The following is a 72,089-nucleotide window of genomic DNA, read 5'->3' as shown; positions in this document are numbered from 1 at the left end:
TATATATATATATATATATATATATATATTTATATATATATATTTATATATATATATTAGTAGTACGGAAATGGTGGTACGGCGCCAAACAGTGACGTCATTCCAAGATGGCGGCTGTCCGCCATCTTGGATTCCAAGATGGCGGTGGTCAGCCATCTTGGATTGTGATGTCATTGGCGCCGGTACCCCGTCAATGTTGCCAACTTGATTTATTTTATGTCGATGTGAGTCAGTGTTACCAACTTGATTTATTTTTTGTTGACATGTTTATATATTGAAGAAATATTTCAAAGGTTGGTATCACTGTTGTGTGGCGGTCGATTTGAATTAAATAAATGAATAATATTTAAAGTGAAAAAAAATCTGTCGGCTAGAGGATTCGAACCCGGTCATGACGGGACGCGACCGACTGACGCCTTAAACCAATCGGCTGCGGTGACTCCCTGATGTAATGAGTGAAAAATGTTCTACGTAAGCTGTGAATTTTAACGTAACATCAGTCTGTACACACACACGCGCACACACATACATATATACACACAAGTGAATATAGACGTACCTCGAGGATGATCCTGGTCGTCCAGGCGATGGCGTCGGGAGGCGTTACCGCGACGGAGAGAGGTTCTCGTCGTGGATCGTGCACCGGGAGGCGGTGGCGGCGATGTCTGCTGCAACACACAAACACACACACACACACACACGCGCACACACATACATATACACACAAGTGAATATAGACGTACCTCGAGGATGATCCTGGTCGTCCAGGCGATGGCGTCGGGAGGCGTTACCGCGACGGAGAGAGGTTCTCGTCGTGGATCGTGCACCGGGAGGCGGTGGCGGCGGTGTCTGCTGCGCGTGTGTTTGCGTGCGTGCGTCAGCGGAGCGACGCAGACGTGTTTACCGTGCGAGATGCGGCGCTCGACTGAAGAATTGTGGGACCGACGTGGTCTGAAGTTGTCCGATTGACCAATCGCAGCGTTGGAATTCGAATCGGCGCATGCGCACTAGCCGTTAGTGCGTACGTGCGAACTCGAACGTCGTCTCTAATAAGAGCGGAAGCGATAAAGAAATTTTTTTTTTTTATTATTATTATCGGGTCACTAATACAAAAGTGACTTGAGTTGTTGTAACCGGTTAAATTCGGTTGCGTGTATATAAGTGAAAAAATTTGTGTGATTTCATCATTCGCAATCTGTTATTGAAAGTGAATACATCGATCGGAGAGAGATCATTACATTTTCATCTTAATTAGCAAGGTAAGTTTTACTTTAATTAAATAAAAAAAAATAAATACTAATGGAACAGTATGGTATTATCAAATAACTTTCAATCAAATCAAATCAAATAAATTATTTAATTAAATCTAAAAAAATAAATACGATAAAAACATACTTTATAAATTTAAAAAAAATACTTTTAAACAATTAAAATAAATACAATAAAAAATACTTTTAAACAAATAAAATAAATGATATATATAATGAAAAAAATGTCTTCTTCTGTTATTCACTGAAACACACAAAAAAAAAACAATGTTACGATATATGTTATTTTAATTTGTTTCAGATATTACAAAAAAAATTGAAATGGTATCACCGGTAGTTATCCATGCAATAAATAACAACGTCATCCGTCTTCGATGGGACCTGTCTGACTCTGAGGAGTTGTATCTCCTTTCAACCCTTCTACGGTATCAGAAGAACATCCTGAACTGTTTGAAGGAAGAAGGCAGACGCTTTGATGGCAACATAAAATGGTAATTAAAAAAACGTTAATATTTTTTTGTAAATGTACTGTTTTTTTTTTTTTTTTTGGTTTTTTTTTTAAAGTAGTCAATATGTACTAAAATTATTCTGTTTCTACAGGTACGTTGCAGCAAATGTTGAATTGATGAAGCGGACACAACTCGAAGACGGAGTAGAAACAACATTCACAAATTTGTACTTGCATGGAAAAACTAGAACGGTGATAAATTTGGACGATAACACCGACGTTGTTGAAGAATCATGGATAGAATCAGTGGAGAAAATTATAGAGACACTGACCAAATTCATCAACAACGGCAGCGGATGGGTAATGAATAAAATAATATATATTGATTTAAATATTATCCGTTACCGTCCGTTATATGGCGCCTCTAGTTCATTTATAAAAACACCACAAAAACTTGTAAAAAGAGAGGCAATAATTAATGTAAAAAATCCGCATGATGAAAAATGTTTCCTATGGTCCGTACTAGCATACCTGCATGACCAACCAGGACGTCACTATCGTCAGAGTTGGTATGCACGCTTTGAACATGAAATTAACATGACCGGGATATCATACCCAGTAAAGGTAAAAGACATTGATCGCTTCGAGGTGTTGAATCCCACAATAAGCATCAATGTCTACGGCTATGAAGAAGATAACGATCGCGTGTACCCGGTGCGTGTTACCGAAAACCGCGATCGTACCCACTGCATACACCTATTGCTGCTTGCAGGGGAGACGAGAGATAAATTTCACTACTGCCTTATAAATACCAAACCAGGTAAAAATGGGCTATCTCGTCTCCTTTCAGGTCTTACAAAACATGGCGGTAGCAGCCAATATTGCCCTTACTGTTTGCACCGTTTCAGTTCATCAGACCCACATGTCGCTACACAAAACCTAAACCAACATTTGATCGAGTGTAAGCGACACGGTGCACAAAGGATAAGAGTTCCCGATCCCGCTAAAGAAAAGGAATGCGTGATGAAGTTTAGGGACTACTCGTCCACACTACGCGTTCCGTATACGGTGTATGCAGACTTTGAATCATTTGTACATCCGATGGACACTGCCACCCCTAAACCCAACACTAGTTTTACCGATAAGGTAGCCCATCATCTTCCGTCCGGTTACGCCTATGTAATCGTCGACGAGGAAGGGGAGATTTGTGAAGGTCCTGTAGTCTACCGAGCGAGAACCGATGGTGAAAATATCGTTGAAAAGATGCTGGATGAATTGCTCGGTCACGCCGATAGATTGCACCAAATTATGATCACCGAAAAACCGATGGTGATGACTCCCGAAGACACTGAAACATTTCAAAGGGCTACCGAGTGTTTTCTTTGTCATTGTGAGTTGACCGATGACCGTGTACGTCATCACTCGCATACCACAGGACGGTTTCTCGGTGCATGTCATAACGAGTGCAATTTAAATTGTAAGCGCACCGAGCATATCCCAGTATTTTTTCATAACCTCCGCGGTTACGATAGCCATCATATAGTTCAAGCTTTGGGAAAATATAAGGACGATGTAAAAATAAACTGTATCGCCAACACGTCCGAGCGATTACAGTCACTGTCCGTCGGTCCGTTGAGGTTCTTGGACTCTTTACAATTTCTTTCGTCGTCACTCGAAAAACTTGTGGAAAATCTAGTAAAAGATTGTCAGGACAAAGACACCGTATTTAAACGTCTCACAAACTGTTACCCGCTACCCGAGAAAAGAGATTGTTTAATCCGTAAAGGCGTTTACCCGTACGAGTACATGACCCATATAAACAAGTTTTTCGAAACCCAACTTCCACCGCAGATGGCATTTTACAGTACGCTAAGAAGAGAGAACATAACGGACGATGATTACGTCCACGCTCAACACGTGTGGGAAACGTTTGACTGCAATACGTTAGGCGATTACCACGATCTTTATCTTCTTAGCGACGTATTATTGTTGGCAGACGTCTTTGAAAATTTCCGAAGTACGTCTATGCAATATTACGGTTTGGACCCCTGTCACTTTTACTCCACCCCTCATTTCACGTGGAATGCCATGTTAAAATTTACCCAACAAAAATTGGAACTGTTGACCGACATAGATATGCATCTGTTTGTCGAAAAAGGTACACGAGGCGGTGTAGCCATGATTTCAACCAGACACGCCAAGGCGAACAATCCAAACATTCCAGATCAGTATGACCCATCCGAACCCACATCCTGGGTTCAATATTACGATTGCAACAACCTTTACGGAACAGCCATGGTTGAGCCCTTACCACACGCTAAATTTAGGTGGTTGAGTACTGAAGAGATTGACAATCTCGATATTAACAGCGTTGACGATCGTGGTGAAAAGGGCTACATCTTGGAAGTGGATCTTGAGTATCCACAAGAATTGCACGATCGTCACAAGGATTACCCTCTCGCACCAGAACGGTTAGTACCAACCGATGATATGTTGTCCCCCTATTTGAAGGACATAAAGAGATGTCCCGTAAAGAAATTAATGACAACATTGTACGACAAACAAAAATACGTTTTACATTACAGAAACCTAAAGTTGTATACTCGACTAGGACTGAAAATGAAAAACGTTCACAGAGTTCTGGAATTCTCCCAGTCGCCTTGGTTGAAACCGTACATCGACTTCAATACTGAAAAGCGTGCACAAGCACGAAACAGTTTTGAAAAGGACTTTTTTAAGTTGATGAACAACGCGGTGTACGGCAAGTCCTTGGAAAACGTACGAAACAGAATAGACTTCCAACTGGTTACTAACGAACGTAAATTGGATAAGGTGATTGCAAAACCGAGAGTTAAAGCTTGGTACATCTATAACAAGGATGTCGTTGGGGTAAGTCTGAAGAAAACGGAGATATTTCTCAATCGTCCGATCTACATTGGATTTACCGTATTGGACATTAGCAAAATGATCATGTACGAATTCCACTATGACTACATGGTAGAAAAGTACGGTCATAATATAAATCTTCTAATGACCGATACGGACAGTCTGATGTATCATATCGTGACCGATAACGTTTACGACGATATTCTTCACGATATCGATCGGTTCGATACTTCAGATTATCCTCGCGATCACGCATGTTTCAGTAATACCAATAAAAAACGACTTGGTAAATTCAAAGACGAAATGAATGGAAAAGCTATTCGTGAATTTGTCGGACTTCGTGCTAAGATGTATAGCATTCTCGAATTCGACAAGAAAGAGAAGAATGTAGCAAAGGGTATTCCTAGAGTATCCATTGCAAAGGATCTTAGACACGATCTGTACAAAAAAAGTCTTTTTAATGATTCCGTTACGTATACAAGCGCGTACGGAATCATAAGCACTTTGCACAATATATTTTCCATTAACAAGTCAAAGAAATCGCTTTCACCTTACGACGATAAACGTTACATATTAGAAAACAAAATTGACACTATTCCTTACGGTCATTATAGCATAAAAAAAAGAAAAGTACCCGCCAATGACAACACTTCCCGAAAGAGACCGAGAATCGAAAACGATGTCCTCATAGCCCATGGTCATGACTACATACAAAGAAGCCAGAGAACCGAAGACCACATAGACCACGATCATAACTATTTTTAATATTATTTTATCATGCGGATATATATTGCCTTTCTTTTTTTTTAAGTGAAAAAAATTATATGTAAAAAAATAGGACAAAGTATATATATCTAATTACATAAATCACTTTTTTCAAAAAAATTTAAAATATGAAATAAAGTATATATCTAATAATATAAATGACTTTTTTTTCTTTTAAGTGAAAAAAAATTATTTGTAAAAAAATATGACAAATTATGTATCTAATTATATAAATCACTTTTTTTTCAAAAAAATTTAATGTAAAATAATGAAATAAAGTATATATCTAATAATATAAATGACTTTTTTTTATTTTTAGTGAAAAGAAATTATTTGTAAAAAAATATGACAAATTATATAAATCACCTTTTCCCAAAAAAAAATTTAATGTAAAAAAATTATAATTACTTACATCAATTACTGCCGTCGTCTCCCTCTCTAATCCGATGGTATCCACACATATCCCGTCGACAGACGGGACAATTCCTGCTATATCTCGCTAATTTCCTCACACAGTCTTCACAGTATCGATGACCGCAACCCGACAACTCAACAGTAACCGATTCTGTTAAACAGATCGGACATCTGTCGGTTGTCGGGTTACCATCATCGCCCTCGTCCGACTGGCTTGGATTAGCGTTGACGACCTGTTGCAGAACTCTGTTTAGAGTACTACAATGAGGTCGTCGTGGTGTTGAACTACTATCCACGTCTGTGATCACGGGACGACGACATACCCGAATACGTCGACGACGACATTGATGACCACGTTGAACACGGTGATTGGCACTATGTTCAATGTTATCACCTTCAACTTCGACAATTTCCTGAATAATGTGTAATTCATTATCAGGTAATTGCGATGACGGTGATTGGTCATCATTGTTGTCATCGTTGTCGGTGTGTGGATTGAAATCCGTCGCGGACCCATCGGATTCTGCAACCTCTTGTTGATGATGCTGAGATGGTGATGACGGTGGAGGCGGTCCATCAAAACGAGCGGCTAATAGCATTGCCCGTCTTCTTGCCCTCAATATAGCGTTTGACAAATCAGTCGCCGCGTGTTCGATCTCCGAGTGGTCATATACATTTCTTACTATTCGGTCTTTAATGACAAGCAGATCTTGAAATGCGCTCATCAACTCATCAATCTCGTGCTGTACCGTATAATAACTCATTGTGAACACACTCTCAATATGTAATGATGACATGTAAAATGTTGAAGTCAGAATGATACTTATATATATACAAAAAGAAATATTAAGTAAACTGCAATCTTATCAATTTAGTTTATGTACTGTTTTTAATTGCAGTGTCAGCGATAACAAGTACGCGGTTACCAATTAATTTTATACAAAAAAAAAGAAATAATAAGTAAACTGCAATCTTATCAATTTAGTTTATGTACTGTTTTTAATTTTATTAAAATACAATTTTAACTGCAGTGTAAGCGATAACAACTATGCGGTTTTGATAAAACTTCTTATAACAAATAAATATAATTATTAAATAAATTAAATTTTATTTAACTTATCAGCGGAAGTTGCATTCAGATAAAAAAATAATTGGAAAATAAAATAAATTGCATACGATAATTTAATCGCGGTTATAAAGTCAACTCTTTGTATAAATTTTATTTTCGGAACTTGCATTCAGATAAAAAATAATTGGAAAATAAAACAAGATAATTTTTTAAGAGATAAAAAATATTATTTGAAACTTTATTCATTCTTGCGTTAACACTCAATCATAATGGATCGTTCTTTTTATGATAGAGTCCATACATTTTATAGGGTTACTAGAAACGGTAACAAAAAGATTTATACGCCGTTATGGCCACATATGGACAATCCGTTTCTTTCCCCCCTGATCCTAGCTATGCATGGATTCAGGTACGAAGGTATCGACGATCTGGTCAGATGTGACTATTGTCGTATACGTTTGTTTAAATGGGAAGAGACAGACAATCCGTATGTGGAACATATACAGCGTATGCCATCTTGTCCGTTTTTTCGGTAACCGTTTAAAATGTAAAACGACACTTTATGCAAAACGGTCCTTTTCAGGACCACCCTAAACCCCCCGAATCGATCACACATTAAATCTTTAACCGATCTGAACATATGTGCAGATCGATTAATGATTTATCATTGTTATCGATACGGCCGGTGCCAAGGCCGGGATATAAGAGTGGTGAGGCGGGTAAAAAAAAAATAAAGAAATAAAGATCCTTTTTTTTTCTTCCTATTCCTATCCAAACATACACACACGAAATACAGTCAGTACAACAATGAACGTCAAGGCGTCAATAGCTAAAGAGCTCCATCGACAGGCGCGTCGAAACTACCCCACAAGACGCGTTGAACTTAAAGGTATTTCAGACCTATATCAAGCTGACCTTGTTGAGATGATACCGTATGCTAAATCGAACAAAGGTTACCGTTACATACTGACGATGATAAATTGTTTTTCTAAACTAGCATTTGCCGTACCGGTTAAAACCAAAACCGGTACGGAGATCGCTAAAGCCCTCAAACCCATATTGGATAAACACAAGATGCGACATTTTCAAACCGATTTGGGTAAAGAGTTCTACAATCCGACGGTTAAACGACTATTACAGTCGTACAATATAAATCACTATTCCACACATTCGGATAAAAAAGCGTCGATAGTCGAACGGTTTAATCGAACACTGAAAACGATGATGTGGAGAAAGTTTACCGAACAAGGAACCTACAAGTGGTTAGAATTACTACCGAAACTTATTGCAAAATACAACAACACTAGTCATCGTACTATCGGAATGAAACCGAAAGATGTAAATAAGCGAAACCAAGCCGCTGTTTTACAGCGGTTAAATACGGTACTCTATCGAAAACCTACTTTACCGAAATACAATGTCGGTGATCGAGTGCGTATAAGCAAATTTAAAAAGACATTCGCCAAAGGCTATCTACCGAATTGGACGAATGAAATATTTATCGTACATAAGGTACATGATAATACGCGTCCGTGTACTTACACGTTGATCGATGTTCACGGTGAGGTGGTGAGCGGTAAATTTTACGCTGAAGAGCTCACTAAAACTAACGTTACAAATAATGTGTATTTAGTCGAGAAAGTCTTACGAAGAAAAGGCGATAGGCTATTTGTAAAGTGGCAAGGGTTCGATGGAAAACACAACAGTTGGATACATAAGGCGGATTTGGTGTAGTGAATCGATCAGTCATAAACATGAAGTTGGAACGTCAACAGGTCGGTAATATTACGCTAGAAAACTTCGACGATTATACAGGTGCCGGGTGTGGAGAGGGGAAAAGGTCTCGTCATGGACCTCTTCTACCGAATACAATCAGATGTATTATCTGCGGACCGTCTAATTGCGGAAAAACAAATGTCCTATTCAACTTGCTGTTCTCACCGGACGGTTTACGATTCAGAAATATTTACGTGTTTTCTAAATCGCTGTACCAACCGAAATATAAGTTTCTAGAACAAGTCATGACTGGTGTCCCGGAGATCGGCTTTTTTGCATACTCAGAAAACGATCATGTGATGGCACCCGACGAAGCGGAACCGAACTCGATAATGATTTTTGACGATGTAGCTTGCGAAAAGCAACATAATATTCGCAAGTACTTTGCGATGGGGCGACACAACAACATCGATAGCTTTTATTTGACTCAGACATATTCAAGTGCCGGGAAGCACCTTGTACGAGACAACGCAAATCTCCTTCTTATATTCAAACAAGACGATCTCAACTTACGTCACATATATCAAGATCACGTAAATACCGATATGAAGTTCGATCAGTTTAAAAGTCTGTGTGGTGTTGCATGGAGAAAACCTCATGGATTTTTGGTTGTGGATAAGGAGAGCGATATCGATGCTGGACGATATAGAGTAGGCTTCGATGTTTTTGTAAAAGAGATCAGTTGATAGTCGGTAACAATGGCAAGCATACACACCTATGAGGACGGAACACCGTACGCTAACGCCATACGTTTTAGACAAAAACCGCAAAACAACTTGTGTTCCAAATATTTTAGCGACCGTCAGAAGTTTTGCGGTAACTACGTGTGTCGTAAAGTGAACTACTGTGAAAATAAAGACCGACGATGCTGGCGACATGTAAAAAGAATGAATCGTGACTATCCGTTGGTCGTTCTGTTGATGATTACTAGCGAAGGTAAGATTTTCAATAAGCGTATATGGTTAAAATTTTTAGAAGAATGTGACAAATACGAGATGCCAATCGAACTGGTGATATACGATAAAAACATGTTCAACACCACAATTCGACACGGATGGAACTTTATTTCAAGATTTAGACCCTCTCCACTCGTATACAAAAAACCTTTATTGGAACTTCGAAACCGACATGCATCTATGGACTACACAAACGTTTACATGCACATGTTGGAATACGGTAGTCGTCTAGAAGGAGCGAGATGCTGTATAGTGATCACGGAACGAACTATTCCGATCAGGTCGCCAAAAACGTTGTACCGCTTAGCGTTATCATACGGTAGAAAATGTTTTGTGGACACGGCTTACGGAGTACAATTTACCGACGACGTACCGGAAACATTACCGATAAGACGAGGAGGATTACCGTTCGACATCGTGAACAACAGGGCGCAGGCGCTCTTTTCCGGTGAATTTCTAAACGAAGCGATACCTACTTTGCGACTATACGCCAATGTGTTCGGATTGAGGTACAACGAACGACGCGAACTGTTTGAAGTCCAAAACGAAGATCTGTTGCGAAAATGGTGCGAATATGCAGGAGCGAAACCAGACGAATTTTGGCTGTTCAATAGCTATCTGTTGCATTTACATTCGGAAGGTGATCGTCATCCGATCAGACGACTTTCCACACGGTACCTGACAAAGGTCCCACAACGCGATCACTCAACAGTTGTGGATATCCCAATGTGGGTTGGAAATGTAAAGAGAGCTGTTGTCTTTAAAGACACAAGCACGAAACTCATGATACCGTCTATCGATCAGGGTGTAACGCAATATTACCGCGAATTGTGCAATACCATTCGTCGTCCGACAAGAATGAATGTTTCGTTAATCGATATTATACGCTTTTTACGCAGAACCAAAAAACATGCAGTGTTCTTTAGATCGGTGGAACTAGGATGGTGATGTGTCGACTGGTTTCCGATCATTCGTAACCACGATGTCGAACAAGAACGAGGTCGATATGTCATCGTCGTCGACGTCTGCGAAGTTGGTAATGGAAATCGATAGAATACGAGATTCGATTAAACGAAAACATCGCGCTATTACGCAAGGAATAACAGAATCGGAACAAGTTATTGAAAAACAATTTAAACCTATTGTCGAACCGCTCCGAGAACTTAATCAATCGTTTAAACAAAAGTCCGATGTTAAAAAAGAACAAGAAGAGAATGCAAATGGAGTGGTTGAAAAAAAGGAGGAGGTGGTGGAAGAGACACCGACGGTTATGAGAAGACTCTTTAAAACACCGACGTCGGAAAAACAATTCGTGAAACCTGTAGACCCGTCGACGCCGAAAACGATGGGTTTTCGTGCAAAACATTTCTTGAACCTTACCGTAACAGATAAAGGTAAAAAAATAGACAACGTCTACGGTGTTAAAAACATTGACGATCAATGGATGATCGGAACAAAACCACTCCAGTTCAAAGGAAATAAAATAGTTATCGACAACAAGACGTATAGCGGTTCCAAAGGTTTATATGAATTGATTTTTTTGAATGAGCCTGTAGATTACACAAACAAAGATTTAAATAACTATAAGAAAATATTAGAAACTACTGAGGCGCATAAAAGTCAAAACACCGGTCGCATAATTTCCAGTCGGTCGTTAAAGTACAAGAATATTATCAAAAGACTGTTTCCTCGTACACATCTTTCGTCGGAAAGCGGTCATGACGACGAAGAAAGTCCAATAACCGGATCGGGTCTGTTGATGAGAGCGAAGAAAACGGTTAGACCGGATTACGTTTACTGGGACGATCCGAACGAACTGTGCGATAGACTGCGACTTTTATTGGCTTCGAAACGTGCGGGTCATACCGGTCATAATAACGAAATAGTCTCGATCGTAGAAGAACTACAAGAAGGCGGATACATAAAGGAGGGTAGTACAGGGAACTTTTTATTTTAAACAGTCTGAAGATGAGTATCGACAAGTTCGGTCGTTCACGGGTTGGAAGCGCAACCACCCAACCACCACCAACTCGGATTGTCGAAACGTTTGACAAAACCGCCGATGGAGATTTCGATATCAAGAAAAGACGTTTGTGCAACGTTGGACCGCCTGTTGAAGATGATGATGGTGCAACAATCGGTCACGTTAAGAAAATGTTCGTAAAGCAAAGCGAGTTGAATAATAAATACTTACCCACGGTTTCACCGATGGACAACAACGCACTCTCCTTTTCAAAGAGGCGATTGTGCGATATCGCCGATCCAATTGTAAAAACAGACGCCGTAACTGTCGACTATTTACGGAAAAACCTTTTCGGTAAAAATGAGACAATTAACGCGAGAGGTTGCGTTATCGCAAATGCTGGTGCACCAATTAATAGCACGGATCTCACTACAAAGTCGTACGTAGACAAAGTGACAAATGGGATTTTTACGAGTAAAGACGGTGTTGTGGATATCCAAAAAAGTGTTATAACAAACGCCAAGGCACCTGTTGAGTTGACTGACCTCGCGACTAAAGGATATGTCGATCTAATGAGGGGTCAATTGAAGAAAAAGATAGTGGAAGAGTACGTAATGCATAGTGATCTAACTAGTGTATTCTTAGCGAAGGTTTTTAAAGATGATGACAACGCAATCAATTATCAAAACAAGCGAATATGTAGAGTCGGTGATCCTGTCGAAAAGACGGACGTCGCAACAAAGTCCTACGTAGACGATATGGAATTACATATACAAAAATTGCTTACTGCGACTAAGGGATATATCGATGACACATTATTTAGGTTCTACAAGTTTCTATTAAACATTAATGACAACGCTAACAGAAACTTAAATCAACAAACGCTTATGAGTGTACTATCCGCTGACAATCATCACCAAAGCGATTCTGCAAACACAATTCTAAGCAGTAAAGATACAATGGAGAACGAGGATGTGACAAAAAATATGGTGCGTCCACCGATCACTGATAAGACATTGAAGAATGAGGATGTGACATTGAAGAATGACGATGTTAATGAAAATATGATACGTCCCCCGGTCTCGGATGATGTGAATAAAAATATGGTACGATTGCCGAACACGGATCCAATGTAAGATGGTGGAATGTAGTTAACAAGCTCATTGTCAGTCCGACATGGCAAGAGTGAGGAGGTCAAAACGTTCTTCTCCTGTTCGAAAGGGTAAGGTGAGAAGATCTAAACGAATAGCCAGTCTTAAACGAGGCGGTGGACTGTTAACAACTCTAACAGCAGGAGCTGCAGGTGCGTTGGGATCTTATATTGGCGATAAAGCATTAAAAGGCGTCAAAAAGGTTGTGGGTAAGGTTGTAAATAAAGGGATCGATTTACTACCGATAGAGTTACATATTCCAGGATATCAGTACTGCGGACCGGGAACGAATTTAAAAAAACGATTAAAGAGAGGCGATCCCGGTGTAAACAAGTTGGACGCCGCTTGTAAAGAACACGATATCGCATACGCAACGTACAGCGATAACGAAAGAAGAGCGGCAGCAGATCGTAAATTAGCCGATAGCGCTTGGGAAAGAGTTAAAGCTAAGGATTCAAGTATCGCGGAAAAAGCTACGGCATTGGCGGTTACAAACGCGATGAAATTAAAAGCAAAGTTCGGCGGTGGAAGAGTACGAAGACGAAGAAGACGATCAAAAAGGAATAATATAAAACGCCTTGTCGAAATGATGAAACAAAAAGCGGGCGCTGCAGGGCAGGGATTATACCTTAAGCCCTACCCTTTGACCGGATCGGGGATGGGCGGTAAAAAAAAACGTCGTCACCGTCGTCGTCGTCGTCGTCGTCTCCAATAAAGGGAATACCAGTGCGACCGCTTTCGAACATAGAACTAATGTGGTACGCGAGAAGACTAAATATAGCAGATTTTAGAGGGGTCTTCATGTTGGACGCATTACCCACACAACCGAAGACTAACGAAACTGCGATTGTTAATCTTGACCGCAGTACCGGTCATGGAACACACTGGGTATGTTATAGAAAACGTGGACGGATGGTGGACTATTTCGATAGTTTCGGTAATTTGCGTCCACCTAACGAATTGATGCGTTATTTTCCACTCGATTCGATTATAAATTTCAATTATAACGCCAGACAGAATATAAACACGGTTATCTGCGGTCATTTATGTCTTGAATTTCTCAGTCGTGATTCGTCAGTCTACAGGTAAACATGTTCTGCATAAGTGGAAATACGTCGTTCTTACACGCTACATTCTTTCCGTCATTGGATTTGTCTGATGGCGAATGGGAATTGGCGTTGATAAACTTAACCACATACAACTCGATTCCAAATGTCGAAGAGGGAATCAACAACACACTTACTGTTGTACCAAAGAAACCTCAAAAACCGATTAAGCTAACACTAGCGACCGGATCGTACGAAGTGGATGATATCGCCAAACGCTTGAGCGATGAACTCAAAGACAAAAGCAAAATAGATTTACTTATGCGTCCGAATAACAACACGTTAAAATGCGAACTTAAATGCAGTGCCGCGATCGATTTGACATCAACGGATAGTTTGGCACCGTTGTTGGGGTTCGAGAAAACTAATTTGACGGCGAATATATGGCACGAGTCATCGAAGCCAGTCGCCATTAACAACGTGAACACCGTACGGGTCGAATGCAACCTTATACGAGGCTCTTATACGAACGGATCAGAGGGACACGTGTTGCACGAATTCACGCTAAGCGTACCGCCTGGTTTCAAAATAATCGAATCGCCGAAGAATATAATCTATCTACCGGTGAATACGAAGAGCTTAGACGAGATCGCCATAAAGTTTACCGATCAAGACGGAAAACCGATAAACTTTCGCGGTGAAACCGTTACGGTGAGATTGCATTTACAAAGGAAAACGAAGTAAAACGAAAGCCGATAAATGGGGTTAATATACAATAGCGCTGGTACTAGTAGCGAAACGTCACGCAAACCGATCAGTCTACGTGCAAACACCAAAGCGTTAACATCGCGTAACGTGTTGTTTCTTCGAAAACTTGGTTTTACAGTTTTGGTGAATCGTAATGGCAGCGATAGGAGCGAATATGTTGGACGTCGGTGAAAGTGTTTCGTTCGACAACACGATCACACAGTACGAATATCATACCCATCTACCGTACGCTTCGTCGACTTACAACAACAACGATGAAATCCGGATTCCGATACACCAACAAGATGTGTACACGTTACCGCATAAAAGCTATTTGATGGTCGAAGGTGCGTTAACTACTAAAGCAGGCGATAAAAAGGCAACGGAATCGACTTTAACAAACAACGCGATACCGTTTCTCTTCGAGGAGATACGATACGAGATAAACGGCGCGGAAATGTGTCGCGTACAAAAGTTAGGAATAACGACAACGATAAAGAATATTCTTTCCTTGCGTAAAAGCGAAGAAAATATTTTGGAAAACTTCGGGTGGAAGTTCAAAGCTACGGATAAGTTCGATTTAGATGAAACCACTGGAAGATTTTGTTTCTACGTTCCGCTGCGTATGCTGATGGGTTTCGCCGAAGATTACAAACACATAATATTGAACGTCAAACAAGAATTGGTCTTGCTTAGATCTTCCAGCGATGTGAACGCATTAGTGTCTTCCAAAGAGGCACCTGATTCCAAGTTGAAAGTGACTAAGATAGCGTGGAAAATTCCGTATGTTCACGTTGCCGATACGATGCGATTGCAATTGTTGAAGGTCGTAGAACGAGATAGACCGTTAGCGATTGCTTTTCGTACATGGCAGATCCACGAATATCCGGCTCTACCACAAACAAACATACATTCATGGACGGTAAAAACATGTGCGCAAACGGAGAAACCGAGATACGTGATATTCGGTTTACAGACGGACAGAAAGGATAAAGCTACAAAATCATTGACGCTCTTCGATATGTGCGAGTTGGTAAACGTTCGTCTGTATTTGAATTCGCAGTACTATCCGTACGACAATCTACAGGGAGATGTGAATATGATGTATGAAATGTTCGCCAGCTTTCGGTCCGCCTATTATAACAAACCGGAGGACGAATGTCCCGCTTACAGTTTGGCGGATTTCAAGGCCAGTGTACCGTTAATTGTTATCGACTGTTCTCGTCAGAACGAATCGCTTAAAACGGGAACAGTAGATGTACGTATCGATTTCGATACCAAAAACAATATACCAGCCAATACGACTGCCTACTGTCTCATTATACATGATAGCATCGTCACATACACTCCGCTCACTGGAATAGTGAAAAAACTTATGTAATGCGGGAGGTATTTGAGATCGATCAATTAGGTGGTGGACGGGAAGAGGAACGTAAAAAGCAAATATTGTCAACGTGGCGACAGTTTACGAAATGGCTGATAACATTTAGTGTATTTAAAACGGGTATTGCAGTTGGAATAATCGTAACACTGTTACTGGGCGACTTTTCGCATGAATCTTGTACAACGATGAAACCGATACGGTGTAGAGTGACTTTTTCTGCACAATCGCCGGTTAACATACCGTTAGTATGGTGTAATTCATCGTCTGTGGAGGTTTTGTCCATTTTTTACAACGCTACAGTATCACCATCATCTTCAAAAAACGTGCCTGCTGGCGTAGTTAGCAACAACACTACATCGTCACCTTCAGAAAAAGCAATAGTGTTACCAAAGGTAAACATCGACAAAACCGCATTGAAGAGGAAAACCATAGTGAATGTAAAATCATCATTACCTTCAGCGAAGACAACAGTGTTACCAAAGGTAAACGCTACCAATATCTCATTACCTAACATAACGTTACATGCACATGATGATGCTGACTATGATGGTCCTCTAAACGAGGAAGAAGAAGAACAGGTGGAGGGGGTAACCCCCACCACTTCTACTTTGAAAGTATAAAAAGGCTTAATCCGACTGCGTACACAAATCAGTAGTTGTTGAGCATCCGTCATGGAAGGAAGTGGTGTTTATTCGCCAGACGACGTTCAATCGTTTCTATTCATGAACGATTCTTTGCATAACATCGATCGCCATCCTGAAGTTACGAAACCGACTGAGAAGGAGGTTAAATCGAAACCAACGAAGATCCGCAAAAGGAGAAATCCGCGTAAAAAATCTTATGATAAACCTTCTTCAGTTGAACACACGATCACAAAGACCAAGACCGATAAGAAGCAGAAGAAGAAGAAGGACAAAAAGAAGGCGGATAAGGGGAACGAAGGGATATCCCCCACCAACATTGTGATTTCATAGACATCGTCGGTGGTTACATATCGCCATCCTCATACACGGATGAGCGATCGTCATGGAAGGAGTTATCGAGTATCACGGCTTTCTCGGCAAACGAGGTGAGTTTATAGTTAAAGAACTTGCTGTTGTCGGTGATGGAAACTATATGATTCTTCACTTTCGATCACCGTACCCAAAGTCTGAGTTGACATCTAAATACAAACGGATGGCCGGATGGTTGGAGAGGAATTTTCACAAAATCGATTGGAATTACGGCGAAGTCGTTTACAACGACGATATCATGAAGGCGTTATGTTCGCAGTTTGCCACAATACACACCAAAGGGCTGGAGAAAGTGGAATTTTTGCGACGGTTTCATAACGATGTTCGTCAGATACCGGACGGCGCACCGAAACCGAATTCAAATTATATCGTAAATTGTCCGTACCACACGCACAAGGAGAGTGGAAAATGTGCGTTACAAACCGGTTGTTTCTACATGGAGTGGTTGAAGATGTGTAAAAAGCCGTTGGATCTGGTGAGAGAAGCCGATCGATTGCGATCGTTTGCGAACACAAACGCGGAAAACAAAGAGGAATTGGCAAAAAACGGTTATTACTATTCCTTCAACGAATTGTGTGTAAAATGTTGTTGGTGTAACGAAAGGATGGATGTGCATCACCACTCAACTCGTTGTCAAAACTGCATCAAGGAAAACGTACCGCTTTCGTTTGAACATGTTGTTCCACGTCGAGTACCGCTGTAGAGCTCATTCTGCTGCAAGATGTTGATGAATCAACATCTTTGGTTAGAGATCTCAATTATAGTTATTGCCTTCCATCTTGGTTTTATGCCTGGAATATTATTTATGCTTGCACTGAATCACTTGCAAACATTTACAAAAAAAATAAAAAATAAAAAAAAATAAAAAAAATATAAAAAAAGATTCGAGTGTTTTACAGTAGGCCTATTGGGGAGAGATTTCACTCATGTAAAAAAAAAAATCTCAACGCGCCACGGTTGCTACCTCGTGGGTGGTGTGGAAACGTAACCGTTTTTTTTAAATTTAAAATAACAAGCGGGAAATAACAGGAAGTACAGTCCATAACAGTCGCACTGATAAGGTATATATATTTGTCGCTCTGCTCACTACATCATTCATTTCACAACACAGCTGCACATCAGACGAACATGGGTGAGAGAACATCGACATCATTCGAAGTTGCTAAAGCAAGAGTGATTTCCAGTATTAGAAACTTGGTGCGCAGTATCTCAAGTGTGAAGGGTGCAGATGTACTGTTTTTAGAATCGCTTAGTGAGGTATTAAGAAATGTGAAATGTGCAGTAGAACGAGGTGTTATACGAGATGAAGATTTGACCAGTACACTGCGATGTAAAATATGTCTGATTGCACGTGTAGGAGCAACGATACTACCGTGCGGTCACACATTCTGCATAGATTGTGTACGCTATTTAATACAACACAACCTTCCATGTGGGATGTGTAGACAAGCGGTGACTGGCTATATAAAAATCTATTTCAATTAGTCACCTCTCCGTCTTTCCCAAACTGTCCTTTTCAGGACAACAACAACAACACATTACACAAACAACACAAAATTACACGCGTAGACAAAACAAAAAACACTTTAAACCCCCATACAATAAATTGTAACTAATTATTGTTTTTTTTAATTTAGAAAAAACTATATTTATTTACATTTATTGAATGTAGTGGTTCCAAGGCCCGTGACACGATATGATATTGGATTTATCCACTATCAATTGTGTTACAAATGGTGAGGAGAGTGTTTTATAGTAAACCTATTGCATTTTTTCTCCATAAAAGTCCTTCCGATGTGTAATTCCATCCGCAGTTTAGCGATGGACGTTGACATAGCCGCATCGGTGTGGACGATTAGATTTTTTCCGAATCGCCGCGTAAGAACGTTGCGTCATCTTATGAAACTTACAATTGCTGCGTTTCCTCACGCAACAAGAATTACCGCAGACATACACCGTTTCAATACGATTAGAGTGGTTTTCAATTACGACGCCACTTACGCTGAACTTCACGACGGTTTACAAGAATATTTAGACAGTTTAAAAATAGATACTGTAGACGGCTTGTGTAGACATTATATTAATTATAGTGACGACTCGATATAGTAGCGATGAAAACGTTTAGCGATTCGGTAAACGAATTGAGGTTTATTGCATCGTATATTTGCAAATATTGTTTTATGATGCTTACCACCCACTACGATGTTAATGATGAAATACATGCTTTCGATTGTAAGAAATTCGACTATTGCGGTCGTGGTCTACCAGAATACTTATGTTCGTGCGAACTGATTATTGAAAACGTGAAAAAAATGCACGCTATGGTACGTGCAAATAAATACGAAGTGTTATGGGAAAGTCCGTTCGCCTGTACAGTTATCGATAGTAACGAACTCTATCGGTTGTTTTTCAAAATTGTCGTGGAAATAGGGGGTAAGAAGGTAAATCACAATTGCAATTGCCATTCGAGTTTGAGCACTGCGAATGTTAAGATGGACGCCGTAGCATTTATTAACGTTTTCAACGATGAATATTGTTTTCTAAAGAAGATGCCGTTCAGGAGGTTGACCGATCTTGATATCGGTGTGAGCTACGTACTGTTGGAAATGAGAAAAATATTTACTCAATACGGCGAACTCCGTATTTGCGTAATATTGTACGACAGCGAATCGGATGAACCGGAAAGCTTTCAAACCTTATTACCAAAGACGTATACAAACAGATTTACCGACGATGAATTGAACGTTGTAAAAAATCATTCGATGAAATTAACTTATTATGGAAAGAAAAAACTCGCCAACGGTGACGTTGACGAGTTCAACGAGGATATAAAAATAAGTTTGTAAAATTTTGCACGAGTGTTTGTAGGCCTATTGGGGAGAGATATCACTCGCATAAAAAAAATCTCAACGCGCTGCAGTTGCTACCTCTTGGGTGGTGTGGAAACGCAACTCGAACAAATTTATTTTTTTGTGGTGGTGGTAAAGGTTTTTAAGAGACTTATAAAATTTCTCTCATCCTCTCACAACGCGAATGTACCTTTACTCGAGAGGCTTTAAATCAATTAAATTCTTAAATGTACATAATTATAATTTTGTGTAACAGTCTTTTTTGCTTTATTCTTTTTTTTCTTTATAGGTCTTCGGTATTGATTATTATTGTTTGTTAAAGTTTGTAAATACTGAAAAATCTCACCAATATTTGGATCGATATTTTCTTTATTATCGCACTCTATGTCGTACAATATAAATTGCTCGTCGGTAACAAGATCCATTGTGAATAGCGTTCAGTGAACGTGATAAAAGTAATTTTTATATGATACGACTGAACGCAAGTTATAGATAAGAAATTAAAATAAATACGATTCGTGGAATTATTTATCGTGTCGATAAGAACAAAAAAAAAAAAATAATTGGCTTGTGGTATGGAAAGAAAAAAATTATTATCGCGTTGATAAGGAAAAAAATAATTGGCTCAACCGGATGTGGGTAGTAGATAAGAAATTAAAAATAGATACAATTCGTGGAATTATTTATCGTGACGATAAGAATAAAAAATTATTTATCGCTTCGATAAGAAAAAATAATTGGCTCGACCGGATGTGGTTAGTAGATAAGAAATTAAAATAAATGCAATTCGTGGAATTATTTATCGCTTTGATAAAAAAATTAAAATTAATATTATTCGTCGATTCTTGGAATACCGAATGCGGATGTTGATAAGCAGATTTGTGGGTATAAAAAGACATTCGTAACCGTCCTAGTCTCATTCTAGAGCTAACGTTTGAAGAAATAACAACATTATAATGACTGACGGAAGAAACAATTTTATTCACAATTTGAATAAGCGTCTTGTTGCAACCAACCTAGAGACGAAGAGCGTTGGTGATCTTACGATTGGGAAACCGTACGAGGTTGTATGGTTAAGAAAGATTGCAACGCGGTATGGCAAAAGTATCGTGTGTCGTTTACGCGATGGTGAGGAAACCATGTTCAATGTATATTTGCCGAGAAGGTTTGCGGAAACGTTAAAAGAGGACGAATTTGAGACAATAACTGAAATGAAGCTGAAACTCGTCTTCAAAGGACGCATCGGAAAAGCCTTCGATGTGGTATTCGAGTAATACCAGGTAGCTATTCAAACTGTCCTTTTCAGGACAACAACACATTAAACAAACAACACAAAATTACACATACATACACAAAACAAAAAACACTTTAAACCCCCATCAATAAATTTGTAACTAATTATTGTTTTTTTAAACAAAAAAAAAACGATATTTTTTTACATTTATTGAATGTAGTGGTTCCAAGGCCCGCGACATGATGTGGTAATAGATTTATCTACTATCGGATTATGTTGCAAATGGTGAGGAGAGTGTTTAAACAAAAACGATCTTAGTTCTTTGTTTTTAAAATTTCTCACGAGGGGCGTCTTAGTCGTCTGCTAACGACAATAAATTTATTCCTACTTCTGCATTTGGTGTGAACGGATGAACATCGGGAAAATGAATATTTTATTGTGTGTACAGATTTTGTGTTACATTATAACTACTGTAGAGTGTCACCATTCGTTATTCTACGAAACGTATATGCAAACGTTAGCTTTTCGGTGTAAAGTACCGCAACAAAGATCCGTACCGGTAATGAGTCTTTCGAAAGATTTAAATTCTCAAAGATTTATTTTCAGACCGGTTTATGTTGTTCTACATCGTTGTGATATAGGTTCGGGTTGTTGTCAGAGTCCTGAATTCGTATGCCAACCAGATGTTGATGGTATCGAAAAGGTGATAGTCGAAATTAACATAACAGAACAGTTTATTAATAACACTTTGAAAATGTATCATAGAAAAATTGTAGCTTCAAATCATACAAAATGCACTTGCCAGGATATCACCATACCTATCAGATGAATTTTTTTCGAATTGTGGAGGGGAGGTTGTGACATTCTGATTCGTTGATAGCAGGGTGTGGTAGTTGTGGTGGTGGGGAGGAGCTTATAAATACAGTGTAACTGAGTGAAGCAGTTTATTCGTTGAGAAACGTTCGAGTTATAAACATGATTCAGTTTAGTGAAGAAGATGTACGCGTGCGCGTCGGTGACCAACAACTGACGACTATGTGTTTTAAATTAAAACACAGTTACGTATATATTGTCGATTTATCTGAACATCATTTTGATAAAAACGGTGATAACTTGACCATAAGAGTGGTTTTCAATGATGATGATTTCGGATATGGACGAAAATATTATTGCGAATTTGAATGCGGTGAACAAGCTATCGCACTTATTCACAGCAAAGAAGTACTGTTTTCTGGATTCTACGGTGACGACGGTAATGTAAAGGCGTTCAAATTAAATCGTTCGTCGAATATGAATTTGAATGCGTCCGTGTTAAAAAATCTCAATACGTCGCATCGAAAAAATAACGTACTCGCTGTAAACGTGTATGCCGCAAACGAAAGAAGAAGAGTAACAGCTAATGTAGCGACGGACGGAGGACTTTTCTTCAGAGGTCGTGATGAGGTAGATTGTTTCGCCGATGGTTGTGATGATGATACCCAACCGCTGTTGGTGGCGTACGACACAAATGAAAATTCAGAATTCGATTACGTTAAAACCAATCGATATATGAAAGGACGTCACATCGCTTCTCTTTATTTTATTTTATACAAGAATACGAAACGCAAAGAAGAGGATAAAGAAAACCGTCAACGAATATTTTAATTTCTACGATGTTTAAATAAGTCCTTTTAAGGACTACAACACATTACACAATCAACACAAAATTACACACATACACAAAACAAAAAACACTTTAAACCCCCATACAATAAATCGTAACTAACTATTGTTTTTTTTAAAAAAAACGATATTTATTTACGTTTACTGTATGCAATGGTTCCAAGGCCCGTGACATGATATGATATTGGATTTATCCACTATCAATTGTGTTACAAATGGTGAGGAGAGTGTTTTACACATTTTTTAAGTATTTTCAAAATAGTAGAAAGTGGTGCGATAGACATATGCTTGCAATATTACGTTTATGTATGCGAAACATTATTTCTTTACTTCTTTACAAGAGCGTGATGTTATGAACAACAAATGCAAGTAATGAATAATGATAAACTTACACAAGAAGGTAGGTTTCGCATACATAAATTAGAGAGTTATCTTGAGATTTTTTTTTGTTTTCACATAGATGTGCTTTCTTGTATAAGTTTATCATTACTCATTACTTGCATTTGTTGTTCATAACATCCCGGTCTTGTAAAGAAGTTTCATGAAGACGTTTCTTAAGATATATATAGTCGAGTGTTTTTTAGGCCTACTGGGGAGAGATATCACTCTAAAAAAAATCTCAACGCACCGCGGTTGCTACCTCTGGGGTGGTGTGGAAATGCAACAACACTCTAAACCCCCATACAGTAATGTAAAGGTGAGGAGAGTGTTCCAACACATAAATTCATTTCATAACTTTTTTTTTACAGATCCAGACGCAACCGGATTTAACCGGTTACAACAACTCAAGTCACTTTTGTATTAGTGACCCGATAATAATAATAAAAAAAAAAAAATTTCTTTATCGCTTCCGCTCTTATTAGAGACGACGTTCGAGTTCGCACGTACGCACTAACGGCTAGTGCGCATGCGCCGATTCGAATTCCAACGCTGCGATTGGTCAATCGGACAACTTCAGACCACGTCGGTCCCACAATTCTTCAGTCGAGCGCCGCATCTCGCACGGTAAACACGTCTGCGTCACTCCGCTGACGCACGCACGCAAACACACGCGCAGCAGACACCGCCGCCACCGCCTCCCGGTGCACGATCCACGACGAGAACCTCTCTCCGTCGCGGTAACGCCTCCCGACGCCATCGCCTGGACGACCAGGATCATCCTCGAGGTACGTCTATATTCACTTGTGTGTATATGTATGTGTGTGCGCGTGTGTGTGTGTGTGTGTGTGTTTGTGTGTTGCAGCAGACATCGCCGCCACCGCCTCCCGGTGCACGATCCACGACGAGAACCTCTCTCCGTCGCGGTAACGCCTCCCGACGCCATCGCCTGGACGACCAGGATCATCCTCGAGGTACGTCTATATTCACTTGTGTGTATATATGTATGTGTGTGCGCGTGTGTGTGTACAGACTGATGTTACGTTAAAATTCACAGCTTACGTAGAACATTTTTCACTCATTACATCAGGGAGTCACCGCAGCCGATTGGTTTAAGGCGTCAGTCGGTCGCGTCCCGTCATGACCGGGTTCGAATCCTCTAGCCGACAGATTTTTTTTCACTTTAAATATTATTCATTTATTTAATTCAAATCGACCGCCACACAACAGTGATACCAACCTTTGAAATATTTCTTCAATATATAAACATGTCAACAAAAAATAAATCAAGTTGGTAACACTGACTCACATCGACATAAAATAAATCAAGTTGGCAACATTGACGGGGTACCGGCGCCAATGACGTCACAATCCAAGATGGCTGACCACCGCCATCTTGGAATCCAAGATGGCGGACAGCCGCCATCTTGGAATGACGTCACTGTTTGGCGCCGTACCACCATTTCCGTACTACTAACAAACTTACTTAAAATTATTAAAAAAAAAGAAAAGTAATTAATTTTTGTATAATAATAAGAATGGCTAGCATATTTTCTTTGGTTTTTAAAAAAATAATTATTGGTACATTAATTTAAATTCTTTTTTTATACCAAAGAACAAATCTGCAGTATTATTACAATGAATTATAATAGTCATAAATCAAACCCAAATACATTCAAAGTTGTTGTATCGAGGAAAAGATAAACAAAGAACAATAAGGTAAACTGATACCGTTGGCCCTACATTTACTTTTTATCGTGTTTATCTTGACATAGTGAAATATACCGACATTATTTAAATATTTACAATAACAAACATTTATTAAATATACATAAGCATAAGTCCGCTTAGAATTTAGCGCAATTTTATGTTAATGATTCTTTGATACACTTTTAAAATTTGCTTTTATTTATTAGTTTTTTCTTTTTTAATAACAGATTAACCCAAGAGTAAGTTACGTAAAAAAATATAATACAATAATATGATTTATGAATTTCCTTCTTAATTTAAATCTACTTTTTTGTAGTGAATAATATGAACTATGTCAGTGTAAAAATCTCATTAAAGAAATACCTTATTGAGTTTATTGCATTTTTTTTATTTTTCCCCCTCTCTTACCCTTTTTCTATTACAAACATTGAACCTTCTCTTACAAAACCCACGACTCTTGTTTTGGTGTTCCCATTTAAGCGAGTGGAATGTTATCTGAATACTAGATATAGAGAATAGTTCTTGCCCCTTTGAAACTCACGAACCGACGAAATAATTTCCTATCTACTGTCTACTGTTTGTTTGAGATCTGACAAGAGAGGAAGTTAAAGAAGAAAGGAGGAATAGTGGAGAGGGTGTTGAGAGTTTGCGTTGTGTCAGAAGCAAAAAGCTTTATTAATTACTTAATATAAACCGCAAGTAACTAAGATACACGACAACCTACTTAGGGTGTAATATAATTCACATGTCATGCCGTAAATATGAGGATTCTGCAGCGAATTTTATTATTATAGCATGATATAACAAAAATATTTAGGAATCAGCGGTTTAAGAACACGATAAAAAAATTACTGATCCTTTGAAAATTAAATCTAGTTTTATTCCTTTGTACATCGATACAACTTTGTAACATATGTATAGATAGTTTACAATTCAAATCTGTAGCTTCCTTTTACAGAAAATATTTCATTAACTCCCCTCATAAAAATAACCAAGAGGGAAACAAAATAATTTTTATGGAATACTTATTTTTAAACAAAGGTAAAATCTGTCAAAGGTATCAATCAAATAAATATGTAACTGAGGAAATCGTAAATCCTTCTGCATTTAAGTAAATTTTAATATTTGTAGTTTTTTTAAGAACAGTTATTTATTTATTCAATAAATTAATTTATATTTTATTATTTTTTTATATATTATGAGGAATAGTTTTTTCTGAAAAGCTCCTTTAATTGTAGAGTTATTTGAAAATAAAATTTTAAGTCTTTTGTTAATTTATTTTTAATTTTTTTAGAATTGGTCACTCTACATTGCCTGAGTTTAATTATTTAAACGTTATTTTTCGTTAACATTAATTTTTTTTTCAAGCTATAATCTTCTGCCGACTCTCGTCATCATTTTTTTTACTATTTTTCTGCGTCCTTCAGTGTGATTCTCCTGTTGTTTCCTCTTCCGTCGCTTTAAATCTTTTAAATTGTACTTTTTTCTTGAAAATTTCCGTCTTAAATTTCTTCAACTCTTATTCAAATCTCTTGGAGATCCTTTATTATCTCTAAAAGCTAATTGCTTTTACTTTTGTGATTATCAGAAAAAATTGAAAATCTTTTTTCATTCATTCTCTTTAATTGTCCGCCAAGCAATATTCCCCGTTTTTTAATTGTGTCGATTATTATTTCAATTTTTTTTTTAATTTCCTCGTTTGATCTTAAAACATTTTTATTAGTTTCATATTTCGAGCTATTTTTTTATTTTTTTTTTTACCGGTATTACTCCCGCCACCACCTCATTCGGTCGCCCGAAAACATAAGACCGAATGTCGTGCTACGAAGGGCTACTGTGCCTCGGAACAGTTCATGCGACCAGTCTCCTAACTAGGTCCTAGAGCTAAACAACAGCGTCTACAGTATAAGCATGATACAATACACCACTTGTTTTGTGTCCAGCCGTTCACTTATCATATATCAAACTAAATTAGGTAGCGCTTTCTCCACTAAATCGACTGAGAGAACCTTTCTCGATGCAGTAGTAGCCTCATACAAGATTGTTTTAAAAACACCAGTGCATACAATCAAGGATCTGCGCTGGGCACTCCTTAAATTTAGAATAAGTGCTCTATTTCTATCCTACCTATGCACCCACACGGGTGCCGCATAACTGGTTATACTTTTGAAGACACCTTGGTACACCATGTACAATTGACGGCCCGACAGCCTATAGTCCTTCCGAGCAATTCTAAGCTTGTGCAGCACAGAGACGGCGTTCGCCGCTACTTCTTTAATATGGTTACTAAACAGCAACTTCTCATCAAACAAAACACCTAGGTACTTATGAACTCTAACTCGGCTGATATCACAGCCTTTATATTTAATATGGGGGTTTCGACTGTATGATAATTTGTCTGCGCCTTTCAGAAGCATATACTTCGTCTTGGGAACAGAAATCTTTAAATTTTAATTGTCCATCCAGCCCTCTACAGCTGACAAAGCTGCCTACGCTCTTTCTTCCAGCTATGGTCGTGAATTACCACGAACTGAAAGGAGACAGTCATCGGTGAAAGTTTGGGCTGCCACCCCCTCTGGGAATGTCAGCCCCAGAAATCCGTCAAAAACCAGGTTCCACAGTAGGGGACCGAAAACGGGAACTCTGCGGGTTTCTCCTGGTTACGGACTTTTCCACGACCAGCCGTGCGACTTTGAACAGAGCTGTGCAATTAGACAAATAGTCTCGCACCACGGCCTGTAGGGCTTTGGAAATATTGCGGCGTTCTAACTCATAAAAGACACCTTATAGACAACTTATAGAAGACAGAACTCCAACACAAGGAAGGAAATGCTATCTTTATGTCAATAAAAACTGTCAAAACATATTTACAGTCGCAGGTTTTCGCCTCGGTAAGACCATTTAAGATGCAATCCTCGGTCCCAACCCCTTCCATGAAGCCATATTGGCCTCAATTTAGAAAATCGTTCATATCAATGCTTTCCCGGAGCCGTTCCAGCAGTTTACCGACAACCGGCAAGAGGCTGATGGGTCGATAACTGCCAACCTCACTCGGATCCCTTCCAAGTGTTAAGAGCATCCTCACGAAACCTATCTTCCAAGAAGTCGGAAAACAGCCCCAACTAAGGCACCCCTAGAACAGCCTAACAAGTGGTTCTTTTATGAGGCAGTCATATCGTCGTATGACGATATGAAGCAGTCATATGACGCAATGTATCTGGAATGGCAATTTCGTATTTACTTCTTAATTCGTTGTACCTAATTCCGGCTGGTCTGGAATAGGTAGCACGACGTTCGTATAATGCAGCCATAGGATGGTTGTTGAAAAGTTTATTATTTATATGGGCAGGATAAGCCCATATATTTGCTGCGTATCTTAGTAAAAGGATCTCTCTTCTATAATGTAGTGGCATTATTCCGGCTTCAGACATCAGACTAGCCGTCGGACTTGTGCGGAAAGCGCCTGTTACATATCTTATTCCGCTATTATGAACTACGTCTAACTTTTTTAAATGCGACTTTCTAGCGGATGAATATACGATACATCCGTAGTCTAGTTTAGATTGAACCAATTCTTTATACAATCTCAATAATGTCTCTTTGTCTGAGCCCCAATTTAAGTTCGATAAACATTTTATAATGTTTAGGGCTCTTTTGCATCTATCACTCAAGTCCTGTATATGTAATCCCCATGTAAGGGATTTATCCAATACTAATACTAAATATCTTACATTGCCTTTATATTGTATTGGATTATCATCAATTGTCAACGCAGGACTTTGATGAGGAATTCTCTTCCTACAAAAGTGTACACAGCACGTTTTTTCTGGTGAGAATTGGAATCCGTTATTCTTTGCAACTTCATTTAGAGCATTGATCGCTCGTTGCAATTTGTACCTCACCATAGCAGTCTTTTTGCTGGCATACACAATTGCCAGATCATCAACATAAACACTTTTGCTGATTTGGAATGGCTAATATCAATTTATTAATGGCAATGGCAAACAAGGTACCGCTCAACGGCGAACCTTGTGGTATGCCATTTTCCAAATTTCTTACAGATGAATATTCGCTACTGACTCGTACTTGGAAAGTACGGTCATTCATATAGTTGCTCAGTAAGACTGGCAGGTTGCCACGAATGCCCCGTTCATGTATCTGGAGCATTATACCATGACGCCAGGTCATATCGAAAGCCTTCTGAAGATCAAAGAAGACTCCGACACAATGTTTCCTTTTAATGAAGCTGTTATATATAACGTCCTCTAAGCTGATCATTTGATCAGTGGTAGAATGGTATTGCCGAAAACCTGCTTGATACGGTGATATCAGGTTTTCTTTTTCCAAAACCCAGACGAGTCGATTATTAATCATTTTTTCTAGTATTTTTCCCATAGCACACGTCAGAGAAATAGGACGATAGCTATTGGGGTCTGTTAAATTTTTATTTTTCTTTTGTACTGGACAACATGAGCATTTTTGCACTGCTGCGGGTACGTTCCATCCCGCCATATTTTATTATAAAGTTCTAATAATCTACGCTTTGCAGTGGTATTCAGCTGCCTGATCATATTATAGTGGATTTCATCCGGACCAGCAGCTGTGTTACCTGATTTTTCCAACGCCTTCGCGAATTCTTCCATTTTAAAAGGTACATTATATGAGTAATTATACTCAGTTCTGAAGTTTAATAGACCTTCAAGTTGTTCTTTTTTAGTGCGAAAATCTTCTTCGTAGTTGGCCGTTCTGCTGGCCTTTTCGAAGTGATTGGATAACAGCTCTGCAATTTCATATGGAGTGTCTTTTATTTCATCTTCATCTTGGAGGCTAGTTATGGGAGCAAAATCATTGCGCCCACAAATCGCCTTCACTTTCCTCAAACATCTGATGCAGTAGTAGTTTTGTCAATGGATGACACGTATTGCAGCCAGGATCGTTTTTTCGAGTCATCATAAGACGTTTTGCATACGCCCTGTATTTCTTAAAGGCAACAAGATTTTCTATACTAAGGCATTATACGCCCTTTTCTTTCTTTTTATAGCTTCACTTATTTCATCGTTCTACCATGGAACGGGTTTTTTCGTAAGTTTCCCAGATGTTTTGGGAATTTATCTTGATACCGACTCAATTATTGCATTTGTTATGGCGTCGACATCGTCTCCGATAAATCCAGTTGTTTCTGGGAGTATCGTTCTCGCTGTGAAGCTCGTCCAGTTTGCCTTTTCAATACCCATCTTTTAGGGATGGGATATATTGTTCTTGTAACATCAGTTACAATTTGCACCGGGAAATGATCGCTTCCATGCAGATCGTCAATGACATGGAAGCTGTACCTCGGTGCTATCGATCCGCTTATAAGTGCAAGATCTATACAGGACGTCGATCCATCTCTGGCATTGAAAAAGGTTCCTGATCCGTCGTTTAAAATAATAAGTTCTGAATTCATCAGGAACCCTTCCAGTTCTCTTCCACGGGGATCTACTCGATCCGATCCCCAAAGAGAATTATGAGCGTTAAAGTCACCCACCAGTAAAGCAGGTGGGGGAAGCTCGGAAATTAGTTTTGCTATGTCATCCTTATTCCAATTAAAATTCGGCAAGTATATGCTGCAGACAGTGATCTGAATCGGACGCTTCATTCTAACGGCGACCGCTTGTAGGTTTGTGTTTAGAACAACCGCTTCGGTGGTAGCTCTAGTCGATGTTAATATAGCTACTCCACCTCTAACTCTTATATTTGGCGGTTGATCTCGCCGAAATATGTCGAATCCTTTTAATTAAAAATTTTCATTTCGGCGGAAATGCGTTTCTTGCAGACATATACACATCGGGTCTACGTCATGTACCAAGCGTTGGAGCTCATGGATGTTTGAAAAACATCCATTGATGTTCCATTGTACAATCGACTCGCTAATTTTTAATTAAATTATGTCCTAGGGTTTCCTTTCGGCCATCCTTTTTTTCTTTTCTTCTCCATATTGCGAACGGCATCATTTTCGCGGAGAACGTCGTCGACGGTCTCCGAATCGGAGACCACCGAAGCCGCCGACGACGACGGACATGGATCGGCGTCGGTTTCAGGCGCCGATTGAGAGGCGCAACCTGGCCGCTCCCCAACCCGGGGGGCGCACCGGTCACCGCCTGTGGGAGGGGGGACACTCGCCCCCCCTATGTGATTTTTTGTGGCCTCTGAGGCTTAGAGGCCACTTCAGGTGCAGGAGGCTTGGGAGCCTCCATAACAGTCTCTGTAGGTATTATCGTTTTCTTGTCATCAAGAGTCTCACTAAGACGGACTTGGCATTCTGCTTTGGCGTCCGTTTTCTTCAGAGAAAGAGCAGCTTTCGCTGTTTTATCTTCGGGAGTAGGCTGTACTAATATCTTTGGCTTTATTGGGTCTTTAATATTGAAAGATTTCATTTTATTGTCAATAATTCTTTCAATCATGTTAGCCAAGGTCGGAGCAAGTTTACTGATGAGCTGACTTTCATCTACAGCAATTGGAGCAGGAGCAGGAACAGTAGCCGCAGCTTGAGCATAAGATGTTGTTGCTCTGGGTTTGCGGGCGTTAACAATCTTTTTGGCTTCGATGTAGCTGACTTTCTGAAGAGTTTTAACTTCCTGCACAGCTACTTCTTCTTTGTAGACAGGATAATTCCTGGATCCACATGAATGCTGTCCCTTGCAATTGATGCATGTAGGGGGCTCTTTACACGGCTCTCCCTAATGCACCTCTTCGCCGCACACGCATATTTGCGTTCTCTCACATTTGATGGCGGTGTGGACAAAACGTTGGCACTTGAAGCATCGCATTGGTTGCGAGATAAATGCCCGCACATCCAATCGATGTATCCCCGCTCTAATCTTCTCCGGCAAGGTAGGCCGGTTAAATGTGAGAACATGAGAGGCTGAAGGTAGGACTTCGCCATTCCTTCTCATGTTCAATCGGCGACACTCTATGACTCCCTGCGTTGACAACTCCTCAACAATTTCCTGCTCCGTGCAATTTAGAAGATCCCGACAGACGACCACACCTCTTGAGGTGTTGAGCGTACCGTGGGTATCGACATGTACAGCCAGTTCTCCAATCTTTTTAAGCCCTAAAATCTTTTGAGACTGGACATCATTTACAGTCTCAACATGAAGTCCCATGAAGGTCTTCCTTATTTCTTTTACAGGGCCACCAGCGCATATGGTTATCTCCCGAGCGATGAGAAAAGGACTCACCTTCGAAAAATTTCCATCCTCCTTGGTAATAACCAAATATTTAGGTTTCGGTGCATTATTGCTCTTGAAAAAAGTTTTTTGTAAGCTTTTTCTAGCCTCAATCTCTATCCTTTTAGTTTCCGCACTTTTTCTCCGTTTTGCCTCAGGCGAAACGGCTGGTTCTAAACGAGGGTGTTTGCGTGAACCCTCTGCCACGTTTAATTGTTCAGTTTGCATGACCAATAAATCCCTTCTGTAGTAAGGCTAGCCGCTGGGGTACACCCCCACTCCAGGGCTACCAACCCTGAGGTCCGTTTCGGTACTCCGGTGGAACCGGCATATGTCCTGGCAGAGAGCGGATGCGCAGTCTCTGCACTGACTCCAGGCCCTTACACACCGAGGCTTTCAGGGCTCTCATGCTCCGAACAACATGGGCACCTTAACTACATGCTTGCCATCGCGGGGGGCATGTGGACAACGAAAGGTCTCCGTTACACCTGCAAATAACTTCGACCGTGGCCGCCACATCACCAGCTCTAAGTTTGGTATATGTCCACTTCCTAATCAATAAATTGTTCATATCCTGCAGGTAGCCGTAAAATCCAATCCATGAGGGGACCTGAAGTTGGAAACAGGTCAAAAGAAAAGCATATCCGAGGAATTTACTCGGAGCCCCGTTAGCCAGCTATATGTATTGTACATAAGTACGAGTTGTACATAGTACTACGAGTACTACGAGTTGTACATTGTTTTAATATTATTTTTTTTAAGATATTTTTTCAATTTATTCAAATCTAAAAAAAAAAAAAATCCAATCATTATTCATACTGCTAAACTATTTTCTTCTAGTTATAATTTTTATTTTTTTTTAGTAGACAAGGTCCTTAAAAATTTGAGTAAACCAATGAGATCAACGCGCATATGTAAAAACAAACAAAAAATATTTTACTTGCTTAAACAATAATTTAATAATTCTAATAAAATTAACTATGCAAAAAATATCGTTAAATAGTAAAACAAAAAAAAATATGTGCACATATATATATATATATATATATATATATATATATATATATATATGATCTTGTCCTTGACTACTGGTTGTGAAGATCACACAAAACATTCAAGATTACCTACTAAATCAATTATAGAATTTAGTGATAGAATTTACTAATATAATACTGATATAATTTAATACATCAGTAATATAATACATATATTTCTGATATAATTTATTAATTATACAATTATAGTGATAGAATTTCTACTAGGACAAAGAGTTTTTAATCGCTTTACAACTTTTTTAAATGAAATATTAGATTAAAAATATTTATTTTCTATGTTATTACAAGTAGATCTATTTATTTATTTTTTCGTTTAAATGTTTATATAATAAATTAAAATCGTTGTTACTAAATATAGTATTTCATTTTTTTGTTTATGCGTTGAATATTAAGGTTATAAATGTAATTTTCTTCTTTTTGTAGTTATCATACATGTTCGCTCAAAACTAAAAACATGTCATACATGTAGCATACATTTATAAACTTAATAAATAATTTTGGTTTATATTTAACATATTTATTGCCCACATCTAATTCTGTGTCTTTATCTGAAAATATTAAGCCAAAAATTATTTAAGCTGGTGTAATAGATCAAAGAGTTAATGCTTCTGTCAATAAAAAAAGTTGCAAAACTGTTGAATCCCGTTATAACTACTTATAAAAACCGTTAAATATATTTGTCGTTAAAAAGGTTAACTTTTTTCAATGTTTGTGGCTGGATATTTAATACAGCTTGTTCACTATTGACTTTCAATTGTTCAAGTGTTCGTGGTTTGTTGCTGTAGGCTTTTTCTTTGAGGTAACCCCATAGAAAAAAATCCGTCGCAGTCAGATCTGGAGATCTTGGTGGCCACAAGCCTCGACCTATAACACGATTACCAAAGAATTCCTCAACGAAATCTGAAGTTGAACCTGCGTAGTGAGATGTCGCACCGTGATGTTGTAGCCAGCAGTGTCTGTCTTCCTCTTCCAAGAGTGCAATGAACTGAAATAAAATATCCTGATATCGTTCTGCATTAATGGTGTACTCGAAAAAAATAGGACCGATTATTTTCTTCCGCGATATCGCGCACCACACGCCCAACTTCTGCGGGTGTAATTGTTTGGTGTAAACATGGGGATTTTCAGCACTCCAAATTCTACTGTTTTGGCTGTTTACGTAGCCATCCAAATGAAACCGTGCTTCATCTGTGAAAAATAACGAATCCATAATATTAATTCCCTCACGCAGAAATCGACGGAATCGTTGACAATATTGTAGCCGTTTTTCTTTGTCGGGCTCAAGAAGTTGATGAACCGTTTGAATGCGATAAGGTCGTAATTGTAATTGTTTGGTCGCCCGATGAACAGTCGATTTAGACAAATTAATTTCAGCAGACAAACGTCTGATCGATTTATTTGGCGAGGCGAGTAATCGGTCTTTGATTTCAGTGACTGTATCTGTATTCAACACTAACGCAGATCTTTTGTGTTCCTTGTTATTAACAGAACCGGTCTCTCTAAATTTTTCAACTAACCTTAATACTGATGTTTTGTTAGGAGCTGGTTTATCTGGGTACTTATGGCGAAACAAATCTTGCACTGCAACCACTGATTTCGTACTGAAGTACTACTCAACAATGAAAACACGTTTATCTAGCGAAAACACCATCTTGTCTCTAGTAATACACTGAACGTTATGATTGCATTGTTGTTACTATCGGTAGTGTTCTACTGCGTCGCCGCGATGTTCAGATGTTGGACGAGTCCATTTCAGTAACGAGTAAGGGAGTAAGCTTGACTTTTGAAATTTCATGGATGAGTGATTGATGGGTTGAGTTTTATATGGGACACTCTGTTGATAGCTGATTTTTTCGATGCTAAAAAAAGGAATCGCCTTGTTAAATTTATTTTTTTCAATTTTCAGGTCAGATTTGATATAAAACAACTAGATTTACCTCTTAATTTTGGTTTCAAGAATTACAATCTGGCTTAATTTTTGAAGGTGCAGAAATCAAAGCGAAATATTTCGCCACCCGATATCTATATCTTACCAAGAAAATGAGTAAAATCCATTTATAAAATTTTTAATTTAATGTACTCTGTTATAATAAATACGGTTCTTTAGAACCTACATTTAAATCTTACTTAATCTTAGAAAATTAAAAAGTCTTTTTTTAAATTTCTTTTAGTAAAATTTATTAGTGAATAATTTCTAATAGTAAATCGTATTTAGATTTGGTTGTCTTTATTAAAATCATAAAAAGGTTTTGGTTTGCATCAGTGTGGCCTATTATCAAAACGAATTAACAAATTAAATAAATACAGTTTATTTTAGTAATAAAATATAAATACTAGCACATTATTTATATTTAATATGAAGCCAATTTGAAAAGCTAACTAGTGTAATACTATAAAAGATGAAAGTAAAACACTTCCTAAAAAAATCTTCTAAATATCTTTCTAAGGAAATCGCCTTGTTATAAATCGATCCGTTTTTTCAATTGCTGTGGCAATACTGGTCGACGCATGGGTCGGGTTTGGAAATTTTATGTATTGAGGTAGAAGTAGACAAAAAAAAGGGGTGAACTTACAGAGAAAGAGACCGATGCCTCGATATGAAACTTACATTTTCTTCCTTTGTTTAACCTTACCTTTTTGTCTTTATAGTCTTAGTAGACCGTCTGTATGGGTTTAAAACAATCACCTTACCGCTATTCCACCTTCCGTTCATTTACGTACTTTATTGTTTTAGTATACACTCGCATATTCGTTTACATTCATCTTCCTTCTGGTGAAACCTAATTTTATTCTGAAAGATTTAACTTTGAAATTAATGTACCTGTACAGCATTATTGTTCTCTCATTAGTATCGTTAACAATATATGTAAATGAAAATACATTTCTAATATTACTTTTACTGTGTTATTTTTTATTATGATTACAAATGCACACACAAAAACATTATGATCACACACACACACACACAAACACAGAGGTTCATAAAATATATTCACTATAATAATCTATCATTGCTGCGTACAGCTGAAAGAAGAAATTTTGTGTATCAGTTTCTTAAAAATAGTCGCAATTTCAGTAACCTATTAATTTCTGTTGTTGGAAGAAGTGGGAAAAGTAGTTCCTAAATCTGTCGAGATTCGATAAAATTTGTCATTATCTGAAAAAATACTGTATTTTTGGGATCCATTTACACAATTAGTTGTAAACCACGGTCGATAAATCTATTTTTTTGGCTCGAATTATACACACTGCTGCCAAACCTTTTTTAATGGAAACAATAACTAATGTCTATGATATTTATACTTTTGACTGAATACTAGACTCGAACAACTATTCATTCATATATTACGAACCTTCATTCCAGTCCTTCACTCGCTCATACTCACCGTTCATGAGTGCGTTACCCATTAAAATGAGAGTAATTCTGCGTCAACAAAAGTCAACCGATCCACGAGTGACTAAAAAGTAATTTTTTTACTTTTTAACTGTTTAATTTTATTTGCTAAAAACTTTATTTAATAAGTTAATTTATAATATCCGGCGTCGCTCCGAGCAATAGTTTTTATTTATTACCCGCTTTACCGCTTACCGGTAAGCGGTAAAAATCAGCTGATCTAGTTTGAAACAACCTTTGTCTTCTTGTTCTTTATCTGTTTAGCTTCCGGAACCGCCGTAAGATATTATTTCAGAAGACGAATGAGGATGATATGTATGAAATAAATAAAAACTTCTTTTTTTTGATGTATGTTTTTATTTAATAGTTTTTATATTGGTCTAGAGACGAGGAAGAGGCAAATTAAAAAAATAGACAGGTTAATAGTCGAAACTGTTTGTTAAATACTTAATCTAAAAATGCCCTGTAATCAACTGATGATGACCTTTTTCATATTTAGACATTTAGTTTTAGAACGATCAGTTTTAAATTTAAAAAAAAATTATGACAACTGTGGGTTGTTTCTGATGCACGGCTTACACACACAACTTAATTTAAAATATTTCATTTTATTTACATATAATATTTGTTCGTTTATTTAATTCAATGATTCTAACTAAAGAGCGCGCGCATACCGTATTTAATTTGCGCGGGTATGGCGGTAGCAGCGGTGACGGTCAGCACTTACTAAAATAATGTGATTTCGCAACTTGCATATAGAAATTTCGCTTGTACGGTCGGCAGGCTGATGTAGCCGCGAGGCTTAACGCACCAGGTACCAAGCGGACTGGGAGATCGAGTTCGAGATCTAGCCAGATGAGTTATTTTTTTACACTTAAAATATTTTAATCATTTATTTAATTCTACCGCTCACCTGTGACGGCACAATATAGCAGTAGTTTAGAATATTTTTGGGTGTACGGGTGCGATTTTGCACACTATTTTTGTAAATATAGTTATTTTTTAGTTGTTAACAAATGCGCCTAAGAAAGGTATGACCTTAATTAGGTGAAATCTCGAGATACTGAGGGTGACCTTGCTCTACAGCCTCACCCCCTTGACTTTTTAGGTTGAAAATTTAATGGCATCAATGCCCCATATATAGAAGTAATCTGCCCAAGTGTGGTTAAAATCGGTCCAGTACTTCTGGAGATATAAGGTAATTTAGAGACCAACACCGAAAACACACATGCGCGCTGCATTAACATCTGGAAAATTTCTATCCGGTTTTTTGGGTTCTTTAGGTGTCTAAACGTCAAGATCCGATGAAAACCGCATATGTCCAAATTGAATCGATTATAATAATTTCCCTTTTAGAGCGATAGCGCTATCTAGACGGGAAAGAAATAAGTTATTTCTTATGTATACCTTTAATTATATACTTCGTTCATTTTACTAAAAACAGAATTCCTTAAATGTTTAACAAAATTTGAAAAGTACATATATTTGGGGATAACTAGATTTCCGTTATGCTAAATTTAATAACTTTGAATGATATTTGGGGGTTTTACACCCATTATCCTCGCGATTCAATAAAGATGAAAAGAAAATTAATAAATAAGTATTTATTAATATTTTAATCATGCATGCTTTGTTTTTTATTTTTTTAAATGCAGCTTTTATATAATAATGAGGGACATGTTGCACCGACAACTTTGCTAAAATACAAATAACATAAGGAAAAATTTGGTGTATAGATTCTCTTATTTATTGGAATAATTATTTATTATTAAAGATAAGCCACTACAAGTGCCTCCAATTATATGTCTATAATGGAATTTTAGATATTGATTCAATAGCCAAAATTTTAATCAAATATTATTTCTAGTTGTTTGTTAGACTAAGGTAAAAAAACTATTTTACTTTTTTAAAAGGTAATATTTTTAGTAGAGGTAAAAAAAAATTCTAAATTTTCTGTTAATTTTTGTTATAATCTAGAGAGGGGGTAAATGACAGGTATGCAAATAAAAGGTTATTCAGAGAGTATAAGGATCATTTTAAGTTGACTTTTACTAAAAACCTGCTGAGACGGTTTATTACTTCAGTTTTAGTTCCCCGCCAAATTAGATTTAATGCAAAACTACAAAATTTGATTATGAATAGACAAGTCCATTATATATAAAAAGAAAATACGTAGAACAGCTTTGATAGGATTTACTTCTTTTTTTCTTTTTTCTGCTTAGCCTACGGGAATTACCGTTTCGGTATTACTTCAGAGGATGAATGAGGATGATGTGTATGAGTGTAAATGAAGTGTAGTCTCAGTTCGACCATTCCTGATGTGTGGTTAATTGAAACCCAACCACCAAAGAACACCGGTATCCACGATCTAGTGTTTAAATCCATGTAAAACTAACTGCCTTTACTACGGACTTGAACGCTGGAACTCTCTACTTCCAAATCAGCTGATTTGGGAAGACGCGTTCACCACTACCGGTGGGTAGTATTTACTTCCACAGACAGGAAACGTAACGTAACAGACACTGACGATATCGAACGTCTCGGAAACAGTAAAATATTTGCCTTTCTTTCTCCCATTTGACTAACATAGCGAACTGATTTTTACTTATTGTGTAATACCTTAAATTCAAAACCTAAACCGACAACGATTGTTAACGTCTATATGCCTACAAGCGCCCATGATGATGATGAGGTAGAATGTGTATACGAAGAGATTGATGAAGCAATTAAACACGTAAAAGGAGATGAAAATTTAATAATAGTTGGAGATTGGAATGCAAGCATTGGAAAAGGCAAGGAAGGAAATATAGTGGGTGAATACGGGCTGGGCAAAAGGAATGAAAGAGGGGACCGACTTATAGAGTTTTGCACGAAGTATAATTTAGTAATTGCCAACACCCAATTTAAAAATCATAATAGAAGAATATACACTTGGAAAAAGCCAGGCGATACTGGAAGGTATCAGATAGATTATATCATGGTTAAGCAAAGATTTAGAAATCAACTCGGTGACTGCAAAACTTACCCTGGAGCAGACATTGATAGCGACCATAATTTGGTGATAATGAAATGTAGATTGGGGTTTAAAAACCTGAAGAAAAGGTGTCAGATGAATCGGTGGAATTTAGAGAAGCTTGAGGAAGAGGAGGTAAAGAAGATTTTTGAGGAGGACATCGCTAGAGGTCTGAGTAAAAAAGATAAGATAGAAAATGTAGAAGAAGAATGGGAGAATCTTAAAAAGGAAATTCTTAAATCAGCAGAAGCGAACTTAGGCGGAATAAAGAGAACTGGTAGAAAACCTTGGGTTTCAGACGATATATTGCAGCTGATGGATGAACGTAGAAAATATAAGAATGCTAGTGATGAAGAAAGTAAAAGGAACTATCGGCAATTAAGAAATGCTATAAACAGGAAGTGCAAACTGGCGAAAGAAGAGTGGATTAAAGAAAAGTGTTCAGAAGTGGAAAGAGAAATGAACATTGGTAAAATAGACGGAGCATACAGGAAAGTTAAGGAAAATTTTGGGGTACATAAATTAAAATCTAATAATGTGTTAAACAAAGATGGTACACCTATATATAATACGAAAGGTAAAGTCGATAGATGGGTGGAATATATTGAAGAGTTATACGGAGGAAATGAATTAGAAAATGGTTTTATAGAGGAAGAAGAGGAAGTTGAGGAGGATGAAATGGGAGAAACAATACTGAGATCTGAATTTAAGAGAGCATTAAAAGATTTAAATGGCAGGAAGGCTCCTGGAATAGACGGAATACCTGTAGAATTACTGCGCAGTGCAGGGGAGGAGGCGATTGATAGATTATACAAACTGGTGTGTAATATTTATGAAAAAGGGGAATTTCCGTCAGACTTCAAAAAAAGTGTTATAGTAATGATACCAAAGAAATCAGGAGCAGATAAATGTGAAGAATACAGAACAATTAGTTTAACTAGTCATGCATCAAAAATCTTAACTAGAATTCTATACAGAAGAATTGAGAGGAGAGTGGAGGAAGTGTTAGGAGAAGACCAATTTGGTTTCAGGAAAAGTATAGGGACACGGGAAGCAATTTTAGGCCTCAGATTAATAGTAGAAGGAAGATTAAAGAAAAACAAACCAACATACTTGGCGTTTATAGACCTAGAAAAGGCATTCGATAACGTAGACTGGAATAAAATGTTCAGCATTTTAAAAAAATTAGGGTTCAAATACAGAGATAGAAGAACAATTGCTAACATGTACAGGAACCAAACAGCAACAGTAGCAATTGAAGAACATAAGAAAGAAGCCATAATAAGAAAGGGAGTCCGACAAGGATGTTCTCTATCTCCGTTACTTTTTAATCTTTACATGGAACTAGCAGTTAATGATGTTAAAGAACAATTTAGATTCGGAGTAACAGTACAAGGTGAAAAGATAAAGATGCTACGATTTGCTGATGATATAGTAATTCTAGCCGAGAATAAAAAGGATTTAGAAGAAACAATGAACGGCATAGATGAAGTCCTACGCAAGAACTATCGCATGAAAATAAACAAGAACAAAACAAAAGTAATGAAATGTAGTAGAAATAACAAAGATGGACCACTGAATGTGAAAATAGGAGGAGAAAAGATTATGGAGGTAGAAGAATTTTGTTATTTGGGAAGTAGAATTACTAAAGATGGACGAAGCAGGAGCGATATAAAATGCCGAATAGCACAAGCTAAACGAGCCTTCAGTAAGAAATATAAGTTGTTTACATCAAAAATTAATTTAAATGTCAGGAAAAGATTTTTGAAAGTGTATGTTTGGAGTGTCGCTTTATATGGAAGTGAAACTTGGACAATCGGAGTATCTGAGAAGAAAAGGTTAGAAGCTTTTGAAATGTGGTGCTATAGGAGAATGTTAAAAATCAGATGGGTGGATAAAGTGACAAATGAGGAGGTATTGCGGCAAATAGATGAAGAAAGAAGCATTTGGAAAAATATAGTTAAAAGAAGAGACAGACTTATAGGCCACATACTAAGGCATCCTGGAGTAGTCGCTTTAATTTTGGAAGGACAGGTAGAAGGGAAAAATTGTGTAGGCAGGCCACGTTTGGAATATGTAAAACAAATTGTTAGGGATGTAGGATGTAGAGGGTATACTGAAATGAAACGACTAGCACTAGATAGGGAATCTTGGAGAGCTGCATCAAACCAGTCAAGTGACTGAAGACAAAAAAAAAAAAAAAAAAAAGTGTAATACCTTATTAATTATAAACGTACACTTACATAAACTTCAGCTTATTAACGTGATTAAGTTATTAAAATTAAATTTATTAATTCATTAAAACCGAATTAAATTACGTTAAAACTAGATGTAAATGATCTTAATTATGTATGTAGTCTGGGTCCGTGATCTCATATGACTGCCATTAAGGACGTCTCAGACAGACTCTTGAGCGGACCAGAAACAAACAAACATTTCTTTGGGAGAAAGTCGTGCTTTAAAGATCTGTGTGTGAATGCCTTAAAGGTTACGCTACACAAAATATGAAAATGCCGTATAAAGCTCTGAAGAATACTTGTGGCTGCCATTTTACAAGTCTGTTACGTTCATTGGCTGTAATCATAAATGGACTTTAATAAACCGAAATTATTTTTCCGTAGAAAATGGCGGTTAAAGCAGGTGTAACGAACTGAATTAAAATCACAATCTGTTCTTGAGATATATACCTTTTGGTTTAAAAATCTGAATAAAAGACAATCTGAAAAAGATTCATGGTCGGAAATAAGTTTTTATTTCAATTTTCCTATTACTGACCCGAAAAAATTTGTAAAGTTTAATAGTTTCAATCGTGTTGATTTTTGGTTTTATATATATTAGAGTTTTTTAAAGTTTCAGCAAATGAACAGGGATTAATTGTTTGTCAGATGAAATTACTTTTTAGCTAATTCCATGTAGAAAATAGATATCTACTTTCAAAATGAAAGTATAAACATCTCGGGCAATGCGGGTAGCACACTAGTAATCAATTCAAGTGAACAGATAGCAGGTATTGTCAAGATTTCCTGACAAGTCAACATAATGCTTCCCAGTTAAAAAAAAAAAATTAATGAAATGAATTGTTGATTTCATTTTTATTGTTTCTTCAGTTAACGAGCATCAAATCTATCTCAGTATTTATTTACATACGTAAGTTTATTCCAAGTAAAAAGTAGAAATATTGCTCTCTATGAAAAATCGCGCCATTCACTTACTGAAGAAATTGGTTGAAAAATAAAATTATCAATAAAATCGCTGATATATCGAGCAAGATAAGCCCAATTTGAATAAATTACGTAAAAAGTATAATTTAACTTTTTTGTAAAATTTTATTTGCGAGAATGACTCACAAGTGATAGATTTATTAATCTGTCACCGGGCTTGATTTGATAAAATTTTACTGCACGAAATATGACATTGCAAATATCCGTAGCAGAGGCACCGCGATTCGCTCGGAATGAGGAAATTCACGACTATCTTTGATTGCCTTATGTTCGTGACAAGATCAAACTGTTCGGTTTGTTAGATCTTTTTTTTTTTAACCTCCGGATCCACCGTTAGGCATTCTTCAGAGGATGACATGAACGATTTGTAGCGTGTGTATAAATGCCATGCCTGACCGGGATTCGAACCCGAGACCTCCGGATGAAAGGTCGAGACACTAGCACTCGCGCCACGGAAGCCGGCTTAAGTTACAGATTGCGATTAGATAGTCATGTGAACTTTCTAGCAATTAATATTCTAAATAATAGTGAAGATGTCCTCCGACTGAAACGCCAACACGTACTGGACTTGGGATATCTGAGTGATCCTTGAACTGCTTCGGTATAAGATATATGATAAACGTCTTTATTATGCCTTATTGAGGAGCCTAGTGCCCTTCTATTTCTTTCCTTAAACATTTTATGTTACTATTTTATCTGAATCTATTGTTTTATATTGTTGTGAATTCTTTTATGATTTGTTTCTTCACTAGACAATTGTGATCTCTTGATTCTTTATGATGCCAATTAATGCAAGTGTGTTCATTTGTATAGAATTTGTATGTATATTCTGTTTATTTATATATGCACGCTTTTTTGAGGGTGTTCCTGGAAACCCTTCTTCAAGTACTTTTTGTGATGCAGTTTAATTGTGGTTTCTTAATCGGAACCGACCGTAAATACACGATTTGTATGAAAAAAAAATTACCCTGAAAAATAAGACATATTCTCAGTTTACAATCTTTCGCACTTTAAAAATGGAGTCATCTAGATAAATTTACCATTCTAGAAAAAACCATTCCTAAAACTTCAGTAATAATTTCAAGCGGAATTATTTTGAACAATAGTAAAAATAAATCTCTGATAAGAATAAATAAAATTTATATCTTAATACGGGAGATAATTCAACGATTCAAAAAGCCCATAAAATTTTCGTTTGCCCATAATGACTTTCAAGGATGATATCAAAGGAGATAAATGTGTAGATTGGTATTTGTTACTACTTGTAGTTAAAAACGAGGTGATGTTTGATAGTAAAATCTCAGTCAATCAATCATTTTGCAATTTGATTTTTGTCCATGATTTTGGATTTGTACAATTTAAAAAAAGAATTTTAAAAAATAAATATACGTATTTAGAAAGAGCAGATGTAATTCCGTAATTGAGTTCTTTTTTTTCATTTTATTATCTTCAAGAAGTAATCGGGATATAGACTTTTAAATCAGTTTATTTCACGCGAAATGGAAGGTAATTAAAATTAAAAGGTCAGATGAAATAAATTATTTTTAAATTAAAAGGACTTTGAATTTTCTATAATATAAACGGTCATTGTCTCTTGAGAATTGTTCTCACCTGGATGTAGTCATATCTGTTCTAGTGATACTTTTAAAGTATCACAAGAACAAAGAGTATCACTTGTGATATATAACATTTTACGAATGAGATGAAAAGGTAAATTAAACTAATCTGTATTTACATTAGCAAACGCTTACCAATTTACCACATTTTTAAAATGTGGTAAACAAAAAATGTTTAGTGAACTCTGTTCAGAGATACACTTTTGTAATGGAGTGTATCGAGATTCACTCGACGCAAAACGTTATTAATGCAGTTGATTCATGTTTAATATTCACCTTTAGTTCATCAGTAATGTGGGAAATTGATTCATAAACTCTATCGTTCAAATACCTCCAAAGAAAAAAATTGCAACTAGACAAAATCTGGGAAACGCAGAGGCCCCGGCCCTTTGCTGACAATTCGTTCATCTAAAAAAACCGTACAAATGTGTGCTAATGAATCGCTTGATATGTGACACACTGCTTCATCTTGTTGAAAGAAGACGTACTCTTTTTTACGATCTATTAACTCAGCGTAGAATTCTATCGTACCCTACGATTAAAATATTGGCCTCACTATCCGATTCCTGAAATAGCCCACCATACATCGATGAGAAGTGGACGCTTAAACATACGGTGAGGATTTTCAGTCAACCAGTACCTAGTGATGTGAGAGTTAACACGCCCAAATAAATGAAATCATATCTTGTCTGACGTGAAATACAACATCGGGTCTGTCTGCCCAACGACAACGTATTTCGGAAGCCAGTCGCAAAAACTTCGATTTATTTGTCTGTTCTATTAAGTTGTTACAGGAGACGGTTACAGATTTAAATCGTAAAAAATCTTATAGATTTTTTCGGTTCAGCAGAAATTCTTCTTTGAGTATCGGCTAAGACGAGTTAATCATAATTTTTTTTGATCGACTTACTAAATGGCGCGCACGTACGCGCGTGCACATACACACACATTTGTATGTATGCAAGAACACAAGATTATTGTATGAATAGATGAAATATGTACTTATAAACAGATCAGAATGCTCGTATGTATGATTTTTTTAGTTATGTGTACGATTGTTCTTTTAAATCGCGAGAACCGCAGCTTGAATTTGAGCGATTCTTTTACCAGTTTAAATTTTAAGAATGACTTTAGTCAAAAATTTATTCAGATAACTTCATTGCTGATGAGCAATGAGGCGTAAACCGAGATCGTATCATACTTTACACCGTAAGTTTTCTTGTAGTAAAGTATTTAGTCGCTTACTAAATCAAGACCGGTCACAGAAATTCAAGTTTTTCCTGCAAGTGAAATTTTAGAAAAAAAATAGAATTATAATTCTTACGTATTTTAGTCAATTCGGGGCTACTCGTGCTGGATATATCAGTTATTTTGTAGACAGTTTTATAGTATAATTTATTTTTTGGGCAGTGGAATTAGATAATTTTTCGTGTTCAAAATAAAATCTGCTTTTGGGTGAATTTTTTAAATTTCAATCTGAGCCCATTGTTTTGATTTATCATTTATCAAGATTACGCATGAGCGATGCAACTTGTTTTTTTTATACATTAGTCATAAATTTATTTTAAACATTCATACTAACATGGACGATTAAAATCTTGGCAATAACTGCTATTTTATTCAGTTTAAATTATTAACCATTGGGCTGCGAGCTCACGGTTCGCACGGTGAAAAATAAGTTTATGATATATACTTTTACTTAGGTGGAATTAAAAAAAATGGGCGAAGTAATTTCATCGTTGAAAATGTTAAACCGGCTTCCGTTTGTTGAAACTGCAGAAACTGTTTTTATATATAAACAATTAATCTTTGGAGATTGTTTCGATCATCATAGAAGAAACACCGGATGAAGTTACTTTCGTTAACATAGTTTATTCCATTTGCCTTTTCTTATTTTATTTTAACCGGAAAAAATTATCTTGCAAATATAACAGTAGTTTTAAATAAAACCCAAAACGAATAATATATAACAGAATCAAAAATTGATCTTACAAGAACTTAGTAATCCAAACTATATAACATGTTAATAACTTCCATAAAACCAAGAAATATAAAATCCCTCAATAAATTTGTGCAATTATGACTAAAGCCGAAAAAGCTTCTGATTATTTATCTTAGAGATTAAATGTAAGATAAGCAAGCATACACGTAAAATACGCAAAAAGAACCAAATTTTTGTCAAAGCAGTTTAAAATAAGTATTGACGAGTAATTCGTATCGAATAACAGTTACAAAACGAAGAGCTTGATAAATTTCACAGTAGGAGGTGCCACTTTCCCTCAGACAGACCACGCTGTACAACTGATAGCTAAGAACTAAAAATTTCGCGGCAGAAAAAAAATGGCTAGTAGCATCAAACCAGCCAAATTACTGATGCCCTTTCCATAAAGAGTACAAATATTTAAACAAATATCTAACAGTATTTTAATTTAATTACTGTACAGTTTATAGCACTTATTTTGTTATATATACTTTGTTATATATTTTATATTTCTAGTTTTTTTGTTTCGTTATTTTTTTTTCAATAAATAATGTTACGAAAGATAAATACAAAGTGAATTTCTCTATTAAAAAAATTTCAATTCTATATTTATTTTTCTTTATTTAAAATTTACTGTCATAATAAAAAGTATATTTTTGGTTATTAAAAATTGTACACAGTTGAATCGGTTTACAGATCTGATTTATAGTAAAGAATTGTTAGAATAAAATACCTCTTCGAAAATTGTAAGAAACTAATATTTATACACTGTCACACCTCAAGGTTTGTTAGTAAGGCCGACAAAGGGGGTGGATTCGTGACTCAACATGCAGGAAATGGATCTTAGCGCTTCCAGTAGCAACACGACCCGATTCGCCACGTGTTTCAGTAATCCTTCAGGCTGTTGTCTAATAAAACAACTCGTCTCTATATTTCTAGTCACATACGTACAAACCCTTAGCTTAGTTCAACAAATACTGCTCAACAATTTTGTGCCGTACTTAACCTTTCCTTCTGACTATTCGTGCATAAAGAGACATTTACTCGTTTGTCTCATAAATGAAACTGTTAATCGAAGACATTTACATTCATCTTCCACTGGTACTTAAAATGTTAAATATATTTAAATTAAAAAATAAACAAATTTTTTCTCTGAAAAAATTGTATATTTGATGACGACTACCGGTCTATAGATTTCTATAAACATCTAAAAGAATTAAATATATGAGAACTGGAAAAATAGTGGCTGTACAGTATACTCTGGCTGTAAGTAATGTTGTCTCTTTTATAGGTTTGAACTATTTTTTCATTTCTATTACGATTAGTAAGTACAGTTTCTTGAATTTACTGGCTTTTAATGTGTCTTCTGCTCTACAGTGATTGTGAAATGTGAAATGTTATAAAAAAGTCAGCGTCAAAAATTGAAAACAAAATTCTAGAGTAGGTTTTGAAAAATATGCAGTATAAGGAAAAGATTATTAATCGAAATTTAGTTTAATAAATGGAATCGTTTCCAAATTTTTATTTATGTTTAATCATGTTACTGCTATGTAAAAAAAAAAATCATGAGTTTTAATCTACGAGCATGTAATAGCAGTAGGTTGCCCAAAGTTTGTCAGGAACAACTTTTCGTTTCTTCTGTAGAATCTCATTGTACGGAAGGACAAGCCATATCTCAAAAGCCTTAATTCCTACATATAAATAGCAACTGATAGGTACAATGTCAGTCTTTTTCTTTTTTTTGTTTTTAACAAATCAGTTTAGATATATCTATAAAGAGGTCTACAGAGAGATTTAGAGATAGAATTGAAGGTAAGTAAATCGTAGATGGAACTAAAAAGAAATGACCGATTGTCGACTCTACTAACCCACATTCTTGAATTCTTATAGGCTATTCCTGGTCGGAACTAGTTATTATTTGTAACAGGAGTTGTCGCCATGGAGTTTGTGGAAGTGTCTTTGCCTTTTAGCCGAATTAGAGTACCAGTCAGGTCAATATTTTTAAACGCTTGCTTTTTATGCAATTGTATCATTTATTTTTTTTTTTTTTTTTGTTTAACTACTTGAGAGCAATCGGTAACCGCTTAGAAGACGTTACTTCGGTCGGTCCCAAGTGACTTGGCTGAAGGAGACAAGAATCTTGGCTCAATGATCCAAGAGAATCTTGGATCATTGAGACATCACGACATCCTTCCCGGTTGCCATGACTCTTCCCAAGAAGGCTACCCTTCCCTTCACTATCACCTAGTCTGGGTCCGGGTATGCACCCCATGCATACCCCCCCCTGAATGGCGCGCCCACCTCACAAACCTCGACGGTCCTCATGCGTCATCAGAACGTCCTGATCCAGCTATCTGCTGGACCCGAACGCCCTCATCAAAGAGGCTGAGGCCTGCACGTGTCCACGATTCGACCCCCTGGCGACAGAATCTTTTTCGGCAGTTCCCCCCGAAATTTTTTTTATTTATTTCTTTTTATACAATTGTATCAGTTTATAACAATTATACCTTCTGATTATAGATAAATAAATATAAAATAAAATCATCATCACTGTGTTCATCATACTATTAGAATAGTTGTTATTAGGTTTTAGCATTAGTTGCCTCTGCTAGTAAACAATAAATAAGTAATCTATTGCATTATATGTGGAATTAAAAGAATTAACTCAAAAGACTCAAACAATTCAATTTGACATTTCATATCCAACATTTGTTAGCCGATTAAAACTGTACTTGCGTATACTGCGAGTTTATCAGGATTATTTTCAGCTTAATAATTATTTAACTTTAGGCGTGACAGTAGAATACAAATTGACGTTAACAAAATTACTCCTAAAAATTCTTCCTTTTCTTTAGACTATAAAAAAACCTGTTATTAAAAAAATTAAAGCATTTTTTCCATTTATAAATCATTTATTTGTTAATGTGTTTAAATTTATATGTGTATGAAGCTAAATAATAGCAACACTAAAACTATTTTTGTTTTTTTAAAAGTAACCATCGACACAATTATTAAATTATATTATATCCCATCGTGCACAATGATTCTTTAAGAATTTTAACTTTTTTACCGAATAACATTCAGTATTTTTAACAAACAAATCTCACGATTTATAATTTATTTCCTGAACGAAAAAAGAACTAGAAATATAATTTTTAATGTAATGAATGCTTATTATCATTTTTTATAGTTGAAAAACTCTTTTTCTGGAACTATCAAACGGAATTTTGTATTTTATTAACATAAATTACAATTTCTAAAAATAGTATGGACAATTACCTATTTATTTATTATTTGCTACCTTAAAATTAAAATTTATATAATTTTACAGATAATTACATAATCTACTAAATGTATAGAACATAATTTTTAGCACAAGTAGATCTATATAATTTAAAAAAAAATTAATCAAATATCAATAAATTACGTCATAATTATTAGCGTTTCCTTTTATGAAAAATATTAATAAATAATAAAAATGTAGTTTTATGTATATTAAATATATTTAAATTTTCCTTCAAAAGGATTCTTTTTTTGCAAGATGATTAGTGGTTAGAGTGCTGGAGGGTTGAAATAGTCCTTAAGGATCGCTTTGGTCTTCCTCTAGCCATTATGAGTAGAGAAGAGATCTGAATAGCTCCCTCGGGATGAAAGTCTTGAACAGAAATTGAAGATTCTCTCTTGAATTTGAGTTACGGGAATGGTATGTTTTCATTTGAATCCCAAGATTAATAAAATATTCTATCCAGATATTTTACAAATTTTCACTTTATTAATAAAATAATATTAACATTCTTTTCTTTTTAATTTTTTAAATATGTTTATTTTATGTATAATTTAGAATAATAATAAGTTAGTATTTGTTATATAAAAGTAAAACGTTATTCTTATGTATTTAAATTTTATGAAATAAATCTTCAGTAGTAGATAAAATAAAAATAAAAAATCCTATTTCTGTTGCGTAGTTTTGAACTTCTATTTCTTCAGACAGATATCTTAGAGTAAGAAATATTTTTTCGCAAATAAAAATTATTTATTTTCACGAAGTTGTATTTATGTGGAATCAGATTAATCAATTTTATTAATTTTGTAAATGTGATTCATACACAAGGTTATAAAAAATGTACTTTAATCGGAAAAAACCTTTCTACGTAAAATATATTTGAAAAATGCACTTGGAGATAAGAAACATATGTTCTAAAGGAGGTATGAGAAGAAATCAGAGGTGGCATGTATATTTTTATCAGTGCTAACTTCTTTGCTTTTATCTGTAGGGTTGAGACTTTCAATTCCGATTAGGCTTAGAAATATAAGACTTAAAAATATATTCTCTTTCACGGTTCAAAATAATTTGGAATATTCGAAATGACATCTCACTATCGATTTATAAACAAGAGACATGTCCTAATATCGACGAAACTCCTCGCCATCGATTGTATTAAGCCGAGGTTATGCCTAGCTTTTAATAGTATATCTTCAACATGTCTAACCATCGACAACTTATCGTTAAAGAGAATACCAAGGTCTTTAACTTAACTAACTTGTTCAATTGATACCCCGTATATTCTGTAATTAAAGAACGATGTAGATGTATTTTTAGAGAAAGACAATATTTTATTTTTTTCACATTTAAGGAGATTAAGTTGATTTTTAGCTAAGAATTTATACTACGTATATTTATCTGAAGGAGAAGATGATCATTATTGTAAGAAATGGCGCAATATATTGTCAGATCATATGCAAAAAAAAAATGATTACAGTCGATAATATTACAAATATTGTTGATAAATAATAAAAACAATAAGGGACCAAGGTTAAGATATATTAAAAGATTTAGACATTGCGCTGCCACTACATACTGAAGAAAGTCTTCCCTGAAGGTAACGTTTAATCCGCCTAACATAATTTTCAGTAAAAACGTTAGGCAATATATGTAATGAGCAAATGGTGAGGGACCTCCTCATCAAACACCTTTTGTAGGCCAAAGTATGTCACTGCTAACGTTGTTGAACAGCAGGACCAATTACTGATAGAAATTGCGCCAATTTGGTAGAAGTCGATTGATCTTTCCGAAAACCATGTTGCATAGGAAAACGTTTTTTTTAACATGCTTGTAAATATTGGCGAATACTATCCCCTTGAAGACTACATACAGTTGGAAGAACACAGATAGGACGGTATTTCTGCAACAAGTGAGGACCGACCTTAGAAGTAGGAGTAACGCGGGCTGACTTCCAGTTGGTAGGGAAAGAATCACTCGCAAGACTCCAGGAATAGATTGATGAAAGGGTAAGTGCTATAATATCTTTCAAATCCTTCACTATCAAGGCCTTGATTTTCTGCTTTAAATCGTATATCTTCTTTTTCACTGCAGTTAACTCACTAAAGATTAGAAATTAATTGTTGGAAACCCTCTTCAATCACTGTCTGCAGTGTAGGGTTGATCACTTTACTCTTGGACTCATCTTTGTCAACATTTGAGTTTTACTGACAAAACTATTTTCCTCAGAATCGGTGCTTTTAGACGATCCAGCACAACTCTTGACCGGATTATCATCATTTGTAGTAAGACGTGAATTTCTCGAGGGTAAGCCCTTTTCTCATTGCTCGAGAAATAACTAAACATGCTGGAGGCCAAGTTAAAGACATAAGAAAAACTTATAATGGGCTGCATGTGGAGACTACTAATGATACACAGTCACAGAGGATCCTAGGGCTCAAGAATATTGGTGATATTGCTGTGCATGTCGATCCGCACAGCACACTCAATACCGCAAAGGGTGTTGTGGTCTGTCGGGATCTTCTGAACTGCACAGTGCAGGAAAAAGTTAGGGAATTGACACCATAAGAAGCGATAGTGTGCCGCAGTTTGAACACGAGAAGAAACGACGAGATTCTTCTACCTTATACTCGAGTATCGCGGAAAAGGCTACGGCATTAGCGGTTACAAACGCGATGAAGTTAAAAGCAAAGTTCGGCGGTGGAAGAGTACGAAGACGAAGAAGACGATGAAAAAGGAATAATATAAAACGCCTTGTCGAAATGATGAAACGAAAAGCGGGCGCTGCAGGGCGGGGATTATACCTTAAGCCACTTTGACCGGATCGGAGATGGGCGGTAAAAAAAAACGTCGTCGTAATCTCCAATAAAGGGAATACCAGTGCGACCGCTATCGAACATCGAACTAATGTGGTACGCGAGAAGACTAAATATAGCCGATTTTCGAGGGATCTTCATGTTGGACGCATTACCCACACAACCGAAGACTAACGAAACTGCGATAGTTAATCTTGACCGCAGTATCGGTCATGGAACACACTGGGTATGTTATAGAAAACGTGGACGGACGGTGGACTATTTCGATAGTTTCAGTAATCTGCGTCCACCTAACGAATTGATGCGTTATTTTCCACTCGATTCGATTATCAATTTCCATTATAACGCCAGACAGAGTATAAACACGGTTATCTGCGGTCATTTATGTCTTGAATTTCTCAGTCGTGATTCGTCAGCCTACAGGTAAACATGTTCTGCATGAGTGGAAATACGTCGTTCTTACACGCTACATTCTTTCCGCCATTGGATTTGTCTGATGGCGATTGGGAATTGGCGTTGATAAACTTAACCACATACAACTCGATTCCAAATGTCGAAGAGGGAATCAACAACACATTTACTGTTGTACCAAAGAAACCTCAAAAACCGATTAAGCTGACACTAGCGACCGGATCGTACGAAGTGGATGATATCGCCAAACGCTTGAGCGATGAACTCGCTCAAGCAAAATACAAGACAAAAGCAAAATAGATTTACTTATGCGTCCGAATAACAACACGTTAAAATGCGAACTTAAATGCAGTACCGCGATCGATTTGACATCAACAGATAGTTTGGCACCGCTGTTGGGGTTCGAGAAAACTAATCTGACGGCGAATATATGGCATGAGTCATTGAAGCCAGTCGCCATTAACAACGTGAACACCGTACGGGTCGAATGCAACCTTATACGAGGCTCCTATACGAACGGATCAGAAGGACACGTGTTGCACGAATTCACGCTAAGCGTACCGCCTGGTTTCAAAATAACCGAATCGCCGAAGAATATAATCTATCTACCGGTGAATACGAAGAGCTTAGACGATATAGCTATAAAGTTTACCGATCAAGACGGAAAATCGATAAATTTTCGCGGTGAAATCGTTACGGTGAGATTGCATTTACAAAGGAAAACGAAGTAAAAAGGAAAGCCAATAGATGGGGTTAATATACAATAGCGGTGGTACTAGTAGCGAAACGACGTGCAAACCGATCAGTCGACGTGCAAACACCAAAGCGTTAACATCGCGCAACGTGTTGTTTCTTCGAAAACTTGGTTTTACAGTTTTAGTGAACGGTAATGGCAGCGATAGGAGCGAATATGTTGGACGTCGGTGAAAGTGTTTCATTCAAAAACACGATCACACAGTACGAATATCATACCCATCTACCGTACGCTTCGTCGACTTACAACAACAACGATGAAATCCGAATTCCGATACACCAACAAGATGTGTACACGTTACCGCATAAAAGCTATTTGATGGTCGAAGGTGCGTTAACTACTAAAGCAGGTGATAAAAAGGCAACGGAATCGTGGTTAACAAACAACGCGAAACCGTTTCTCTTCGAGAAGATACGATACGAGATAAACGGCACGGAAATGTGTCGCGTACAAAAGTTAGGAATAACAACAACGACAAAGAATATTCTTTCGCTGCGTAAAAGCGAAGATAATATTTTGGAAAATTTCGGGTGGAAGTTCAAAGCGTCGGATAAGTTCGATTTGGAAGAAAACACGGGAAGATTTTGCTTCTACTTACCGCTGCGTATGCTGATGGGTTTCGCCGAAGACTACAAACACATAATATTGAACGTCAAACAAGAATTGGTTTTGCTTAGATCTTCCAGCGACGTGAATGCATTAGAATGCAATTTTTGAAGGTAGTAGAACGAGATAGACCGTGAGCGATTGCTTTTCGTACATGGCTAATCCACGAATATCCGGTTCTACCATAAACAAACATACATTCATGGACGGTAAAAACATGTGCGCAAACGAAGAAACTGAGATACGTGATATTCGGTTTACAGACGGACAGAAAGGATAAAGCTACAAAACCATTGACGCTCTTCGATATGTGCGAGTTGGTAAACGTTCGTCTGTATTTGAATTCGCAGTACTATCCGTACGACAATCTACAGCGAGATGTGAATATGATGTATGAAATGTTCGCCAGCTTTCGGTTCGGTTATTATAACAAGCCGGAGAACGAATGTCCCGCTTACAGTTTGGCGGATTTCAAGACCAGTGTACCGTTAATAGTTATCGACTGTTCCCGTCAGAACGAATCGCTTAAAACAGGAACAGTAGATGTACGTATCGATTTCGATACCAAAAACAATATACCGGCCAACACGACTGCCTACTGTCTCATTATACATGATAGCATCGTCACATACACTCCGCTCACTTGAATAGTGAAAAACTTTATGAAATGCGGGAGGTATTTAAAATTGATCAATTAGGCGATGGGGATGGACGGGGAAAGGAAGGTAAAAAGCAAATATTAGCTACGTGGCGACGGTTTACGAAATGTTTAATAACATTGAGTGTATTTAAAACAGGTATAGCAGTTGGTATAATTGTAACACTATTACTGGGCGACTTTTCACATGAATCTGTACACAACGATGAAACCGATACTGTGTAGAGTGACTTTTTCTACACAATCGCCGGTTAACATACCTTTAGTATGGTGTAATTCATCGTCTGTGGAGGTGTTGTCCATTTTTGCCAACGCTAATGTATCACCACCATCATCTTCGAAAAACCTGTCTGCTGACGTAGTTAGCAACATCACTACATCGTCACCTTCAAAAAAAGCAATAGTGTTACCTTCAGCGAAGACAACAGTTTTACCAAAGGTAAATATCAACAAAACGACATTGAAGAAGAAAACCATAGTGAATGTAACGACATCATTACCTTCACCGAAGACAACAGTATTACCAAAGGTAAACATCAACAAAACCACACTGAAGAAGAAAACGATAGTGAATGTAACGGCATCATTACCTTCAGCGAAAACAAAGTGTTACCAAAGGTAAACGCTACCAAAATCTCATTACCTAACATAACGTTACATGCACATGATGATGATGATGATGACTATGATGGTCCTCTAAACGAGGAAGAAGAAGAAGAAGAGGTGGAGGGGGTTACCCCCACCACTTTTACTTTGGAAGTATAAAAAGGCTTAATCCGACTGTGTACACAATTCAGTAGTTGTTTCACAACTACTGAATTTCACTTTTGTGAAATTCACAAAATTCACAATTTCACAATTTTGTGAAAATTTCAGAGAAATTTTCACAAAATCGATTGGAATTACGGCGAATTCGTATACAACGACGATATCATGAAGGCGTTATGTTCTCAGTTTGCCACAATACACACCAAAGGGCTGGAGAAAGTGAAATTTTTGCGACGGTTTCATAACGATGTTCGTCAAATACCGAACGGCGCACCGAAACCGAATTCAAATTATATCGTAAATTGTCCGTACCACACGCACAAGGAGAGTGGAAAATGTGCGTTACAAACCGGTTGTTTCTACATGGAGTGGTGTAAGATGTGTAAAAAGCCGTTGGATCTGTGAGGGAAGACGACCGATTACGATCGTTTGCGAACACAAACGCGGAAAACAAAGAGGAATTGGCAAAAAACGGTTATTACTATTCCTTTAACGAATTGTGTGTAAAATGTTGTTGGTGTAACGAAAGGATGGATGTGCATCACCACTCAACTCGTTGTCAAAACTGCATCAAGGAAAACGTACCGCTTTCGTTTGAACATGTTGTTCCACGTCGAGTACCGCTGTAGAGCTCAGTCTGCTGTAAGATGTTGGTGAATCAACATCTTTGGTTAGAGATCTAAATTATAGTTATTTCCTTCCATCTTGGTTTTATGCCACGAATATTATTTATGCCTGCACTGAATCACTTGAAAACATTTACAAAAAAAAAATTAATTAAAAAAATATAAAAAAAGATTTGAGTATTTTACAGTAGGCCTATTGGGGAGAGATTTCACTCATGTAAAAAAAAATCTCAACCCGCCACGATTAGTATATAATGTAGAGGTTCTGCTTGAATTCCCCCACACGGTCTTCAAGCAGAACCTCAACGTCGTTTTCGCTATACATTAAAGAATTAAAGAACGATTTATACCATCTGTGTTTGACTTATACAATCTTCATGTTAAAGTGGTGATTTATTTTATTTATTTAATTTATTTTAATATTAATAAATAAAATTATCTATCAGTGCAAATTTCAATGAAAAAAAAATAAAATAATCGATTCAATACCAAATCGCGCTTAGTACGATCACGGAATGATTGAATACGCGAAACAATTGAAAATTCCACACTTCCGCGGTGTTTTTATGTTGGACGCTTTACCGAAAAAGATTTGGAAAAATGAATGCTCGATAGTGAAATAGACACTTCAAACGGCCGCGGTACGCATTGGGTTTGTTTCCGAAAAATCGAAAAAAATGTAGATTATTTTGATAGCATAGGCGATGCGCATCCGCCTCCAGAACTGATGAATTATTTCAGGAACTCCAACGTAATGTACAATTACAATAGATATCAAACTGACGATGATGTGATTTGTGGTTGATTAAGTTTAGAATTTTTATCCGAATAAATTATACGTTTTTGTTTTTTATTTTTTCTAAATAGATATGTCGTGTCTATTTTCGATTGATGGTAACAGTTCGATGATTAAAAAATCATTTTTTCCACCGATCGACCTTTCAAAAGGCCAATACGAATTGGGTCTCAAATGGTTGATGATCGCCAACACTATCCCGAACGTCGAGGAAAACAAAAATAATAAATTTTGTTTCGCTTTGGAAAAGGATGTCAAAAAAAATGAAAATAATAATTATGTGTTGACAAAAAAGGAATACATAACAATACCAACAGGTAGTTATGAAATTGAAGATATCAGTAACTATATACAGAATAAAATTAATCAAACCATCATATTGCAAGCAAACCCAAATACGTTACAGTGTGAAATTAAAAGCACCGTATGGATAGACTTTTCGGATACAGATTGCAGTATCGGCAGGCTGTTAGGCTATGGGTCGAGAGTTCTCAAAGCGAATGCGACACATCTTTCGGATGAAATAATAAATATCGCTCCCGTGAATGTAATACGCGTGAAATGTAACATTATTTCGGGCAGTTATAGAAATGAAAATCAAGACCGCATTTTATATGAGTTTCCGCTGAGTGTAGATCCGGGCGATATGATTGAAGAATATCCTCCTTATATTGAATTTCTGCCGGTAGATGTGAGAGCAATTTACGATTTAGTTATATCGTTGACCGATGAAAATGATAATTTATTAAATTTGCGCGGCGAACGAGTAAACATGATGTTAGTTTTGAAAGAATCAAGGACCCATCGGAGTTTCTGAATAGAATATTGTAATTTTGGATTTTTATTTTGTTGTTTTAGATAGACATGCCGCTAGTATTTGAAAGTGATGATGAAACTGATGTTAAAAAACGTTACAAATTGACCGAAGAAAGCGTTAAAAAATTTAAATCTTTAGGCTTTGAAATCATCGAAGGGAAACTTAAAAGCACCATAACGATATTGAAATAAAAATTTAACTTTTTCTATAGAGATGAATTATTTAACAGTTAATAAGATAGCGCGTTCAGATGAGTCCTTAACATATAATCAATTTCACAATCATTATTCCCTAGCGAATAAAATCGAAAAGGAGATTAAAATCCCTATAAATCAACCGGATGTGTATACCGTTCCGGGTGAAAATTATTTGATTGTTTCCGGCAAACTCGTCGGAACAGACGGAAAAAATCGACTACTTCAGAATTAGTTAATTTTGGTGTGGCCTTCTTATTCCAGGATATACGATATCTTATTAACGCGCAAGAAGTCGCTTCGGTGAGAAATGTAGGCGTGACAACTGTTATGAAAAACGTTCTTTCAATGACAAATTCTATGCTGCCATGTGCCGAAATAGCAGGATGGATTAGTGGAAAAAATAAAGTCGATTTAGATGAAAATGGTAATTTTAATTTATGCATACCGTTATCGATGTGTTGGGTTTCGCTGAAGAATATAAAAAAATAATCATAAACAACAGACAAGAATTGGTGTTGAGACGTTTTGATAGCGATGTAAACGTGATACACGCTACGGTTCCCGACCACAAATCTAAGATAGAATTAACAGACATCGTGTAGGTTGTCCCGTACCTCAAGGTGGCACCCGAATATGAATTGGAATTAGCTAAAATAAGAGATCAAAATAAAGATGTGCGTATGGCGTTCAGAGCGTGGGACCTTCATGAAAATACAGCGGTTCCTCAAACGAATTCTTTTATATGGAATGTGACAACGTTGTCGCAAATAGATAAACCGCGCTATGTTATTGTAGGTTTTCAAACCAATAGGAAAGATAAAGCCATGAAGGACGCGTCAGAATTCGATTCGTGTAACGTTAAAAATATTTGTGTAATGATTAATTCGAATAAATATCCGTATGAAGATTTACGAGGAAATCAAGCGTTGATGTATAGAATGTTTATTAATTTTCAAAAATCATATTATAAAAATATAGATTCACCGTACACGTTTTCCGATTAAAAAACCAAATATCCCCTATATGTGATCGACTGCTCGCGTCAAAATGATTCTGTAAAAATTGGTGTAATTGATTTGAAGATTAAAGTTGAAGCGGAAGAAAATTTTAAACCAAATACAGTAGCATATTGTTTATTGATATACGATAATGTAATCGCGTATTCTCCGCTGACGGGCAAAGTGATAAAGCAAGAATAATAAGTGAAAGGTCGCAGATATTTTTATTTTTTTAATCATCAATAGATTATTAGTTTTACACGAACAAAAGTCAATGCTACAGACGAGGGAATCCCCATGATTTCATGCATACGCTTTATTATGTTATTTATATGAATGACTTACATTTAGATACATTTCTGCCGTTTGATCGGTATTTTGCAACATCTCACAAAACTGAAGGAACATATACAATAAATAAATGTATAATTTTTCCCCTAAATAGATAATTAGTTTTGTATTATTTATTTTCTAAATATAGACATTTTAGATGGAACTTTTTAAAATTAAGAAATTGAATAATTTCGTAGCATATTTTCCTAAATATGCTACCGAACAAAGCACCGGTTTAGATTTAGTTTCAACAATCGATACGATTATTCAACCGGGTGAAATAAAAATAATCGCGACGGCATTGCTATATCGCTACCTAAAAGGTATGAAGCGCAAATAAGGCCTAGATCCGGTTTGGCAATGAGCTATGGTATTACAGTTGTGAATTCACCGGCCACTGTCGATGCTGACTATCGCGGAGAAATTAAAGTCGCCCTTATTAATTTGGGTGATAAAGATTTTACAATCCAGAGGGGATTCAAAATCGCACAAATGATAATATCGAAATACAAACGCATATCGTGGACGGAAAGCGAAACATTAGATGGAACCGAACGTAATGATAAGGGTTTTGGTTCGACTGGCATGCAACTTATATAGAACTAATTTTAAATCGCGTATTCTCAGCTAACGATCAAGAATAATAGGCAAAAATTGAAAGATCATAGATATTTTTATTTTTTTTAGATAATCATTGAGAGTTATCGCAATGTAATTATGAATAAGACTGACCTTCTCATTGAAATTTGCACTGATAGATAATTTTATTTATTAATATTAAAAAAAATTAAATAAATCACCACTTTAACATGAAGATTGTATAAGTCAAACACAGTTGGTATAAATCGTTCTTTAATTCTTTAATGTATAGCGAAAACGACGTTGAGGTTCTGCTTGAAGACCGTGTGGGGGGAATTCAAGCAGAACCTCAACATTATATACTACTGCCACGGTTGCTAACTCGTGGGTGGTGTGGAAACGTAACCGTTTCTTTATTTAATTTTGTAAAAATAGCAAACTGGAAATAACAGGAAGTACAGAGTCCATAGCACTGATAAGGTATATATATTTGTCGCTCCGCTCACTACAACATTCATTTGACAACACAGCTGCACATTAGACGAACAGGGGTATCATCGACATCATTCGAACTTGCTAAAGCAAGAGTGGCTACCAGTATTAGGAACTTAGTGCGCAATATCACCAGTGTGAAGGGTGCAAACATACCCTTTTTAGAATCGCTTAGTGAGGCATTAAGAAATCTGAAATGTGCAGTAGAACGAGGTGTTATACGGGATGAAGATTTCACAAGTACGCTGCGATGTAAAATATGTCTGAGTGCACGTGTAGGAGCAGCTATACTACCGTGTGGTCACACATTCTGTATAGATTATGTTCGTTATTTAATTCAACACAACCTTCAATGTGGGATGTGTAGACAAGGAGTGACTGTCTATATAAAAATTTATTTTAACTAATCACCTCTCCGTTTTTCCCAAACTGTCTTTTTCAGGACAACACACTACACAAACAACACAAAATTACACACACATAGACAAAACAAAAAACACTTTAAACCCCCATACAATAAATTGTAACTAATTATTGTTTTTTAATTTTAAAAAAACTATATTTATTTACATTTATTGAATGCAGTGGTTCCAAGGCCCGTGACGCGATATGATATTAGATTTATCCACTATCAATTCTGTTACAAATGGTGAGGAGAGTGTTTTACAGTAAACCTATTTTATTTTTTTCCCCTTAAAAGACCTTCCGTTGTGTAATTCCTCCGCAGTTTAACGATGGATATTGATATAGCCGCATCGGTGTGGACGATTAGATTTTTTCCGAATCATCGCGTAAGAACGTTGCGTCATCTTATGAAACTTACAATTGCTGCGTTTCCTCACGCAACAAGTATTACCGCAGACATACACCGTTTCAATACGGTTAGAGTGGTTTTCAATTACGACGCCTTTTTATCTACTATCGGATTATGTTGCAAATGGTGAGGAGAGTGTTTAACAAAAAACAGATTTAGTTCTGTTTTTAAAAATTCTCGCGAGGAGCGTCTTAGTCGTCTGCTAACGACAATAAGTTTATTTGTGCTTAAGCATTCGGCGTGAACGGTAAACATCGGGAAAATGAATATTTTATTGTGTGTACAGCTTTTGTGTTACATTATAATTACTGTAGAGTGTCTCTATTCGTTATTCTACGAAACGTATATGCAAACGTTAGCTTTTCGGTGTAGAATACCGCAACAAAGATCCGTACCGGTAATGAGTCTTTCGAAAGATTTAAATTCTCAAAGATTTACTTTCAGACCGGTTTATGTCGTTCTACATCGTTGTAATATGGGTTCGGGTTGTTGTCATCAGAGTCCTGAATTCGTATGCCAACCAGATGTTAATGGTATCGAAAAAGTGATAGTCGAAATTAACATAACAGAACACTTTATTAATAACACTTTGAAAATGTATCATAGAAAAATTGTAGCTTCAAATCATACAAAATGCACTTGTCAGGATATCACCATACCTATCAGATGAATTTTTTCGAATTGTGGAGGGGAGGTTGTGACATTCTGATTCGTTGATAGCAGGGTGTGGTAGTTGTGGTGGTGGGGAGGAGCTTATAAATAGCGTGTAACTGAGTGAAGCAGTTTATTCGTTGAGAAACGTTCGAGGTGTAAACATGAATCAGTTTAGTGAAGAAGATGTATGCGTGCGCGTCGGTGACCATCATCTGACGCCTATGTGTTTTAAATTAAAACACAGTTACGTATACATTGTCGATTTATCTGAGCATGATTTCGATAAAAACGGCGATAACTTGACCATAAGAGTGGTTTTCAATGATGATGATTTCGGATATGGACAAAAATATTATTGCGAATTTGAATGCGGTGAACAAGCTATCGCACTTATTCACAGCAAAGAAGTACTGTTTTCTGGATTCTACGGTGACGACGGTAACGTAAAGGCGTTCAAATTAAATCGTTCGTCGAATATGAAGTTGAATGCGACGGTGTTAAAAAATCTCAATACGTCGCATCGAAAAAATAACGTACTCGCTGTAAACGTGTTTGCTGCAAATGAAAAAAGAAGAGTAACAGCTAATGTAGCAACGGACGGAGGACTTTTCTTCAGGACCCGCGATGAGGTAGATTGTTCTGCCGATGGTTGTGACGATGATACCCAACCGCTGATGGTCGCGTACGACACGGATGAAAATTCAAAATTCGATTACGTTAAAACCAATCGATATGTGAGAGGACGTCATATCGCTTCTCTTTATTTTATTTTATACAAGAATACGAAACGCAAAGAAGAGGATAAAGAAAACCGTCTGCACGAATTTTTTAATTTCTACGATGTTTAAATAAGTCCTTTTAAGGGCTACAACACATTACACAATCAACACAAAATTATACACATACACAAAACAAAAAACACTTTAAACCCCCATACAATAAATTGTAACTAACTATTGTTTTTTTTAAACCGATATTTAATTACATTTATTGAATGCAGTGGTTCCAAGGCCCGCGACATGATGTGGTAATAGATTTATCTACTATCGGATTATGTTGCAAATGGTGAGGAGAGTGTTTAAATATTTTTTTATTTATACAACTTATGTATGCGAAACATTTTTTCATGTTACTTCATGGTATTTCTTTACAAGACCATGATGCGATAAACATCAAACGTAAATGATGGATACTGGTAGACTTGGAATTGTTTCGCATACATACATGAAAGTTAACGGTTTTTTTTCCAGATAGATCTGTTGTGCAAGTTTATCGGTATCCATCGTTTGCGTTTGATGTCTATCGTATCGAGGTCTTGTAAAGACATATCATGAAGATACTTTTTGTAGATGAGTGTTTTGTAGCCTACTGGGGAGAGATATAACTCTAAAAAAAATCTTAATGCGCCGCGGTTGCTACCTCTTGGGTGGTGTGGAAATGCGACCATTTTTTTATACACAGAATACAAGTCTCTCTTTATTTTTATTCGGAGTAATTTTTATAGTAACCAACTTAATTTTTAGCTTATATTTTAAATCATTTGTACAAGTGTTTTGTAGGCCTATCGGGGAGAGATTTTACTCTAAAAAAATCTCAACGCACCACGATTGCTACCTCTTGGGTGGTGTGGAAATGCAACAATTTTTTTCAACAATTTTTTTCACTTATATACACACATAACTGGATTTAACCGGTTACAACAACTCAAGACACTTTTGTATTAGCGACCCGATAATTATCAAAAAATAAACATTTTCCTTATCGCATCCGCTCTTATTAGAAACGACGATCCAGTTCGCACGTACGCACTAACGCCTAGTGTGCATGCGCCGATTCGAATTCCAACGCTGCGATTGGTCAATCGGACAACTTTAGACCACGTCGGTCCCACAATTCTTCAGTCGAGCGCCGCATCTCGACGTAAACACCCTGCGTCACTCCGCTGACGCACGCACGCAAACACACGCGCAGCAGACACCGCCGCCACCGCCTCCCGGTGCACGATCTACGACGAGAACCTCTCTCCTTCGCGGTAACGCCTCCCGACGCCATCGCCTGGACGACCAGGATCATCCTCGAGGTAATTTTTTTTTTATTCACTTGTATGTATATATATGTGTGTGTGTGTGTGTGTGTGTGTGTGTGTGTGTGTGTGTGTGTGTGTGTGTGTGTGTGTGTGTGAGTCTACATAAGCTGTGAATTTTAACGTCACTGATGTGACGTTAAAATATGTAGAACATTTTTCACTCATTACATCAGGGAGTCACTGCAGCCGATTGGTTTAAGGCGTCAGTTGGTCGCGTCCCGTCATGACCGGGTTCGAATTCTCTAGCCGACCGAATTTTTTTCACTTTAAATATTATTTATTTAATTCAAACCGACCGCCACACAACAGTGCTACCAACCTTTGAAATATTACTTCAATATATAACCATGTCGACACAAAATAAATCAAGTTGGCAACACTGACGGGCTACGGCCGCCACTGCCGTCACAATCCAAGATGGCCGACCACCGCCAACTTGAATTAGTGACGTCAGTCGTGACGTTTCCATGATGGCGGACGGCCGCCATCTTGGATGACGTCACAAATGGCGACCGTACCTCTATTTCCGTACTACTTACTGAAAATATACGTGTAAGTAAATCAGGTTTGGATTAATTTCAATTTTATGGACTCAACGTTTCGGATAGAACAAATTGAATATTTTGGTTTAAGTTAAATCATCGAATTTCCTGATTTTTAATGAATTTACCTTCATCGTTAAGACATGAAAAGAACGTAATTCTTCTGCTGATACCTAGTTGATAATAAATTTTTCCCTGACTGTTGATATTGCGTTACCGATTTAAATTCTAACTCAACTAATTTCAACTTGAGTTCGTAATTGGTATTACAACAAAGAATTTAATTGTTTTATAACAAATAAAATATTAATACAAACGGTATTGCTTGCCAAATATCAGGTTATATATTAATGAGAAAAACTATTGTTTTGAAATAACAAAATATTTATTAACATTAGAAGTTACTTAATAGATGACATAAGAGTATAATTTTAAGAAATGGTTATCAAGTAAAAGGTTCGGTCACAGGAGAAGTATCTACCGTACAGTAAGATTTTTAGTTTTACTCAAATTTAGACTAGAAAAAATCTTTTGAACCGTGGGAGAATGAAAGTGGAAACTTTCTGTGGAAAAATCCCCCGAATATTACCATCTCCCATTTCTGTACTTTTTTATACTAGGTCAAAGATCATTGATGTCAATCATCGTCCCACAGCTATAGAAATCCATTTTTGACTTAAGCCTGCTCGTCATGCTCTTTGAACATTCTTTATGGATTATAAACTTCGTTATAATCCATAACGAATTTGAGATCTTCCACAAAGTAAGGAGAGCAACCTTTCTTCTTACATCAGAAAGAGAGTTATGTTGTTAAAGACGGCAAAAATGTGTTGTTTCAGTATTTCTCTTATAATTTTTATACTTGTGTGAAGCCGGAGGTCGAAAAGCTTTATGTGACTACTATTTTTAGCAATACCGATGTCGCTATACTAAGCAATTAACTAAGCTTCCCTTGAGCAGAAAGCAGCCGTAAATTACCCGTCACCAAATGCTCTCCTTGTTGTGCAATCCAGCATTTGATTAATAACGGGCTGGAGTATTAGCTTTTGAATATAATTTCTATTTTTATGATTTGTATTTATTAGATCTTAAAAGAACTTTTTCTACTGTACTACAGAAGGTAACTCCAGAGTATTTCGGAAGGGGGTTGTGATTTAATCCTGTGCTAATGTAATATATGTCTTTATCAAGCAGTCTATTATTTAGACGGAAACGTGAAACGTTCGTTTTTCTCAAGATGGAATGTAATTCTCTGAAATAGTTATAATAGATTTTTCTATGTTATTTCCATCCAAATATGTGTGTTGAGTAACCACTCAACACAGATTATTAACCAGATTGTTTACGCAGATTACTGACCAGTAAACTGCATAAAGGAACATGTTAGCCGTCAGTTTTAGTAAACCATTGTTTATTAAGAGGTTAGAGAATTAAAATTAAAATTAGTTAATGCAACGTTAAACTTTAAATAGTAAATGTTAAAGAACCGATCCTTGTGCTAGATCGTTATTGAACTTCTGCCTTACAATGATTTTGTATATTATCCATAAATAACGTGGATTTATTAGGTTGTACCATTCTATGATAAAGCAGTCTTAAGCTGTATAGAATAATAAAAGTAAATAAAAAGTATAAATCAGTAATTTAAAATACCTTAAAGTTTATTTTGAAATAGTAATGGACATTTTTACGTTTAATCAAGTACAGTTATGTAGGCTATATGCAGTAATATTCTTTTACGTGCTTATAAACATCATAAAAGTTCAATAATATATTTTTTTAAATATAACAGGTGGCGCAAAAGAAGCAGGCGGTTTTTAAACATTTACAAAAAGCAAATTATTAATTTAATTCGATGAGGAGTTAAAAACTATAATTTATTGAGATATTTTTAAGCTACTGGTGGAACACTACGTCGTGTAAATGACCCTCATTTCTTTCTCACAAAATTTTGCTCTTTTTAAAGTTTTCCATATGTCGGTTAAAATATTTGGAATTAAGGCTTCGATTTCAGGTCGAGTATTGTATTTTAACTTTTGGGTGGTCGTTCGCTTATTAACATAAATCTTTTCCATTAGGTTTCCCCAGGGAAAATAATCTGGGGCTGTTAAATCCGGCGAATTACCTATTGTAGAGTTCCTTGAAATTATCCGTTTAATTTCTCTTAAGAGCTGCTTACTGGCTGTGTGTGCAGTAGCTCCATCTTGTTGCAACCACATCAGTTGATTGTCAGAAAAAAGCTGGTCGCAGAAAAGTTTGAATAATACTTTGGTATCGCTTACCAGTTAAAGTTAAAGCATTCCTGAAAACATCTTCAAAAAAATGTGGCCCAATAATCCTTTGGGAAGTAATAACGACCAGACTGCATTTAAGCGGATGCAGTGCTCTCTGGTGAATAACTCTGGGATTTGAAATTCTCCATATTCGAGAATTCTGTTTGTTAACCAAGCTATTAAGATGAAAGTGGGATTTATCGCTCATTATCAAAAGGATGAAATTTTTATTTTTTCCAGTCAGTTGTTGAAACTGTACGGCATAATTTAGGCGTTGTTCACGGTCTCTCGGCTTCAGTTCTTGCACGATTTGAATTTTGCACTGGAACATTCTTAAGTCCTTTATTAATGATTATCGAGTAACAATTAGCTGAAGGAAACGACTTCGAATTGAAGTTTCTGGGTTCTCCTTAACACTCTCTCGTACTCGTTGAATATTCTCTTCAGTTTAGGCTGTACGTGGTTTTCTAGGTTATATGATATCCTTTACTGAACATTTCTGTCGAGAACGTTCCACCAAGTACCTAAACATTTAACCGGAGGATGGATTCTTCATATTGAAATGACGAAAGTTTGTTGAGTCTATATTATTGAATTTTGATTTTCAAAATAAAAAATTCTATGATTTTCCTTCGCTCAGCAACTGCATATCTTTCAAACATCAATTTCCCAAATTACCTTTATTTTAGTTTTTCCTTATGAAAAGAAAATGAACAAAATCAATTAAAAATAAAAAGTCATAAATTTTTTAATTCGCTTGGCTACTTATGCGTCATCCTACGGTGTTTGTGTGGAATAAATAGCATTAAACAGGTTGAATAATAATTTTGAAAACTTGTTGAACTTTACTTAGCTTTCTGCCTTGTGAAGGAGTAATTAAGGAAACTACGCAACAATAAAATTTAATCATAATTTCAGTTATAATAGACTACCGCAGGGCAGCGCCCAAACGTTATTTTTGAATATAAATTGGATCTTAAGTAGTATAAAAAAAGGTCATAAATTGAAATCTGCCAACATTTGAACATTTTAGTAAACGTAATAACCTCTGTTACACTAAAACTAATTTACGGAACACAATTTTTTACATAAATTAATGACAAATGATGAAATATCTTCTTTTTTTTTTGAATCTATTTTTACAGAAATTTAACCGTTTAGTAGTATTAACGGCTTTGTAGTATTAAAACAAATGAAAATACAACATAGAATCTGTAATTATTAAAGAAAAACAAGAATAAATGAAGATTTTTAATTATATTTTTGTAATGTCATACAAAATATATCATCTAATACATTTCACAATGCGAGTGTATGCTTTTGACGCTAATTATGTTTGTGCTAGTACAAAAAAACTTGTTCTTTTTAATACTCAGCGTAAAATGTTAGTTCACGCATTTTTTTTTTTACTGAGAATACATAAAGCGCAGTTTAATTAATTCTTTGTTATGGTGTACATTTTAATAAGAAAGTTCTTTGCTTTCAAACCGCATGCAGTGTTCCGTTCTATTTTTGAATAATAATTAGTCTTTTACCTTTTTTCTTACAAAAAAAAACAAACCTCTTTGACGTACTAAATACAAAAATAAAATAGATGAACAGAATAAAATATTTCCTAAGTTTAAAATTATTTTTTTGTATATTTTTTTTAATAGGAACTTTATTTTTTAATAACTCATGAACGAGTTGTTAATTTTTACGATTCATTAATTGAATCGAATGAATGGTCAAATTCAGTTGAAAATTGACTCCTTTGCTAAATCATATGAATGAAAATTTGCATAAAACCTAAACCGGTTCTGATGTATTATATTTATGCAAATATTAATAAAATTTTTGAGTTTTCAACTCATATGATTTTGTAAATATTTTTGTTCTCTAAAATTCTAGATGAGTGTGTCTATTTATGTGTCAGTGATCTTAATTTTCGTTCAAATAAATTATATATATTACAACATAACACGAACGAACACAATAATCTGTTTAAAATAATTATGCTCAAAATTTGCTTATTCCTTTGTTTATTCTGATTTACGATGAACTTAACAGAAAAAAAAATAATAAAAAATGATAATTGGTTCGTTCAAAGCAATTAGTTGGATTAATTTAAGAAACATGATTACAAGAATACGATGGGTCTTCATTTTTTTTTTCAGTGAATCGATTCCGTAGAATATATTTGTCGAAATGAGTCCAATAGTTAATTCAGGAATGTTTTAAACGTCTCAGGAATGGTCGGCCTGAGTCTGTTCAAGATTACACCTCATTTACGTGTCATACATTTATCATCCTTATCTCATTGGGCTGTGGAGGAAGTTGCTTACTGTTTATTTGTTGAAAAAAGTCCAAAGTACAACTAGTCTAGTAGAATATATGGTCAAAATGAGTCCAACAGTTAATTCGCCAGTAAATATCGCCATTGTTTTTCCTTGAAGAGAAATTGCAGTTTTAAATATTTAATATTGCTGTGTTTTAAATATACTCGGAATTTACTAAAATTACAAACAAAATAATATCGAGTGTTTTCTTTTAGAAAATATTATGCTGTTTAAAATTCGAATCATAATTTGTTACATTACTGCTGTTGCTACTTGTCATTTTTATTTAAGAAGTTAAGTGCGCTTTTATGTAAATAGTAATGCTTTAAAGGCTTAAGGATTACAAAACTGTGATGTACACCGTACTATAAATATAAACTCTGCATTCGAAAAGCGTTTCTACAGGAAGAGAGATTAATAATAATGGAATGTATGCAAGGGCAGTGACTATACGAGTACGTATGTACAATTTCATATATTCACGAATTATAAGACCTATTACTTTTAAGACCGTATGATGTTATTACATATTTATTCCCTTATTATTTCCAGTAAGTTTAACAAATTTTATTCATTTATGAAAATAAATATGCAATTGATTTGATATTGTGTGATATATTTAATACGGTATTCTAATTACGAGAAAATTTTAAAGATATGAAATTATGGGTCAAATTTTTGTTTATTAATGAAAACACAAAGTCGATTAAAAGTAATTCATAAACCTTTAAGTAAAGATTTTTAAACATATACTTTTCTGTGGATATTGGTTTTTCTATTGAACTGCAAGTTACAGTGAATTATAACTTGGTATAAATGAACGAAACTACTCATTATATTTATAGTATAATAAAGAATCTGTCATATAAAAATCAGTCATTACGAGATTCATAAGTTTTTGTTGTCTTACTTTTCAAGATTTTTCAGAAATCACTATTTTTTCTGCCTACAGGCTTTTGTATTCTATTTAGGAATTTTTCTTAAAAATAAAATTACACCAGCATTTAATATTTTTTTATAAATTTAGACAAGAATGTAGATAATAAAAATGTAGGAGTAAATATGACTTCATCTACATGGGACTCTATGGACAATTCTATCTTCAACTCTATGCAAAAAATTAAATCAACTTATTCTGTCAAGCTTAAACTTTCATTCGATCATTTTCCTTCTGCATAGTTTCATTTTTATTTCGATGTAAGATATGAGCTAATATTTTTTGCAAACCATTTACATACTACATCTCAACGAAAGAGATGTGATAAATAAAATATCAGAACTTATTTTTAAATAGTATTCTTAATTTCGTATCTTACTGAATTCATCTTGTAGAATTCGTTGTGGGATAAAAACAATATATCTCGTATTAAAATGGGATCCCTACAGAAAAAGTGAAATCGACAAAGTAACGCACACTGTTACTCGACTTATTTTCAATCGGGACTTTGACCATACTTGACTGCTCCGCCGAAAATTGTCACCGAAATAGATTCGGTGACAAATTTTTGTTTTGAAAAAGCGTGGTTGTTTGCGTGAACAGTGTTTAATATAAATATTAAATAAATCACGAAACATTCTTGACTGTATTTGTTGATTTTATTTTTTTGCATAGAGTTGAAGATGGAATTGTCCATAGAGTTTCATGTAGAATAAATAAAAATGTGTTCTACTGAAATAAAAAAGAAACTTTATGTAGCAGGAAAATTATCGAATGAAAGTTTATCTACAAAGTAGTGCGGACCATAAAGTCATACTTGCTCATAAATAATATTTTTTGTAAAAAAAAATGATCAGTTATTTTGAAAACAGATTCGGAGACAAATTTCTATTTTGAATAAGCGTGGTTGTATGCGTGAACAGTGTTCAATATAAATATTAAATAAATCATGAAAAATAATTGACGAATGTGTTTTATTAATATATGTATATATATATATATATAAATTTTGAGGTTCAAAAATCTCCAAAGTACTACATCTATTTCATTAAAATTTAGATGTGCATGTTAACATTTGATGTAAATTGGAAGTCTGAATATTTTTATATTAGTTACTGTGGGACTTTAATACGCTCCAATAAAAAAAACAAAAATGCTAATTGAAGAACTGTTTTGCGCATAAGATTAAATTTTTATTCAGGATTCTTAAACACAATCATTCATAAACACATCATTCGTATTTATTTAATAAAATGAATTTGAAGGTACAGAAGATACCGAAAACCCTATTTTAAAGATTATACACACAGCGTCGCTGCCTTTCTGTCAAGTTGTCATATTTGCTAGACGGCCCGCTAGCGAGGCCCCTCAATGTCATTTTATATATTCTATATAAAAATATTGGACTCTATTTAAAATAATATAAAGTTATTATTAATATCACAATTTTATAAATTTAAAATTTTCTCTTATACAAAAGAAAAAATAACATCCTCAAAATTGAGGAAGAGAGCGAAGAAACATAAATAGTCAATAGAAAGGTGGCATTTAATATACCAATTATTGTACATCATAACTCAGGTTGGAACTTTACGCCATGCTGTTGTGAGTTTTGCTGGCTAATAGGCATAGCAGTCGATACTATTTAAAATAAAAAATGTGTATAAAACTAAATATAAAAAGTGTAACCAACCTCAACAATTAAGTATTAAAGATTTCAGTTAAGAAAAAATTAAAAAAAAAAAAATTATATCTTTGAAACGGCTCAGTCTTAATTCTCTCGATGAAAATTCTCCGTTTTGAATATCTACCATTGTTAAATTTTTGGAACAACGAGAAAGCTATAGAAAATATTTTTTTGAGGCAGGACCGTAGAATGAGAACAAACAACGAACAGAAAAACTGACTTGTGTTAATGTATTCCAAAAAATGTCGTGACTTTTTTGTCATTTAAAAGACGTCCTCAATTCTATATATATATATATATATAGAATTGAGGACGTCTCAATATATATATTCATATATATATATATATATATATATATATATATATGAATTTTTTTTTTTAAGGCCGCAAAGGACCATTTTAGTCAGAATAATTAAAAGTCTTTTTTGCCGATCTTT

The 72,089-nt window shown here is 36.1% G+C and overlaps 1 protein-coding gene across 1 annotated transcript; it reads left to right on the top strand.

Moving 5' to 3' along the window:
• The first annotated feature begins 12,532 nt into the window (after positions 1 to 12,532).
• Positions 12,533 to 57,933, top strand: LOC142319847 (uncharacterized). The gene is made up of 3 exons (XM_075357519.1): positions 12,533 to 13,361; positions 21,446 to 21,672; positions 57,784 to 57,933. The coding sequence occupies exons 1-3, from the start codon at positions 12,722 to 12,724 to the stop codon at positions 57,931 to 57,933; spliced, it is 1,017 nt and encodes a 338-aa protein (XP_075213634.1). The 5' UTR covers positions 12,533 to 12,721.
• Positions 57,934 to 72,089: the final 14,156 nt, after the last annotated feature.

This window comes from Lycorma delicatula, chromosome 2, assembly GCF_047948215.1.
Source record: "Lycorma delicatula isolate Av1 chromosome 2, ASM4794821v1, whole genome shotgun sequence".
Taxonomy (NCBI): domain Eukaryota; kingdom Metazoa; phylum Arthropoda; class Insecta; order Hemiptera; family Fulgoridae; genus Lycorma; species Lycorma delicatula.
The sequence above is the reverse complement of the archived record's forward strand: the minus strand, read 5'-3'. Positions and strand labels throughout refer to the sequence as shown.

What these genes read in the sequence shown, in the direction of transcription:
- LOC142319847 (XM_075357519.1), top strand. Translation starts at nt 12,722, where the DNA reads ATGGCAAGAGTGAGGAGGTCAAAACGTTCTTCTCCTGTTCGAAAGGGT. An exon ending in GACCGGATCGGGGATGGGCG is followed by an intron (nt 13,362 to 21,445) that starts GTAAAAAAAAAC and finishes TAACTACTGTAG; the next exon opens with AGTGTCACCATTCGTTATTC. An exon ending in ATGTTGATGGTATCGAAAAG is followed by an intron (nt 21,673 to 57,783) that starts GTGATAGTCGAA and finishes TTGTTGTTTTAG; the next exon opens with ATAGACATGCCGCTAGTATT.